The sequence below is a fragment of the Chelonoidis abingdonii genome, chromosome 14, assembly GCF_003597395.2.
Source record: "Chelonoidis abingdonii isolate Lonesome George chromosome 14, CheloAbing_2.0, whole genome shotgun sequence".
In the NCBI taxonomy this organism is placed as follows: Eukaryota; Metazoa; Chordata; order Testudines; family Testudinidae; genus Chelonoidis; species Chelonoidis abingdonii.
Window position 1 is genome coordinate 7,091,401 of NC_133782.1, and position 71,852 is coordinate 7,163,252.

The 71,852-nt window shown below is 42.4% G+C and overlaps 3 protein-coding genes across 11 annotated transcripts in view; 1 reads left to right on the top strand and 2 right to left on the bottom strand.

The window, feature by feature from the left end:
- Positions 1-14,891: 14,891 nt before the first annotated feature.
- SLC17A9 (solute carrier family 17 member 9) lies at positions 14,892-43,525 on the bottom strand. Its single transcript, XM_032766379.2, has 13 exons — positions 43,188-43,525; positions 33,190-33,387; positions 31,043-31,182; positions 29,442-29,541; positions 27,957-28,087; positions 26,450-26,546; positions 24,134-24,230; positions 21,201-21,288; positions 20,626-20,660; positions 18,710-18,825; positions 16,774-16,829; positions 15,175-15,204; positions 14,892-15,055 (listed from the first exon to the last, which is right to left on the bottom strand). The coding sequence occupies exons 1-13, from the start codon at positions 43,334-43,336 to the stop codon at positions 14,892-14,894; spliced, it is 1,401 nt and encodes a 466-aa protein (XP_032622270.1). The 5' UTR covers positions 43,337-43,525.
- A 4,908-nt stretch (positions 43,526-48,433) lies between these two features.
- GID8 (GID complex subunit 8 homolog) lies at positions 48,434-57,835 on the bottom strand. 2 transcript variants are annotated; one of them, XM_032766300.2, is made up of 5 exons: positions 57,739-57,835; positions 56,874-57,003; positions 54,800-54,996; positions 53,863-54,060; positions 48,434-52,460 (listed from the first exon to the last, which is right to left on the bottom strand). In XM_032766300.2, exons 2-5 carry the CDS (start codon positions 56,989-56,991, stop codon positions 52,287-52,289), a joined length of 687 nt encoding a protein of 228 aa, XP_032622191.1. In that variant the 5' UTR covers positions 56,992-57,003; positions 57,739-57,835; the 3' UTR covers positions 48,434-52,286. The 2 variants fall into 2 exon arrangements, with proteins under 2 accessions (XP_032622191.1, XP_032622193.1); XM_032766302.2 differs by lacking the exon at positions 57,739-57,835 and adding an exon at positions 57,326-57,575.
- An 8,224-nt stretch (positions 57,836-66,059) lies between these two features.
- Positions 66,060-71,852, top strand: part of DIDO1 (death inducer-obliterator 1) — an 89,919-nt gene continuing 84,126 nt past the window's right edge. For 3 of the 8 annotated variants that reach the window (XM_032766382.2, XM_075072222.1, XM_075072223.1), the window contains exon 1: positions 66,060-66,188. The gene's annotated coding sequence lies outside the window, so the exon portion shown is untranslated. The remainder of the gene's footprint in view (positions 66,189-71,852) is intronic. The other 5 variants (XM_032766380.2, XM_032766383.2, XM_032766384.2 and 2 more) reach the window with 3 other exon arrangements.

A 71,852-nucleotide genomic window follows, 5' to 3' on the forward strand; every position in this document is an offset into this window, starting at 1 on the left:
TGTTGACTCAGCACATCCTCTCCTGGGAAGTAGTTTGCCCGTTCTGCTCAATTATACATGGTGATTTTACCATGCAGAGGACAGATCATGAGGGCTGCAGCTTTAATGTCTACTTTAGCTGTTAACCTCAGAAGCATGATTCAGAGCCACACAGTGCTAAAACTGCTTCACAGATTGCTTTTATGATGTAATAGGCCCTTGATCTGGTACTCATGTGCAGGAAGCGAAGGCCAAATTAATTAACTTGACAGGTCCTGATTTTGTTTTAATGCCGTGCCCCCGCTCTGAAAGGCTTCTTTTGGTAGCCAGTGATATTATACGGCAGACTTATATTAGACCTCAGTATTCCTGGGAGCTGAGTTGAAATCTTTAGTGGGCTGTTGATTTAGCATTAGCGGAATAAAGCATAGTCTATACTCCACAGAAAAGATTTCCCATATGTTTGCATGAAAGACTCCAGACTGAAATAGCCTGTGTTGCAAAAGACCCTAGTCTGAATTAGCTTGTGTCACAAACTGCTGTTGTGGTTTCATCTCGTTGCAGACTCTCATTCTTTTTCCAGAAGTGAGGGATGTTTCGGCAAATTTTTAAAGAAGTATTGGTTGAGATGCCCTCCCTGGAAAATATTAATCCACGGGAGACGGATGAATCTATGGGAATAATCTGCTTTAATACACATTCAGCAATTCAATTCTGCACTCTATTCTTTAATCCAAATATCTGCAAGAAGGAGGAGAAGGAGGAGGAAGCACAGGCACCATCCGAGCAGAATAAAAACTGATACTGGATTGAAGGAAAAGAGAAATCATCATCAATGTGTATGGTGATATTTTCTTACACACCTGGACATGAATTTTCTGCCAACAAATACTGAAGCCCTTTCTTCAAACTCACTTCTAGCTCTACCTAGATCCTGGCGTAAAATGGCATGGGCCAGAATTGAAATCCAAGCTGCAAAAAACAAAGCTTGGTAGAAAATGCTATTGGCTTTGTGCCAACACCCATGTAAAGTCACAAGAGGTTTTTTGTTTCACTAAAAGCAAGAGTTTTGATGCTTCTTCAAGAACAGGAACAATCATTTCCATTTTGTTTTACACAATAACCTTAGCCTTTTCCATAGCTTATTCTTCCCTTTCAGCAGACATTCAGGCTCATGGTATACTCTGATATACCTTTAAGAAATAGTCTATATTAGATTTGCCATCCGGAGGGCTTCTCTACAGACTCTACGTGCAAAAACATTCTAGGGATGCTCTGAGTAGTGATAGCTTCCAGCAATCTGGCTGGGATTGCATTTACGAATCAGATTTTCAAATTAACTAGCTGCACAATTACATATCTAATTTATATGCATATTAATTGGAATTGCGTGTACAATTGCCAGTTGTACAGGCATGGTTATTTGATTTGCATGTGCAGCCTTGCCAATTGCACCTGCAAATTTGGCACGTAATTGTGCATGTATTCACATTTCTAAATGTTGGAAAATCTAGCTCCCAGCTTTCATTCTGAATAGCATCAGCCATGTCCTGCATGCATTCTAATCTAGCCCTTTCAGCCACGGTCTCCATCTAAAACCCTTTTAAAACATAACCTCTTCAAAACATGTTGGTCCTTCAACCCTGGATTTCAAAGCACCCACTACAGGGATATGAGCCTTGTACTGCACAGCACCCATTAGAAGGATCTAAAGTATGTGAGTCACATACTGCTCTCAAAAAGCGAGAAAGAGTCCTGTGGCACCTTATAGACTAACAGATGTATTGGAGCATAAGCTTTCGGGGAATACCCACTTCATCAGATGCACACAATGGAAATTTTCAGAATGTCCAGACTTTCCAGAATACTGCTCTCATTTGCTCCTATTCTGGGAAAAAAGATAGAGAACCATCTGCCAGCTTGGAGATGAGCAAAGGTGTCTGGGACTGGCCTGCTGCTGCTCAGGCACAGAACAGAGCATTCTCTCCATAGAACACAGAATACTCAGTCTTGCTTTGAAGGCAGCCTGGGTGATGCTGTCTATTAGGGATGAATGAATCTTAGTTACCTCTCTATGTCTCTCTCTCTCTGCTTCGTTTTTCACTCTGTGTTTTCATTCAATATGTTTTCTCTCTCCCCTTCTCTGCTCCTTTTTTTAATAGTCACTCATGAGCAGAATGCAAAGCAGATAACAATCAAGTATGAATCAAACTTTCAAACCCCTGGTGTTTGAGTGGGTCCAGAAATGTAATGATAGGAGTTCATACAATCATAGGGCTCTGACAGGTCATCTAGTCCAGTGCCCTACATGCCTGGCAGTACTAAGTATTATCTAGACCAGGGTTTGAGAACCTCTGGCAAGTGGCTCGCCAGGATAAGCACCCTGGTGGGCCAGGCCAGTTTGTTTACCTGCTGCATCGACAGGTTCGGCCCATCGCGGCTCCCACTGGCCGCGATTCGCTGCTCCGAGCCAATGGGGGCTGCGGGAAGCAGCGTGGGCCAAGGGATGTGCTGGCCGCGGCTTCCCATCAAAGGAAGTTTTCCCACCTTTAGTAGTTTTGCAGGAGAAATCAGCATCTATCACTGGTTCAGCCTCACTGTCTAGTGTGTTTCTGTAACTTTTTCCAAACCAAAAAACAAAAAGTTCACAATAGTGAAAGTTAAGAAACATATGTCTACCTACCAAATAAACATTTCTGTAACAATTAAAGTTAGGCCCAAGCCTCAGAGTGCAGAGAGTCTAGAGGTGTTTACGTTGGAGATTTTAGTTCGGCTCATTATAGAGATATGAACAAGCCAAAAGTTCTGATCTGGATCTGAACCCAAATTCCCCCACAGTTTAGTCATTAGATGTGCATCATTTGCAGCAAGCAATGAAGTGCATCTTTCATTTTGAACCCACCATTGTTTGCAGGCACAAAATTAGAGGCAGAATGGAATCCCCTACTAAAAAGTGTCCCCAAATGTCCAAATATTATTAGGAATCTGAATCTGCTTTCATTTACACCGGTGTAAATCAGAAGCCCCATGGAAATCAGTGTAGTTACATGGATGCCAGCAAGACCAGAATCACATCCACTTATCTTACACCACCCTCTTCATTCTGCCTGTCATGAGCTTAGAAACGCCAGCCTTAATGTGAACAAAGGTGTCTCAGATTACCCTCCTTACTGCTGTACTTGCCCTGCTTATAGATGTATGTAACATAAAACTGCCAGGTCTGAGATTTCATTCTGAGACCTTCCTGTTCTAGGTGACTCATGCAGTGGAAGCTGCAGGCTGCAAACCTTTTAAAAGTCTCTTTGCACCCCATCAAAATGAAATTTAAAAAAAAATTGGAGCAAAATAAATCACTTGGTTGTAAGTGACTGAAGACTGTGTCCCTGTCCCTTCTCACCTTCTCTGATCCTTGCCTATATTCTTGCTTAGAGTTCAGTATGGCTATTCTTAGTTTTCTGTCCAGTAAATTTGGTATTAAACATGGTTATTTAGCTGGAGAATGCAGATTTCACTAGTATTAAGTGGTTACAAGGAGTAATTGTGTGATGTAAAAATGACAAATGAATCACATATTATTGACCCTTTTCACATAATCTTGGGTACGGAATCATTTTGACAATTCATCATTTGAAGTAAAATGCTGAAAAAGTCTATTTTTTTAAAAGTGGAGCCGCAACATGTTGGCTTAGCACTTCGCTGGTCAAGTTGAGCCTCATTGCTGCAAGGTAGGGCTCTCAAGAGGTTACGATCTTTTCCCTGAATTCTTGCTCAAGTTCTCTGTTCTGACACTGACCGGACAGAGACTTTGAAAACCTCACTAGAAAATTAGCCCATGTTAGAAAATCACCTTGAGGGGTTGTGTTAATTAATATATCAAGCATGACTTTGCAATCACAGAATTGCCAACTTCAAAAGTTTAAACATTATGAGTCAGCAACCCCCCCTTAAAGCTTTTGCTTAAAATTGGCTTAAAAATAGGCCTTCTGCTGTTTGAACCTTTTGGAGTCACAGTTTCAAGCTATTTTCCACAACCATCACTGCCAGAAACTGATTAAGGGGGCCTAATTGCTATACCCTCCTGCTCAAAGCCCAGTGAGAATGGTGTCCAGGGCTGCTGCAGGAACATCTCTCATGCCTGAGGGCTCTCTGCACACCCTGTACACTCCAACAGGGGTCCCAAACAGGCCAACACCTAGGTGAGTGCAGGCCAGGGATCCATGACCCCATGGCTATACTGGCCCTGTCTCCCTGCTGGAAGGGTGCGGAGTGGTAGCAGCCATTGTTCGAGAATATGGATTGCACTAGTGACCTGAGCGTTTGTGCAAGTTCCCACCTGCCTTATTCTCCAGCCCCTCGTACAGCAGGCTTTGTGCTTCATGGCACTGAGCCCATTTGAAAGGTGAACGTCTGGGTGTTCACTTGCCAGCTTCTGTTAGATCTGGTTGTTACTGGTCACCAAAAGTGAGGGGCAGGACAGTTCCACCTGTTTTAGAACCACCAGGCTCTGAATATTGCAATTTAGGGCCTCATTCTGGTGCTGTGGAAGCCAGTGGGATTTTGCAGTTGACATCCAGGGAGCAGGCCCCATGTACACTCATCAGCTACCGACTGACAATGAATGGATGTGGGATCTGGGAAGGGGACAGACAGGGAAGGTGTTGAGAGGGGGGATGGAACAGCTGGGCATGGGAGTGGTCTATGAAGAGCCTGGAGGCAGTTAGAACCATATTTAAATTGGCCACCTAGCTACATCCATTTTTATCAGACATCTGACTTTGTTTCCAGTAGCAAAATCACATGAAGGGGATTGCAGCAAAACTGCCAGGAACCGCACAGGATTCAGCTCAAGACGAGGGAACAATCCTGTCACTGGCACGGAACTGGGATGATTCTCAGAGCAAGAAATAACGGCCTGTTTGACATGACTAGGGAATGCAGGATAAGCAACCCTATAGGGAGGCAAGCAAAGAATCAATGGCCTAAGGCAACACAATGTGTCAGGACGAGAAAGCAGCAGTGCTGGAAGATTTGAAAGGCAGAATTTATGGGCATGATTTTCCTCCAATATTTCCTGCTGCAAATCAAGAGTGACCACATTGAGGTCACTGGAGTTAGGTGGGGATAGGAACAGCACCAGAAACAGCAGAATTGAGCTCTTTAGGGCAACCGGGCAGTCTATGGAACCCAATAGTTTTGAATGGGGAATTGTCACTCCTCACTGCAAAGGTGCACTGCTGGTACAGTTTGTTCTGATTAGACTCATGACAGGCCCAGAGCCACGCCTTTCAGCGGCCCAAGGATCATTTTTATGAAAGTGTTCACCTCACTCTAGCTAACACATGCACACATGAGAGCTTATAAATTAGTGGTTTTATAGGAAACTTGGTAGGGGAGAAAAAACATGAAAGGAAGTTAACAGCTGCAACCAGCCCAATGGTTTCACTGGAAAATCCCCTGTCAACTGCTGTTTTCCATTAATGAGAATGCAGGATATGCTCTGGTAGGTTTACAATTCTTTGTATAAAATTCTTACACAATCTCAGATAATTGCAACACATGTACCATTCCACTCTCTCTCATGAAATTGGAATTATTTTTTCCTTACGAGCTGAAATTAAAAATAATTTATTAGAGAATAGTTAATGAAAAAGCACTGGGAGATTATGCAAAGTTTTGAGTTGAATGCCTAACAGGGGCTTGTCAGTAAATTGCCTTGGTGACCAATTATGCAAAATGGGAGACAGAGGTTTGGGAAGGGATTCCAGTGATTAGCTAAAGCTTTTCCAGCATTCGCTTGCACAATCAAACATAGATCATTACTTTTTTTTGTAATCCTTTACATCAATATGGAGAGCTGAGTAAAATTTTTTAATGCACATAAGTAATGATTTAGGTGCTTAAAGCCCATTGGGTTTTAATGGAATTTAGGTATCTAAGTCACAGAGGCACTTAGCAAAGGAAACCCCATATACAAAGAGACAATATTTTAAGGTTCATTCTAAGCACTATCGGTAAAATTATCCATTCATTTTTGGAATAAAAATTACCATATACCCAATTCTGCAATGTGATCTGAGTGGCCGGAGAGCTGTGGCCGGAGAGAAATTGAAGGCTATTTCCTAAATATGATTTTTATTATTTGCAAGTTGTATTATTATTTGCATTGTTATCTGCATGTTGCACTAATATATACTATTGTTATCTCCTGCAGATACTATTGTTATCTCCCGCAGCTAACAGCCAAGATCAAGGCCCCGTTGTCCTAGGAGCTGTATACACATATAGTAAGACCCAGTCTCTGCCCTGAAGAGCTAACCATCTAAAAAGATAAAACAGAAGAAGGGTTTGAGGGGAAACAGACTACAGAAAGAGAAAGTGATTTCCATGCACTGCCTGAATGGATCACACTGTAGGATCAGGGCCCATCTCTGTACATGGTCGTCAATCACTATAGGGATTAATTTTCCTTTTGGTACAGGGGAAAATATTCACTGGGATAAACAGCCAGGCAAATGGCCTCTAATGAAAGTGATGATCTTGGTTTTCCTTCATCAGCACCCAGAGAGAGCAGCCTTCACTGAGGACAAATGATTAAAAACAAAACATTCAAAAGGGGCAAGATTAATTTAAGCCAACAAACAAACACAGAGAAATAAGATGAAATTCAAGCTGCCAGAAAGAATTTTGAGGCCCTTGGCTGTTTCCTCCCCAGCCCACCCCAGGTTTTAATGACAAATTGAAAGACCCTTCACAGACATCTTCATTATAGCAGTCAGGTTTGAAATGGAAAATTGCTTGACACACAGGAGCTGCAAGGAATGGTGGTAGTTTGCTTGGTATAGCGCTGGGTGTTAGCTGCCCTTTGCAGAGCCTGCCCCAAAAACCCTTGAAGTCAGTGAGTCCATTGGTTCCAGTGGGCTATGGAGCACTTCCACTTTTATGATGAACGAAGGAAATACATGTTCGATATCACAGAAACTAGGGGGTAGAAAAGTGCTCTTTGATAGTCATGCCCCATCTCCTGCCAGGGCAAGCATTTTCCCTTATGTTTTGCTTACTATATGTTTAAAAGTATTTAGTTATTTCGATTTATATAAACTGTAAGAAAAGAGCATCCATCCAATGCTCTGTGGGCCTGTGCCAGGCACTTAACATGCCCTGTACAATTTACATATAAACAGACCCATCAGTTCCCCTAGAATCAGTTCAACTCCAACAACATAAATATAACTGCAATTAATGCACCCAGGCACACAATCTCCAGAGTCCCAACCCCACTACCCAGCCCTTATCCCCACTGCAGGAGCAAAAAGCTCGACTGGAATACTGACCAACTCAGACTCTTACAGCCCAGCGGAGGAAGGTAGTTGCAAAGGCCAGGGGCTCGGACAAAGGACAGCCCTCTTTCTGATATGGATGAGGTGGCAGTATGTCACCAGGAGAGAGGCAGCCTCTTAGGTTGGTCTCAGGACATTCAGAGCTTTTATAGCTCAAAATAGCATAACTGATGGGATTTCACATCATTGTAGGAATGGTAACAAAAGACCCTAGCTTGGGGTCCCAAGCCTGGTGATGTTGCAAAGCAATTCAGGTTTTGCAAACCACTTCTTCAGTACATTGCCTAAAGACACAAAGTTTCACACTGCATTCCAGCTACGGGTAGGGGGAATAAAAAGACAAAAAGAGCAGCCAGTGGACTCTGTGATCCTCAGTTATTTAAGTTTTAAATACCTTTGAAGGCAATTTCCACCTCCATTAAAATTTATGTCTGCGCTTCTTTCTTGTATCATATTGTACAACTGCTGAATGTGCACATGAAAAGAGAAAGCAAATGATCATACATGAGTCCAAATGAATGTGCCTCTACATGAATAATAGAGGTCAGAAACTTCAGCAAGAAGCATTCTTGCCAGTGTCTTGGACAGTTAGAACTGAGGAAACAACTTAACTCCCAATTGTACCATTGGTGCCAGCCATCCAGAACCAAGTCAACAAGCTTGACGTGAATTAACACATCCCAAATCTAACAGCTCCCTCTGTTGGAATCTGTATGAAGCTATTAGGTAGGATGAGAGCATTCTTTACAGCACGCTCAAGGCTGATGGTGATCTGTCTGTGGTGGGTAAAATACACCAGAACAACCCTAGTCTCCTACTCAGTCAGTGGTTAACACAGTAACGTTATACTTAAAAATAAATGTAATTAGTGCCCACTTACTGCTATAACTCAAAATATGAATAATGAAGGATTAATATACAAGGAATATACTGTCCCAAGAGTCTTAGATATGCAGTAAAAGTTGGACAATTGTAACTAAGGGAAATTCAGATTATAAATTATCAGTAAAAATAAATTATTTGGATAATTGAATACCAAATTAAAGGGACACTATCAATCTATGTAGGCTAACAATGAGAACTTTCTTCAAGGAAGACAAATCCTATGACGAAGTCCTAACGGACAATGATTAACATACAGGGGACAAAATGTTACTTTGTTAATAATTCAATTATCTTGTAAATAGCTGTTAAGTTTTTGCTTTGTTGAGGAGCCTGTTTCTCCCCCTCAGCTATTAGATCCTGATTTGCAAAAAGCTAAGATGTATAACTGCTCGCACAGAAATGTGTGTGTGCCTACTTTGTATATGCAATTACCATGATTGCCTGCACAACTGGCCATTTGTGCATGCAAGTCCCTGATTTGCACATGCAGTCAAATGTCTTAACATTGACAGTCTCTAAAGTCTTTAAAAATATTTAAAGGCTGAAGGAATTTACTTTTCTTTAACTGAAGTTATTTTTCCCCTGAAGAGGTTGATGTCTGTTTAAAGTAAAACTGAAAGATGCAGGATTGTTTCATTTTAAGTCAGCACATCCAGTCCAAAGCTGGATATTGAGAATTATTGTCTCTGTGTGGATAGCGGAGCAATTCAGATTGTCAATTTTAAATTATTTCCATTCCCCACCCCTAAAATGACTGCACACTTTATTGTATTATTACATAGCTGTTGTGATTGGGTTTTTTTTTTAATGAAAGTTAATACTGAGAAACAGAGATGAGAGTTATATTCCTGTTTAAAAGGACACCTGTTGCTGATAAACACATTTGTAATACAGGTGTATATTTTCTATAGTATTTTGAGTCTGCTTTTTCTTATAATTATTCTAATAAATGAACAATATTACATGTTCCAAGGGTCTATGGGAAGAATTGTCAACTAAACACTCTTGAGAGTTCCAGTTCAGAAGTGTTGCATCTCTGTGATGTAAATTAACATCCCAATTTTAGTCTTTTCACTCCAGTACTTCCCCTGCTGCCTCAGTTAAATTGTTCCAGGGTGCAGGACACATCAGCACCCCTTAATTTTTATGAGACAATTACACTTCTATCCATCTCTATATAATATTACTTTTAAAAAAGCATATGTATAGAGCCAAGCTCCAGCATCTCAGCTATCCTCAACACTGCAATTCATGCAGCACCTGGCTGAAATAGGCATTTCTTTAAGGAGAGGATATTATGCAGAGACATCATCAGCATCGCCAAGCCCAAGCGTTAGGCCACAAAGAATTAGGAGATTGGCTAAGCACAAAAAACGCCGTTTGTTTTATTTGCGGTTTGGTTTGAGCATGTAGGTGGCAGTCGAGTCACGTTTTCAAGCTTTTCTCCTCAATAGCGAGGGACAGAAACTCACTCTTTTTTAACGCAAGTTGAGATTCTCCCCTCCTCACACACCTCCAGGAGACAGAGCTTTAAGAAAATCACCAAATATTACCACACAAAATCGTGAGAATTGGCATCACTGCATCATTCTAATATAGCAAATGCTTTGGAATTCGAAGGACAGCTTCCTAAAACTCCTGCAAGGTCTTCTCATTCCTCTCTCTAGTGCAGGGGTCACCAACCTTTCAGAAGTGCTGTGCCGAGTCTTCATTTAGTCACTCTAATTTAAGGTTTCGCGTGCCAGAAATACATGTTAACATTTTTCAGAAGGTCTCTTTCTATAAGTCTATAATATATAACTAAATTATTTTTGTATGTAAATTAAATAAGGTTTTAAAAATGTTTAAGAAGCTTCACTGAAAATTAAATTAAAATGCAGAGCCCCCCGGACTGGTGGCCAGGACCCAGCAGTGTGAGTGCCACTGAAAATCAGCTCGCGTGCCACCTTTGGCACGTGTGTCATAGGTTGCCTACCCCTGGTCTAGTGACTGTTTCAATTTCTTAAGCTGACAGCCCCCACCTCCACACTTTAGCACTCTGGTTAGCATGCTGAAAACCCCGTATTCACCCTAGATGATAGTATGTGATAGGCTTTTTGGTTTGTGTCCAGTCTTAATCTCTTTAATTAACATTTTGCTTTGGAGTGGAGAGGGTGGAGTGCCTTCAGCGAGAAGTCCCTGCCCAAGTCCACTTTAAATTCTGGCTCTGCTCGTAAAGAGTTTTACTAGCATAGCTGTGTCAGTTACAGGTGTGGTTTTTACCAATAGAGCTATGATGGTAAAAGCCCTGGCTGCAGACACAGTTATATTGGTACAACTGCCCTTATACTGGTAGAGTGGAAGTTAGGCATCTAATGGAATTTTCAACACATTTATTTACCTCTTTATCTTTTAAAATCTGGTCCTGAGAATATAAATTAAGGGAGATGAGTCAGCTGAATAAATTGCTACTTTAATACTTAATCACATTAAGTATAATTTGGATCTGGCTCTCCCTTATTAGCCTTATCACATTGCACCTATGTATTTAAATGAAAACAAGGGTTTGCTCATCTGATTGGTTTCCTTTATTTTTGGCAGGGCTTTCTGACTGCAACAACCGTTGTCACACAAGCAAGGTTAGGCAAGATTTGCTTTTAAAAAAAATACAGCCATGTACAGTGGTCTCAATACCTTATCAAAATGCACAAAACACATGAAAAAAAGCATTAAACACGCATCACATATATAAGATACCAGCCCGTGCTAGATTGACAGAGACAGATAATCAAGACCGTGTACCAAAATGATAGTTGCCAATGGGATTACAAAAGTAGGTGCAGCCAGCAGTGCTGCTTTGGTTTTTCTTGGCTTGACTTCACTTGAACAGTTGGATTGAGTTATTCCAGTAGAGCTAGCTACAGTACGTCCACACTGCAATCGGACTGAGTGACTGCAGCGCGTGTAGACACACTTCAGCTAGCTTCGTTGCTATTGTGACTTGAGCTAACTTTGATCTAGCTCGATCAAAGCAAGCTCAGGTATGTCTACATGTGCTGCAATCACACTTCTAACTGCAATGCAGATATACCCCCCACGGAGAGCAACTACACTGCAAAACCACACTGGAGCTCTATAGAGCAGGTGGGTTAGCAGCTGAGTTGTGAGTTGGATTCAGGGGTAACTTAACAGATTTACCGGTACGCTGGGCAGCCAGGATCCTGGGCAAGGTCGGGGGGCAGCTGTGGGCCCCTGGAAGGAGCGGGACCTCAGATGGAAGGGGCAGGGCTGTGGCCAGACTCTCCCAGCCAGCCCTTCAGCGTTGCCCAGCACGGCCGCTGCTGGGAGCCCTGGGCCCTTTTAAATCGCTGGGCCCTGGGGCAGTTGCCCCTTTTGCCGGCCTCCTGCCATCAGCGGCCCTGCCAGTACGGTTGACTGTGTACCGGCTTTCTTACCGGTATACTGCACCAGATCAGCTTACTTTCACCTCTGGTTAGGTTGCTGCCTTCCCCTGCATTAAACAGCTCAAGCATCAGCAGTACTCAAACTTCAAGCCACTACTCTTGATGAACCAACTAGCTCAAGCTTAAAAGCACTGCTTAATTTGAGCTAGAGATTTTTGTGTGTGGACAGGATTAGATTAGACACACAATTCAAGTTACACCTTGAATTAATGGCTAGGGTGACCAGATGTCCCGATTTTACAGGAACAGTCCCAATAGTCAGAGATTTTTTTGATATAGGCACCTGTTACCCCCCAATCTATCCCAATTTTTCACACTTTCTGTCTGGTCACCCTGCTAACAGCAGTGAAGACAAGCCCTTCTTGTTTTCTTTTTTAAGGTCTCAGCTTAAGACTCTCCTGCAGCTAGGAAGGGTTTACCGCCATGCAGGTTTGCACTGGTATGAATATGTGATTTTAAACTGATTTAGTTAAACCAGTGCCAAAGACTGTGTGTTTCAGTTTAAACCAGGCTTGTTTCAACTAATTTAAATAGCTTGGGAACAGGTTTAACCTAAACTGAAATAAGTCACTCTTATACTGAAATGAGTGTAGAAAACACAGGAGTTTGCACCAGTTTAACTAATTTGTGTGCAAATTTGTATGCGGGCACCCCCAATTTTCTTATAAACCCTCTCACATCTTCCCAGTTCCACCACTCCCTCTCTCTAAGGCAGTGGTCTCAACCTATTTACCATTGTGAGCCGCATCCAATACTACCTGTATGGCCCTGAGGATGTCACATAGGCACAGCTGTGTGCTGATTGGGCCTCAAGTGGCCCACGGGCCACAGGTTGGGACCCACTGCTCTAAGTAGATAATCCCTGACACCACTTTTTACTTAAATATAGACTCACAGTCCACCAAGGGCCAGTTTCAGCTCTGGATTCTGGCCAGTGGAATTCCTGATTGACTTCAAATAAAACAAAAAATGTGAAGTTCTCCTTGTAGAACTCTGAACAGCACCATCGTCTGGATTCCTCTTGAATGCTGCAGGACTCAGGGTGACCAGATCTGTCATCATGGATGGGTCCAACAATCGGTACGCTCTGTGGTTTCCTGCGTCATTTTCACCAATATGGTGTGTGGCTGATGGAGGGAAATGTGAACCCAAAGACATAGCCTTGCGTTCTCTTCTGCAAGTCCTGTTTATACCATCTACACTTGCATTTTCTTGACAGTTTTAAAACACTTCCCAGCAGTGTCATCTGGGCACCGTCAGGATGTGGGGCAGTGAGCTGTAACCGCAAGTCCGCCAGCGGCTACTAACAGAGAAAAAGCACACAAGAAGGAGAGTTCGGCTCCTCTCTCTGGTCCCAGGCCACACACATGCTGTAAACTTTTGTCAAGCCATTGTACAGGATCACCATGGCCTATTAATATCTCAGTATGCATTAAAGTTCAATGCATATTAGTAGAGCTCATTAGCACCTCTGCAGTTAAAAGGTCCGTCAATATTTTCATTATGAACCTGTGCACTCAGAAGTTTATGACTTGGTTGTAAATATGTTTTGAGCCAAAATTTGGGACTAAAAAAAAAGGGGGGGGACACACATTTTCAAAGAATCTGGGCATTAAATCTGAGCCTGCAAATTTCACACCCACAACTTTTTGGTGAGTGTGGGTTTGGCAGCAGATGTAAATTGTAAATGTCTCCACTATGCACCAACGATAATTTACATCAGTTTAGGGCCTGGCTCTGAAATGCCCTAAGCCATGCTCCAAACTGATTCATATGTCGTGGCAACCATCTGCCTCAACGGACGACGGTGTAAGTACCAAAGCAGATCAGTTGCTAGGTGTCATAAGGCAGCATCACGAGTGGCTAAAAAGGCCAATTCTCAAGTGACAGTCCTTGCCACGGACTGGAGCACAGAACTGAAGCTTAAAACCAAGATGCCAGGTTGAGGCCCCTTTGAAAATGTGTCCCCTGCTCATTCGCTCCACAAGTACAATTTTTTAAAACACAAATGCTGAACAGAACCAAACAGATTTTACATAAGCTACTAGAATGGATGTAGGGAGAAGAAGTTTTATGATTTTACATACATGAACCTCCGTATTTAAAATAGCCCTAACAAAATAAAATTGCAGACTGTTAAATCCTTCCTTTCACAGAACACTCGTTGATTGCAGCAAGAGGTCCACACGAGACAGCTTGCAGAATCACCTCTTTAGAGCATAAAGTGGACTAAGCCTTTTTGGTATTTAAAGTAAAAAATTATAAATAACTTAACACAATCAGGCTCCAAAGCATGTGTTGCAGCGACATGGTAACTCCTTTGGTGAGCATTCAGCAGTATGGATCCATAACACAGAAACAAGTCTTACAATTAATGTAAATACATAACACACACTTTTTAGGCTCTTTTGAATGTCTCCTGTATTCCTGCATTCCTTTCAATGCATACTGGAAACAGACCCAGTGAAGCAGAAAACACTTGGTATTATGGATCCATAGTCCAGAATGTGAGCCATCCTTCATATACATTCACAGCATATGGCAAAACAATTCTGAACCCATTCCTTTGTACACCTTGATTGTACCTGTTATATATATGGCAATACTGAGGCACACAAGGGCAAGTTAAGGACAGTCCTTGGTATTATTAAGTTCATTTAGTGCTGATGAAAGGAACTGATTGACAGCCCTGGAGAGGGGAGTGATCTTCTCAGCCACAGAACAGGTAGAACATGGACACCTGCAATGCATGATTCCCGCACTGCTCAGATGTCTCATCTCTGTCCCAGAGGGAGCATCTCTTAGGATGAAAGAGGCGTTCACTCTCAATGAGCCATTCAGTCCTTGGCATCTCTGCTGAGACTCTCAGCTAAGGTACCATTTAGTGTCAGCTGGGATGGCATTTCCTGCTTTAGGAACTTGACTGCAGGTACCAACTGATTTCACATAGGCCATGAGCTGTTTCATTCAGGCACTAGTCAATTCAAATTCAAACTGGTGACCTAGAGCTGGAAGGCTCTATAACCCATCAGCCATCCCCTGAGCAAAGTTTTAATTCTGGATTTCTTCCCCCCTCTGGGTTTAGTTCAGTCCCGTAATAGTCTCGCAATAGATGTTTTTCTATTTAAATTCTGCAAAATAATAATATTCTCTTCTGCAAACAACCATTTGCACAACCGCTATCAATAGAAGTTACAGTCCTAAACCCTTCAATGCATTTCATTTGCTGAACTCATCTTTACAGCGACTATAGATCTACATATGCAGAATCTGTGTCCATCCTTTGGGCCTCTCCAAAGATCAGGAATGTACAGAGCCCCAGGGCATTAACTGTAGCCACAAGGTTGAAAACAGAAACCCAAGAACCAGTGGTTTCAATCAGATGCCCGGCTAAATACACACAAACGACACCTGTGTACAGAGAGAGAGCAGAAATGAATCAAATGGAACTTGGCCAGGTCCTCGCCCTGTAATGTCAGCTCAGCCAGAGGATCCCCCAAATGAGGGACAATTCCAGGAAAATCCCTTACCTAATAAGGCTCCGCCTGTATTTCCAACGCCTGTAAAGAGAAGAAGGAAACCCCTGCATCACATCAATTTGCACATGATGCTTCTAACCATAAGATACTTGCTAGGAATCCGGAAATTTCAACACTCGCATGTGCCCTTTCGATAGCCTGACTCCTGTGTGGGCACAAGCCTTAGACTCGTTAAAGTGCATGCACATGCAGTTATTTGCACCTGCCGAGGGCAGGGGAAAGCACATGAATAAGCACAGGGAGAGCTGAGCGTTGATAATCTAGCCCTGAATGTGTACAGTGCTGCTCCCAAGACTTTTCACTCCCTTTGGGTTCACTCACGCTGGTTAGACACAGCCCCACTGTATGGCTGTCAGGGTAGCGCTGCAGCTCCCCATGGGGTAGAATAGGGGAGAGCTCTTAGAAGTAGACTTCCTCCCAGAGCTCCCAGAAAGAGCTTACCCACTGCTATGCCTTTCAGGCAGTGCAGCATATACTTTCCCTAAGGTGTACTTAAGTCGCTCAGCTATTCGGTGTGTGGAGAGCAGGCTCTACCTCCTCCCCATCCCCCTTCAGGATGTCTTGCTCTCCCAGGGGGATGCAGAGACTGCCCGCGAGTCTGGCTGCTGTGTAGGAGAGAGAACTCCTAGCACACTCCCTATGCACCCATAAAGCCACGCAGTTTCATAAGTAGGACCCTACCAAATTCACAGCCATGAAAACTGTGTCACAGACCAAGAAAACTGGTCTTTTGTGTGCTTGAACCCTGTACTATACAGATTTCATGGGGGAAACCAGCGTTTCTCAAACTGAGGGTCCTGACCCAAAAGGGGGAGTTGCAGAGGGGTCACAATGTTATTGCAGGGGAGGTTGTGGTAGTGCTACTCTTATTTCTGCGCTGCTGCTGGCGGTGGTGCTGCCTTCAGAGCTGGGCAGCCGGAGAGTGGCGGCTGCTGGCCGTGAGCCCACTCTGCAGGCAGTGCCCTGCCAGCGGCAGCACAGAAGAAGGGGTGGAAATACCACGCCATGCCATCCTTACTTCTAGGCTGCTGCTGGCAGCGGCTCTGCCTTCAGAGCTGGGCTCCTGGCCAGCAGCCACTGCTTTTTGGTTGCCCAGCTCTGAAGGCAGCACCACCCACAGCAGCGCAGAAATATGAGAAGCTGTACCACAATCCCCCCCTACAATAACATTGTGACCCACCACACACAACTCCTTTTTGGGTCAGGACCCCTACAGTTACACCACAGTGAAATTTCAGATTTAAATAGCTGAAATCATGAAATTTACAATTTTTAAAATCCTATGACCATGAAATTGACTAAACTGGACCATGAATTTGGTAGGGCCCCATTTTCATAAGCACCCACAGCGCATTTGGGCACAATCTTGCCCTTTTTTAATTTCTCTCCAACATGCAGAGCTGGGTCATGGATGTTAGCAATCTCTACCTTCTGTTACATCTCTGCAACCCTAATCAAGTCAAAAGGCTGCCTGGACTGAGCCACGTTCCGCCCTCAGCTACTTGTGTTTACATGTAGTTCCCTGGGAACTATTCCCCATACATGGGTATATTTTCTGTGCAAATAAAAATTGTTAAAAATGCCCCTTACCAAACAACAAGCCAGCACATGATGGAGCCAGATCCTGAACGTTGACTGAAATGCCACTGTTCACAAAGAGAAGAGAAATTAAAGGCTTTTTATTTTTAAACAGGTTTTGATTGTTTTTCAGAATTTACACAAGATAAGCATGCTGTTACTCAGTGAAGGGAACCAATCTGAACCAACCCTGTGGGGAGAAGAAGGAAGGAACTGAGAACCAAAATATGGTTGAAACTGAACCAAGATGGGAAAATAACTGAATGGAAAGACTTCAAAATAAGAAGCAAAGAGCTTCAGTATAGTGGGAAAGTGGTGGTTAGATGGCTGCAGTTACATTTATAAAGTGTTAGGTGGGGCCAGAACAAAACTTGAATTCTCTTGGGTGTGTCCATCATTAGCCTGCTAGAACATGCCAGCTTCACTGTGCTAAGACTCAGACACTTTTCCCTGCCAGACTAGGACTCGGTGTTGCTGTACCAGTTCAGACTCACTGGTCTATGAAGCCCAACATCCTGCAGGGACCAAAATCTGATGCTTTGATTAATAGCTTTTAAGGCAAGAAGGAGCCATTAGATCAACTAGTCTGTCCTCCTGGGCTGAAGCCCAAGCCCCAGCATCTCCCCCGGAGCCCCATGGGGCTGAAGCCCTGAGCCCTGGTGACCCCGCTTCCCATGAGGCTAAAACTCCATGACTCCTCTCCCCACAGCTTAAGCCAGGAGCTCTGCCGCTCCACAGGGCAGAAGCCCCAAGCTCCTCCCCCAGCCCAGTGGTTGAAGCCCAGAGCATCCCATTCCCTTCCCCTGCTGCTGGGCCCTGGAGTTTTTATATCATGTTGGGTGGGTGGGGGTACTCAGAAAGAAAAATGTTAAGAACTCCTGCATTACATCATCCTCCTGCATGTCACAGGCCGTAGAATATCACCCAGTTACTCCTGTATGGAGTTCAATAACTTGTGTTTGACTAAAGCATGCCTTCCAGAAAGGCATCCCATCTTGAACTGAAGCCATCAAGAGATGGGGACTCCACCTCTCCCCTTGGTAGGTAGTTCCAATGGTTAACAGCCCTCACTGTTTAAAAAAAAGTCTTATTTCTCATTTGAATTTGTCTGGCTTTAACTTCTAGCCATAGGTGGTTCTTCTGCCTTTCTTTGCTTCTATGATAACTCAAATTTAGAGGCAGAAAGAAAACCAAACAAACAGTTGTGCTAAAATTGGGAAGAAATCCCCAGTTCTAAGTGGACAATAAGAGTGAAGTAAATAACAGTTTACAAAGGATGGGGTGAATTTGCCAATGACTTCGCTAGAGGCTGGCATATGTAGGAAGGTGCTGTGGAAACTCCTCTCGTGAAAACCTCATAATGCATCTCAGACCTGATCTGCAGCAACCTGGCTGCCCCATCTGCTAAGCAGCATATTCATCCATTACCCCTAGTCTGGCCCTGTGCTGGGCTGTTTCAAGACTAAGCTGAGGTAATGGGAAGGTGATGAGAGAAATCCTTGAATTTGAATCGTGTCATATATTTAATATTTCCCAACAGTGGGTATTTACAAGGATTTAGCTGGCTGTCTTGAGTCACTGATGCTTACAGTGCTCATATTCTGAACACTTCATCTTTATGTACAGTCACTGCTCAATAAAGCCTGGATAAATCCTCAAGCCTTCGATCTTAGATTAGAAATCTTCACATGTAACAAATAAAACATTGGTTCAATTTGTCTGCTAGGTGTTTGACATATAAAGGCAACATGGCTTATTGAACAGGGCAATAGACTAAGCCTCCGAAGACGTGGGTTCTACTCTTGGCTCTCCCATTGGCCAGGTGGGTGACGTTGGAAAAGTCACTTAATCCCTTTGTGCCTCAGTTTCCCAGTGGGGGTAATGACATCTGCCTCCTGAAAAGTACTCTGTTAGAGCTATGCATTACTCCTATGATCATTACTATTACCTGTGGTTAAAGGTCTGAAGTCCAATTGAGACAGATGCAAATACTATAGCTTTGCAAAAACTGGATGTCTGACCCATGCACAAGGCAAAAATGCTTGATACGCCTGATCCGATGACCTGAAGGAGAAAGAAAATTAAAGACATCTGCAACAAATTCACTGCGATTTGCAGGGAACAAAAGTAGCTCCTATTGCAGACGGGCTCTCCCTTTTTGAAATACGATGGGCTCGTTATGGTTCTGTACACAGAGCTGGGTGGTTCTTACGACTTGTTTTCCTCTGCATGGCACCTTCACGTTCCTAAGGCAACGGCCTACGGGCACAAATAAGTGTTCTTCTGTGAGGCAGAGGCAATGGAGCATGTTATAGTGCAGCATTTCCCAAATGATGGGTCCTGACCAGTGTTCTCTCTAATTTCTTACATCCATGTGCGGAATGAATTTTGTTATGTGCACCAAGATGAAGGTGGTGTGTGATACATCACCTTCATAATGGTGTAGATAACAAAATTAATGTGGTAGGGATGGGGCTGAGGGGTTCAGAGTGTGGGAGCGGGGCTCAGGGCTGTGGCAGAGAGTTGGTGCAGGGGGTGTGTGGGCTCTGGGGTGAGGCCAGGGATGAGGGGTTTGGGCTGCAGGCTTCTCCAGCCCTCTCTCACCACAGCACCTCGGGGCCAGGGAAGAGGCGCCTCTCCCTGGCCACAGCAGCTCTGGGACAGGTCCATGCTGGGTCCTGCAGAGAGGGCTGCCTCTCCTCACCGCAGCCCTGAGTCCCTGTGTGGGGCTTAATAGGCAGCTGCGCAGCTTGGAGGAAATGTAGGTCCTGACCCACTAGTGGAGGGGTAGACAATTACTTTTTGTCACGGTCCAAATTTCTTGGTAAATGGTATAGTCAAGATCCAGCCTACAGAGAAAATAATAATAACCCCTCCTTCCAACAATAATGATAATAAGTAAATGAAAAGATATCGGGGTCTGTTCAAAAGCGGTCCGGATCTGGCCCACAGTCCCCCTATTGACTACCCGTGCACTAGTGGGTCGTGGGAAGGGTCTAGGTGGGTTGCCAGTCACTGCCCCCCCATGCCATTCTCCCCCTCCCCCTGTGCTCTTTTCTGCCTGGCCAGGGAAGCAGGCAGCAGCACGGGGAGTGGGATCCAGGCAGCAGCAGTGCGGAGGAAGCAGCCGGAGCCAGCAAGCTGGCTGGTAGTGACTGCAGCCTAGTTGTAGGGAGAGAAGGGCTGACTGGATGCAGCAGGGGGCAGAGCTGGGAGCATGAGGGCAAGGGGCTGAGGGGAGCTGAGCAGGGGTTTTGGCAAGGCTAGTGAGGGGAGAGCAGGGGCTGAGAAGGGGAATGGGGAGCAGAAGGCTGAGAACAATCTCAGAATTGCTGTTGTACACTCACAGGATTTTAGAAATAGTCGTTCCTGTACATCTCTATGTAACAGGGGCTCCTCATAAGAGACCAAACACAGCTGGGGGGCCACCTTAGTAAAATGTTTGGGAGCCGCTGTTCTACAGAAGGGATGCGCTGCTCTCGCATGGGGATTTTGTTCTTCTTCGTTCTTTTGCTGTTTCCCTTCATCTAAAATCTGAAGAGTTATTCGGTGTGAAAGAACACGCTTGCTCTGCGGGGCTGACAAAAACCCTCCGTATCGCTCACAAAATCGCCACTCCCAGGTAAACTGTTAAAACATCCTGGTTTGTCAAAGCCCAGTGAAAAGGTCATGGCCTTTCTCTGTATCCTTCCCACAGATGCTGGTTACCAGCTATCTGCCTAGCTTTGAAAGCTCTTTTTTTGCAACCAAGATCATGAGTGAAGCTTCCCAAGAACTCGAATCTGATGTCCACTGTTAGACTAATACGCAAAATTGGCGCTAACAGATAACTGATGTTTCACTCGCAGGCTTTCGTCTTCTTACCTGCATGAATTTACGAACGGTGATCGTTTTATAGCCTGAAAGGGAAAAGGAAGACGATTGGAGGCATTTGAACTAGACCCCTCTCAGTGAAGCTGGGACTAATGTTTCAGTCTAGAAGAGTTCAACACTCATAGTTTGGGCTCATGTCAGGAGAGTGAGTATAAGGTAAACTTAACACACAGGGTCAGAGTCTGTTCTCAGACATGTGCCTACAGCTCCCATACAAGACTATGAGGCTTTTAGCTGCTGACAAAAAACTTCCACCCCCCACAAGAGGCAGTGGCTTTGTCGGCAGGAGAGCGCTCCTGCCGACAAAGCACTGTTCACAACAGCGCTTTTTGTCGGTAAAACTTTTGTTAACAAAATGAGAAAACGTTTTGCTGATGAAGTGCCAGTGTAGACAAACCCAAAGGGCGTTACAAATATGTAGAGGCCATGTAGAGGACAGTATTTATCCAAGTTCCAGGCCAGAAGCTCAGCTTCCCCTTTCTCCCATCAAACCTGTCTCCTCCCATCCAGTCTTTTCTTTGCATTACGAAAAGACAGAGCTGATGAACAACCCAAGGATCTCTTACCCTGATTGATCAGGTGATCAGACAGGAATCCGCTAAACAAACTTGTTGGGATTGCAACCAGCCATGGCACTACGTTAAACACCCAGCCCTGAAAGGGAGAAAAATCCTCACAAGAAAAGTGAAGAGAACCAACGTTCACATCCTGCTAATGGAGCAGGGTTTGTTTGCAGCTAATGGATTTTATACTGCAGGCGTGTTTCATGGGACATTAGGATTTACTCTTTCCCGGTGCTTTTGCTCACCTAACACAAGAGCTTTAAGCCACTTTCTCACAACATTCCTTCCAATGCTCTACAGAGTTCGGTGCATTCAAGGATGGGGCCTGAGGTCTGTAATGTACGTGCACACGTGGTGCTATATAAATAAGTGAATTGTTAAATACCATAAAGTCTGACTAGCTTTACATCCATGACAGAGAGGCAGAAATTTCTCTCTAGAGTAGTAAAGAAGGATTAAAAGTGGCAGAGTTTACTGGCAAACAAGATTCTGCGGCACAGAGCCAATATGCAAACTGTGTATTCTATGCAGCCTCACGGGTCACCAGCAAAACTGCAGACTAAGTTCAGACTCTAGCCGCTATATTATTAGCTAGCATTTCCGTGCAACTGAAGGAACACAGCTGGGTTTTCTGGTGCCAGGGTTGAGCTTTCAAGACTGGTAAAGAGGAAAATCTTGCTTTGTCTTTTCAACTCAGAAAATGTATTATGGCTGTAACTGAAGACGACTAATGGAAACATTTTCAAGAGCACCTAAGTAATGTAGGAGTTTATATCCCACTGGCTTTCAGTGAGATTTTCAGAGGTAGTTAGGTGTCCAGTGGGATTTTCCAAAGCACCAAAAGAGGTTAAGCCTCTGAGTTCAATGGGTGTTAGGAACCTAACCTGTTCAGACGCTTTCGTCAACCGCACTAGGCACATATCTGCATTGTTAGGAACCTAAATACCTTTGAAAATCTAGCCCTTCATCACATTTGAAGAAGGAACTTAGGCTCCTAAATTGCATTGCCAGTTTGCAAAACAAGAGCCTGACTTTCAGATGTGCGGAACACTTGCAGCTCCCAATGATGCCAGCTGGAGCTGTTCTCGCTCAGCACCTCTAAGCTTGTGGCCAAAATATATGAGAAGAACACTAGGACATGGAACAGTGCCACACAGTTCTTTTATAGGGTCCATTTTCAAATCATAGCACACTTCACGGCATGGGCCAAAGGTACAGGATTCTCGTCATTGAATTGGACATTAGCAGAGGCAGAAAAACAACTCACCTGCAGCATGTATGTTTGGCCAGTAGGTGACATAGTTTTATCACATTAAGGATTATTGTCAACCCTTTCAATTTACATTGAATGAATCCACGTTTTATTAATATTTATGAAGCAATGGCCAGATGCAGGAATATTATATAGAGCATCTTACATAAGGGCACAGGAATTAAATATGTAACAGATGGCTAAATTACCAAATCACTGCTACCCAAGCGTATTACGAGAGGTGCTGCAAATCTTGTTATAACAATATGTTTGCTGGTTTAATACATGATTTTAATATAAATATCAAGTATGTCATAAAGCCCCTGGTTAATGTAATAAATGTAAGGGACCCTGGGAAATTCCAGAAACACACGACAGAGCCGCCATAGAAAAGACAATCTTGGGATTTCTGTGGGCAGAATGAATTGTAAAAATACAAGATCTCAGCCCGGAAGAATTTTAACCAAGTTTCAGAAGAACGGGTGATTTATTTGTGCAGAGCGGAGAGGGGCCTTTCTTCAGAGCTTTGCAAATAAAAAATGTGTATTAATTAGTAATGAAAATTTTTATCGTTGTAACAACTAATGATATCACGCCTCTAAGCTCGGCTATGCCAGTACAGTAACAAAGGCCCGTGGTGGTTGTCTCAAATTGCTTGCAGCTATGAGCTCTGTGCCATCCTCACCCACACAACAGGGCAGCCCAGAGACCACAGAGAACTCTGTGAGAAAGGGATTCATGACGGGGAGCTGCTGATGTGCAGGAAGTGCAGCATGTTGACACTGCTGAAAAGGATCAGAGCAGGCAATGCTATCTCTTGGCACTGCTGGTACATTTGGATAGTTAATCAATATGGCCACATCCTGCAATCAGATCCTATGATATCAATGTGAATGTGCAGGTGCAATGGGGAGATTTGATGGCATGGATCAAGGCCTGTGTTTGAAGCTTTGTTTTAGAAGGGACGTGCGGGAGGTACAAGTTTCTATTCCCCTATTATTAAATAGCTGGACTCCTGCATATATCAGGCATATACGCCCTGCTTGCCAACACCTTCACGTAAGAATCAGGGGTGAAGGCAACAGGCCACCACCATGTATCTAAGGTTACAGCACATCCATATGGGGAAGAAATCATTCCTCCTTCTTCCTCTTTCTCTCCCTCTCAGCAGTGCTTGATCCCAAGAAAAAGCTTTTCTCCTATACTGACACGGTCTTCCTGTCTCATCCAAAATCCGTGGCCCAGTTACCAGTTGTGTGTTTTGAGGGAGTTGCGTTAGATCTCATGGGCTACAAAGGAAGCCTTGGACAGTGCAGCAGCAGCTTCTTCTTGAGAGCTTGACATTATGGAGCAACCGAGAGTGTTGCTCCTTGACATATTCTCAGAGGGGACCCTGCAGCAAGACAGGGCAAGTGACAAAATGTGAGTGAACCTGTCAGAACAATGCGGAAGGACTAGGCCAATCAAAATCAAATGTAGGGGCGAAGGGAACTAAAATCAACCTCCTAGTGTTATTGGCTCACATACCGAAAGGGCCATTCTCTTCAGGCCTGATCCAGAGCCCGCTGAAGACAATGCAAAGCTTCCCAGTGTTAACAGGAGCTAAGTAAACACATGGAAATACTACATCTGTTTGCTTGTACTGAGCTTTCAGAGTCTCCGCTTTGCTGTGGTGTCAGCCTACCTTAGACTCGGGAAAAGTGTCCTTAAAGAAAGTTGGCAACCAGGAGAGGAGGGTGAAAAATGTGCTGCCCGTAGAAAGCTGAGCTACTATGACAGCCCTGTAAATATACAATGGGAAAAAGAATCAATCAAGATGACAGATCACATTGGATTAAAAAAAAGGGGGATTCTAGCTACCCACTACTTCAAGGCAGTGGTGTCAGGCATATATATAAACCCTCTATAGAACTGAAGCTGCTTCCTGAGATTTACTGGAGATACCTAACCCCACCTGACTGCCAGAGCAAGAGGAGAGAGCAATGCACCAGTGAATTCTCATGATGCTTTCACCATAGGCAGCTTTGAATGGGGCCTTGATACCTCGACAACTTAAGATACAATCAGTGCTGATAACCATCATACTCATGGAGTGCGTCTCAGTATGAAAGATCCCATCAGCTCCTTACTTACAGCAGGACTTGTGCTTTTCCCTGGGATTTTGTTTAGGTCCTGCTAAATGTCTGTTGGGCAAACGTGTCCACTCAAGCGATATTAGCGATAATAAGCAACTGATTTAATCTCGTATACTAGCTGGGGTGGTGCTGCCACTGAAACAATAACACAGACGGTTTGGAACAGAACCCTATCTGACAGGACACTGCAATTCAAGTGTACCAGGAAAAATTACTAGCTTCATGTTACACCTACATTATTAATATAGCTTCATTCTCACCAGTGCATCCTTGGCACCCTTTCCAGAATACTGCCCATTTCCCCATCTATCACCTTACTGTCTTTAAAGCCATGGCCATTTTCCCTCAGATCCTGTCACTGTCTTTCCTTAAATGGCCACAAGGCAGATGTGTTGAGCTATAGAAAACACTCCCCTGCTCTGGGCTGGACAGTGTTAAATCCAGAAACCTAAACTAGCAGGATGTAATGTCTCCTGAGATACTTTATTAAGTCAAAATGACAATTAAAAGGGCATTTTTTGGTTGTCTCTCTCAGCAACGAGAGCAAAGATTACAGCATCCAGTGTCCTCTGAGCCACAAATGCAGAGTGTATGCAATGAGAGACCAGGTGGGGGCACTAATATATTTTATTGGACCAACTTCTGTTGGTGATAAGCTTTCGAGTCACAGGTCTTGGAAAAACCTGAAGAGCTCTGTGTAGTTCGAAAGCTTGTCTCTCTCACCAACAGAAGTTGGTCCAATAACAGATATTAGTGCCCCCACCATGTCTCTCTAAATACAGAATGTGGCATTATGCCCTGGACTGTTTGAAGCACAGACAAATATAGTTCACACAGGATGGGATGGTGTAAAGAGACTCACTCTGCAATAGGATAATATCCTGCTAAATGATGATGATTAATTTACTGCCTAGTGATCATAGAATCATAGAATATCAGGGTTGGAAGGGACCTCAGGAGGTCATCTAGTCCAACTCCCTGCTCAAAGCAGGACCAATTCCCATCTAAATCCAATCCTCGCAGCGCAGGGCTTTGTCAAGCCTGACTTAAAACCTCTAAGAAAGAGATTCCACCACTCTCCGTAGGGAACCCATCCAGTGTTCACACCACTCCTCGTGAAAAAGTTTTTCCTAATACCAACCTAAAACCTCCCCCTGGCAACTGAGACCAAGAACTCCCTGTTCTGTCCATCTGCTCCACTGAGTCTAGATCCATTCTCTTTGGGAACCCCTTTCAGGTAGTTGAAAGCAGCTATCAAGCTCTCCTCATTCTTTCTTCTGCAGATAAACAATTCTGTCCTCAGCCTCTCCTCATAAGTCATGTGCTCCAACCCTAATCATTTTTGTTGCCCTCCACTGGACTTTTTCCAATTTTTCCACATCCTTCTTGTAGTGTGGGGCCCAAAACTGGAACAAGTACTCCAGATGAGGCCTCACCGTGTTGATAGAGGGCAAGGATCATCCCTCATCGATCTGCTGGCAATGCCCCTACTTATAAAGCCCAAAATGCGTTAGCCTTCTTGGCAGCAAGGGCATAAAACTGTTGACTCATATCCAGCTTCTCGTCCACTGTAACCCCTAGGTCCTTTTCTGCAGAACTGCTTCCTAGCCATTCGGTCCCTAGTCTGTAACTATGAATGGGATTCTTCCGTCCTAAGTGCAGGACTCTGTACTTGTCCTTGATAAGCTCATTGGTGTAATGATTATTGTTTTGATTTGGATATTTATATGGCAATGATTTGTAAACCTGTTAAAAATTCCTAAATAAATAAATAGCTATCAAATAAAAGTAGCAACAAGAAAACCAGATTCTGCATGAGAGAGGGGCTGACATGCACAATACACATGGCCGTGACATATACTCACCAGATAGGGGCCTTTTTAAATAACTGCTTCCAGGGAACTTTGGTCTGTTTGGATAACGAGAGGCCCTTTGCTAAATGTTCTAAGTGAATGATGAGTTCTGCAGGGAAGAAATATATCAAATCAAAGCTATGTTTTCCAATAGTCTATACAGACACGCTGGATCTATTTTATCCTAGGGCTTAACCACAGGTTTAAAAACTGCTTAAAATGTTCATTCATAAGGATAACTCTGGAACACCTATGCATTAAATCATAAAAACTACTTTAAGTAGCCATGGTGTTCTAACTAAACTTCTTCCAAACCCCCATCTCACGCACACACACACACGCACGCCTCCAGACACAGCAAAGCAAGAATTAATGCTGAACCTCTGTCCTGAAAGGACCCTGGTGTGGTCTCAATTACTGCCACTGGCCTTGACAAATGCAACCCCCACCCTGCCCATGTCCACTCAGAAGGCTGTTGCAAAGATCATTTTCCTAGCCCATCACTTTGCCCACGTCACCCTTCTCTATGCATCCCTCCACTGGTTACTCTTCTCTGTTGCACCAAACATGGGCTAGTTGTTTTCACTTTCAAGTCCCTTGCTGGCCTATCCCCCACCCTACCTATCATCTCTCCTTCACTGTCAACTCCTGCCTGCCTCTATTGCTCAGTTGATCCATTTTCAAACAAGCACCTTTGTGCTTCTCCGATGCTGCCCCTTATACTTAGGAGATACTCCACACAAGGGCGCTGGAACGGCAGGGCAAGGGGGCCATGGCCCCATCACTTTCTACCTGGCTTAAGGGCAAGCAACGGAGAGGAGGGGGCAGAGAGGAGCAAGTGGGGGTAGAGTCTTGGGGGAAGAGGCAGAGCAAGGGCGGGGCTTCAGGGGACAAGGCGGAGTGAGGGTAGGGACTCAGGGGAAGAGGTGGAGAAGGGGTAGGATTGTGGTTCAGGTGCCTTTGCCCCCCTGCCGACTTCTAGGGAGCTTCTGGTGCTCCTGGCTCCTTGAAAACATCCAAAACCCACCTAATTATGGTCCTTCAAGATCCTCCTTAAAACTCTCATTTTCTGTAAAACTTACAAAAAATTAACCCAACAGCCAGGCTGCAATCCATGAAGGTACTTAGGTGCCCAAGTCAGAGGCTTAAGGACCTAAGTCCCAGTTCTGACTCCACTGCCATCCATGAATCTCCTCCCAAAACCCGTAGGCGCCTAAGCTCACTCAGCACCCAAGTTTTTGCAGTAGAAGTTCTCTATGCACCTACGTTTCTGCCTAAGCCCCAGAGAGATTCACAAACCAGGAATAGCCAGTCACATATGGGGCTGATCCAGTATGTTTGCTCAGAGGTGGCCTAGCAGGTCGGGTGCAACTCAGAATCCAGCCAGAGGAGGAGGTGGTAGTGCCACCTGTCATTTGCCCCAGGGTTAACAATTGCCATACATCACTTTCCTGTCATTTCCACAGCACAGCCTAGTGAATAGCTATTGCCAGTATGAATGAATAGGGTGGGAGGTTACCTTTTTCATTCAGGAGGTATTTGCACATGCAGTAAACCCAGAGCAAAGTGAGTAAACCAGAGAAATAGAAGACACTTTCCCAGCCATACCAGTCCAGAAGGAGGGACCCTGCCCCACCAATCACCAGCGTCCTGGAAGGAAAAGCCAGAGAGATCATGAGATGGATAAGAATGTTCTTTGGGCAAACTCACAATCCATGCATTAGCGGTAATGAGTCAACACTATGGTTTATTGGATGTTATTTATCCAGCCCTCAAGAGCTGTTCATCTTATCAAACATTTGCATTGGCTAATCACTCCTACCCCAATGATGCTGAGAGGAGAGGTTGCCTGGTTATTAAAAACCACTCCACTATACTATAGACCATTCTAGAGCCATTGCACTGGAGAAGAACCTGCTCTATTTCTTAATTTGACACTTTGGGTCAAATCCTCAGCTGGTGTAAGTCAGCGTAGTTTTACTGAAGTTGTTGGAACATGGTCAATTTACAAATCCAGGCCTTTGTTTCCTACTGATGTCTGAAATACCTGCCAATGAAAGGATGCCACAGAGCATTCTGAGGTACACTCTGATTGTAGGCACTGACGCAAGGACATTTGAGCCCAGTTAGGTATGTCTACACAGCAATTAAGCAGCCGTGGCTGGCTTGTGTCAGCTGACTCGGGCTTGCGGGGCTCGGACTCTGGGTCTGTACAACTGCAGTGTAGACATTTTGGCTCAAGCCCCAGCCCACGCCTGGATGTCTACAATGCAATTTTATAGCCCTGCAGCCTGAGCTCCATCAGCCCAAGTCAGCTGACTGGGGCCAGCCATGGGGGTTTAATTGCTGTTTAGACATACCTTAGTCCTTCAAGCAAGATCACCATTTATATTCCAGAATACATCTGTCCGCAAAAGAAAGTCACAGGATGGAACTGAGTGATAAATAGATATGGTGCATAAAATACTACTGCTGCTTTGCAGCTCTATAGCCCTTTCTGTCAGAGGTTCTCCAAGAACTTTACAAAGGTGGGAAAGTATTATTAATCCCCATTTAACAGAGAGTGAAACTGAGGCACAGGGAGGTTAAATGACGTGCCCAGGATCATGCAGCAAGTCAGTGAAAGGGTCAGAAACAGAATTCAGGACCCTAGATGCTCTGTCTTGCTCTTTCTGCTGGACCATGCCAACTCCTGTTGGAAACCAAATGTAATAGCAACTCCTTCAAGCCACTTACTCGTAAGAAAAGATAAAATCCCATTAATCCTCAACACACTTGAGAGAACAAAATATTGTAAAGGTCAAAGACTTCAGTAATGAGTGTGTATATTCTATAGCAACTGTCTGAGCCTTCTTCAACTGGAACAGATACCCTCCAGGATCCAGTGTTCAAGATGTACTTTGTGGGTGGGTGTTTTTGCCTATAGAAGTTTAACGGCACTTTATCTCCTATGGCATCCCTCTAAGACTCTGTCACTCACCATTCAAAGCCAATGGGAACTTACCCAAATTGAGACCCAGTCCCTACTGTGCTGCACGTGAAAGCTCGCTCACTCTCACAGACCTTCTGAGAAAAAAGGCTGGCCAAGGCAGGGAAGTACACTCCTAGCAACAATGGAAATGAAAAAGTCAGCCGTTGCCAGTCAGGGTACACAGCACTCACATGTTTGACTCAAAACGAGTCAACAAAGCAATGACCTCCCGGTGTCACACACCAGTATGACTTATGGCAGCCCACGGTTGCCCTTGATATACCACATGGCCACTTGGAAGCTCAATAGTGCCTTCTCTGTATCTGCTGCCATGCCCCCCTTTACTGTAATATCTGAGCCCCTCCCAAGTGTGAGTGCATTTATCCTCACAACTTCCAGTGCGATAGGGCAGGGCCTTTATCCCCATTTTACAGCGGGGGAACTGAGGCACAAATTCAGTGACTTGCTAAAAATTACATGAGGAGTCTGAGCAGAGCTGGGAACTGACCCCTGCTCTTCTGACTCCCAGGCTGCGGAACCTTAACCACCAGGTCAGCACTCCACCACTACACAATAGCTGAGCCACACCAAAACTGATCCTTTTTCTCCTCCGGGGTTCAAAAAGCTTTAGTAACTTTTAATCCTTATAAAATAGTTGCCAGCTTTTTCTTATGGTGAAGTGGGTGATTCATCCTGGTTCTGGTGATGACAACATCATGTGCCCTGCTGAGTGCCAGGGTCACATGGGATAGCATCCCAAGACTTTACACAGTAATGGCACCTGATGGTTTCAGTGGGGAGTTGACATTCATGACACTATGGAGACAGACGTGGAGAGGATGTGAAACTCCCTGGGTGGGAGCCGGGGAAGAGTTGAATTCTAGGATGGGTCAGCTGTTGCAGTGGTTAAAATCGGGCTAATTTGCACATGGTTAAAATTGGAATGGATGCTACTAGTGTTAATCTAGTCCTTGGTAGACATGTGGCCCCGAAATAGTAAACTCTTACATAGAAAAGGAGGAGTACAAAGAAAGACGGGTGGGAGGAAAAGGAGTAAGCAGGAGAAAAGGCCCTCACTGAGAAGCTACGTTGGCCTGGTAGCTTACAAAAATGTAGTTATTTATAATGATGTATCAGGCACCCAGTCTGTGGAGGCAGAAGCCCAGAAACGAAACAGTGAAAATAACCCAGAGTTTCTTATTGGTTAACAAGAAAAAGTCACCCAACCAACTTTTGGGTAGCACTTGCCAGGCTTCTACACTTCCAAGACCTAGTTCAGCAAGCGGAAGAGAAAATCATCCCAAATTATCAAAGTTCAGGAGAAAGGCCAAAGAACCCCTCAAATTGCAGGTGCTTTGAAGCATGTTTACCATTTCAGAGGCAGACACAGAGATTAAAGCTTTGTATAATGACAGCACCTTTCTCAGAGACAAATTTCTCAATTTGGTAGCCACTCCGCACCCAGCCACAACAGTTTTTATAACAGGAGTTCCAGGTGTGGGGGCAGCTCAGAAACAGCCTGCTCTAACCAGTATTGCAATTTATATATTGCAGTTATGACTTTCGTTTGAATCCATTGTATATGGAGTTGTAGTATAAGCATGAACGAACAAACACACAATTTTTTGTCTCACCTTGCAGTAGTCCCATGAGGAATCGAGCAATTGTCATGAAAATCAGGTGGGCAGAACTGATATAGGTGAGCAGCGGAGTGATTGTGGTGATGAAACCCCAGGCAGACGCAGAGAGGAGGAGGACTTTTTCTCCTCCGATCCTGAAAGATAAGCATGAATTATGCAAAGGGGGAACTGTGGGTAGGGTATGGGGTTGGTGGATGGACTAGGAATCAGGACTTCAGGCGTCTCTTCCTAGCTGTTTAATAACGAAAGTCAGCCAGGCCTCTCCACCTGACCTTCCCATCCCACAAATGTCTTCAGGGATGGCCAGCTGACCTCCGCCCTTCACCTGCTTCCTTCAGAGAGGTGAGCAGCAAAGCAGACCCTTCCCCATCTCAATTGCACATGTCCTGTACCATCATGTAGCAGCAGAACACGGCATCATTCCTACCATATAACTGCACGTCTGAGAGGCCCTAGAATGCACTGAGAGCGAAGGGGTACCCAAGGAAAATCCCCACTTGCTCCCCAACAGCAGCAAACAGTGGGGATAAGTGACTGAATCCCAGCCACACTCATACTGTCTGGGATGGAAATTGATTACCCATTCCACCTGTCCATACAGTTACATCTTCAGTGACGCGCGGGCACCCATGGGAAAGTAAACAAAAGCAGGAGCGTGTTAATTACAAGCCCGCCTTAGAAACACAAGGTGAACACAGGCAAAAGAAGGTGAAAGAAACCTGATTTTAAAGCAACAGAGAAAGTTTTACAAACAACAGAGAGAGTGTAGCAGAAGGGCAGGCTGGTCATGAGCTTGGAGTTGAGAGAATCCCTGATGCAGGGGAAGTTTTAACAACAAGCAGTTAGCACTGTACTCTTCTTCTCAAAGCACGACGACATTTTCTGTTCCATCCACTCTTCAGCATTAGTTCTGCTTGTCTGTAACCTTTCGTGTCCTGTGTGCACTTTGCTTGAAGAATCTATTAAAGACCACAATGCGATGGCACAGCCCGCTGCACACACAATGTGCAACTCCGAGACTGTGTTTCTTACACAAGATTTTACAGGAAAGCCGTGTCCCCTTAGGACACTGCAGTCTGGGGGATGAACTCCAGCAGGTAATTACTGGGGTTTCCACAGAACAGCTGACTGGGGTTTTTTTGATTGTTTTTTTTTTAATTAATACAATCAAACTGTGCGGCACATGCTTTTCCCAAGCACAACTAGAGGCTGCAAAGGGGAATAAACTCAGAAGGAACTGCTCAGAAACATGGGCATGGAGCGAAGAGAGAAAAAACAGATTCTGCGGATGAGAGGAAGAAATGAAGAGTTGATTTCCCTGCAGACCAGGGAACGGTGCCCCTCGCTGGTTGTTCATTGCTTGAATAACCAGTCTGAAAGTTGCCATCCACGAAAGGACGGCATTTAGTTTTTGTTAATAAATAGATTGTGCTGGATGTGAGCTGTTGGTTAATGCTGGCTATGGGAAGAGCATTGCAATGATCACCATCCCATAATAATACAGCCTGGTCTACACACAAGTTTTGTACTGGTATAACTATTTTGGTTAGGGCTGTGATTCTTTATGGCAGTAGTTATACCAGTACAACCCCTAACGTGGATGCAATTCTAAAGGTGCCTTATACCTACCTAGCTTACTCCTCTTCCTATCCGGGGGTAAGCGGACTAGTACAAAGGCCAATTGATGTAATTGCGGTCACACTAGTGGGGATTGCACAGCTTGAACTATACCGGTATAGTTTAAAACATGACAACTTTTGCAGGTAGGTAACTCCTAAACTGCACACAGGCCACACTCCAGCAAAGCTCCTCAGTATTTGTGTAACTTTAAGGTCAGTGACAACTTAGAAACCAGTGGGGACCACTCACATACTTAAGTTTAGGTACGTGCTTAAGTGCTTTGCTGGATCAGATCCATAGAGCTTGATCCAAAACTTACTGAAGTCAGTGGAAAGGCTCCCACTGACTTCAATGGACTTTGAGTCAGGCCTACAGTGCTTTTCCTCCAGAGATATCGATGTACTTCACAGATAGTTTATCAATCCTCATCTCCTTGGGGTGGAGGTTAGATACCAGGTAACTTTGCCAAAAAAATTGATTGCAAAAACTGAGCAAGGGATAATATAAGAAAGTTCCAGTACCGATCGCTGAGGTGCCCTCCAATGATCTGAGTTAAGCAGTAGCCCCAGAAAAAGCTGCTCAGAACAATGCCGGACTGTTTCTTGTCCCAGTCGAAGTGACTGCTCATGGCCACAGCACAGATAGGCATGGTCACCCTGGCACAGTAGAGTAAACAAGTCCCAAGCAGTAACATCACAGTCCAGATTCGAGATTCAGGTCTGCAAGGATGAAGAAAGAGATGGGGAACAAACAAGCACTAATACAAACCCAGGTACCAACTTGTGATTCAGACCACACAATGCTGCCACGCAGGTCAGGCAGGTTTCCCTGAGTGCTTTCACAAGCCAGACAAGTCTATTTTTGAAGAGCTAAATGTCACAGCAATGCCAGCTTTGCACCCTGTCACGCACATTCAAAGAGTGCTTCATCCACCTACCTTTATGTCGTGTGCTGGTTCTCTAAGTGTAAACACTGCTTTGATCCCAGCTGTGAAACAGGTTTCAGAGTAGCAGCCCTCTTAGTCTGCGTGAAGGTGCAAGGCAAGACAGACTCAAGCCCACTAAGTTCAATTGTTCTTTATAATATTGCCTGGCACTACTTAATCCGGTGGGTCTTTGCAGGGGCAAGTACAGAGGCCCAGATCCCCAAAGGAAATGAAAAGGAAACTCTGACTGAGGGTAAATATTTTTTGCTGGAGCAAGATACCACCTCCTGGCCCTACATATCTTTGAGGATCTGTTTGCAGTGTTGTTTTAGCCATGTTGGGCCCAGTATGCGAGCAAGACAAGGGGGGGCGGGGAGAAGTAATACCTTTTACTGGACCAACTTCTGTTGGTAGAAGGGACCAGCTTTGGAGCTTCACAGATAGGGTGACCAGACGTCTCAATTTTATATGGACAGTCCCGATTTTTGGGTCTTTTTCTTATATAGGCTCCTATTACCCCCTACACACACACCTTGCCCTGATTTTTAACACTTGCTGTCTGGTCACCTATTCATAGAGTTCTTCTTCAGGTCTGCGGAAGCTAACCAGAGCTGAATACAAGTTGGAACAGATTGTTAAGCATCAAGAGTTCACGCATGCTGTAAGAGACAATTAAGGGTTAGCAGGAAGAGGAGTTACAGATTGTTATAATGAGCCATAAAACCAGTCCATGGTTTTTAGTATCCTGCAGAGTTATCCGTTTCAGTTCCCAGGCCTGTGTTTTGAAGGGTGGTGCAGGTTTCTTTTGAGGATGAGGACTGAGAGGTCAGAGACTCGCTTTGGGGAAAGTGTCTGACCACGAGCGAGAGGGTATTTTTGCCTTTTTATCATTTTTCTGTGTGAGTTCATTCGAGTGTAGTGAGTGTCTGGGCCAAAGTCCTTATGCAAGTGTGACTAGAAGGCAGGCAAACGAGTCAAGTAAGGGTAGGTACTACTGCCCCCAAACTCAAAGCAGTCAGTGGATATGCTCCCTTGGCTTCAATGGGCTTTACATCAGGCCCTCCGCAGAGGTTAGAGTGACCAAACAGCAAATGTTAAAAATCAGGACAGGATGGGGGTTAATAGGAGCCTATATAAGAAAAAGATCCAAGAATCGGGACTGTCCCTATAAAATTGGGACATCTGGTCACCCTAGCAGAGGTAAGAGGCTTACATCTTGTATCAAATCAATATAGTATCATTTTTACAACTACATTTCACTGGCGTCCATGATTTCACAAGGCAGTGGGAGAGTCAGGCCCAGGATGTTGACAGGGAGTGGCTGGGTCTAGAGATACAGGAGTGTGTTTGATCGTCAACAGACAGAGCAGTTGCTTAACTCACACTCCCATCCGGTGTGACTCTTACAGAAGTAACTGGGTTGCTGCACAGGTGGCGCTTTCATTAACACTGGATCAGGTTCCCCTTACCTTGTGCATATGCATGAAACATGCTGCACCCACGCTGTGTAGGATCAAGGCCGATGGCATTTTAAGTAGGGGTAGCAGAAAAGAGGAAAGACAGTGGTGTGCTTAAAGGACTAGCCTGGGATTCAAGACCACTGCTTCTATTCCCAGCTCTGTCACAGACCCTTTATGCCCCCTTTGACAAGCCACTTAATCTCTCAGTTTCCTATGGAGATAATAAGCCTTCCTTTGTCCGTCTTGTCTTTTTAGATGGTAAGCATTTTGGGGCAGGGACTATCACTTACTGCGTGGCTGCATGGTGCTTTGCATAATGCTACCCTAATCTTGCTTGCAGCCTTTAGGCTCTACTCTAATAAAAATAATAAATAATATACAGAAACCACAACATCCAGGGTGATCGGAAAACAGAAAACGGTTTTCTCCCCACCAGGTTTTTGACAAAATTTCTGTGAAAATTTTCCGATGAGCTTCAGTTTTTAATCCTTTTTTTCCTAAAGGGTGGCAGATTATTTCACATGGCCTGAATATTCTCTTTGATTACTGTTCTGTTCTATTTATTTCTATTGTTTTGATTTTTTTAAAAGTCTAGCTATAGCTATAAGCATAAACCAAGTGGAGAAGTATGAAGAAGACTCCAGGACAGTACAAGATTTTTAGGCGGCATTTCCAGCCTGAAAATCTACTAAAAAATGCTAAATGTCACACACAAGCACTAGGTGCCCGCATCCACACCAAACCATTGAAGGAACTAATCCTGTGCAAGGATACTGATGTGCTTACATCAGAGGAAAGAGCCTCAGTTGTGGAAGCATTTTTCTCTAATTATAGTTATCACCGTAACTGCCGATGAGTCACTCTTCTGCCTAGCTCAAAATCACAACATACAGGTTTATTAAGCAAGTCTTTACAGACATTGGGACAGTGGGAAGAAATATATGACCCTATCTCAAGAACTAAATATTAATAAATAAAAAGATTTTGCATGTCTATAACACTCTCAATCTGAGCTCAATGTGCTTCACTGGGTGAGGCTCTGTGGCCTGCAGTGAGCAGGAGGTCAGACTAGATGAACATGCTGGTTCCTTCTGGCCTTAAAGTCTATGAGAGGTTAATAAATTCAACCTAATAACCTCCCTCCTGAAGGGAGAAAACATAATCTGTCTGTTACCGAAATGAAAACTGAGTCACAAAAACCCAGGTCTAAGTGACTTGCTCAACATTTCATATAACAGTGGCCAAGCTGGGAACAAACTCAATTTCCTGATGTCAAGTCCTAATGCTCTGTTGAGTTTTCATTCTCAGTCTCTCTTCAGCTCTCCACTACCCTGGAGACTTGGGATAAAGAACTAGTCCTGCTGACTATGGCCTGGGAGCCCTGGAGAGACAATAGGCCAGATCCTCAGCTGTCAGACGGGGCTCTCCAATCTCCATAATCAGGGGTTCTCAAACTGGGGGTTGTGACCTCTCAGGTGGTCGCAACCTCTCAGGTGGTCGCAACATTATTACATGGGGGTTGCAAGGTGTCAGCCTCTACTCCCAAAACCTGTTTCACCTCCAGCATTTAAAATAGTGTATAATACAAAAAAATGGTGGTTTTAATTTATAAAGGGGGGGCAGCACTCAGAGGCTTGCTATGTGAAAGGGGTCATGCATACAAAAGTTTGAGAACTGAGAATAGCAGCTGTCCCTCAGCAAAACAAGTGGAAGATATGTCTGCCCCTGCAGGGAACTGAATACACATCAGCTCTCAAACTAATGCTCCCACTTTTCTTACCTTCACAAAAGCTTCACAACCCCACCCCACTCCAAGCTATACGGGAAATCATAAAGATGAAATAGAAACCTGTGATTCCATCCCTTTCCCGCAGCATCTGGGGCACATCTGTGTGTTGGGGGAAGTTCATTACCTAGAAAGTAATCTTTGTATTATCAAGCACTCGCCAACACTGGGACACATCTATAATCAGCTCCTGTGTTTGAGCCACAGTAATCCACTAGGCTTGGGTTTGGTTTGTTTATTCTGACAACCCTCAGACAGCTGTATCTGATGCTGTCATTTTTGCTTCTTGTAAGACAGTGCTGAGCTCCATGTCGCCATCAAAGTAGACGCAGCTCTCTGGCTGTTCACTGCAGCTCTGCTTTGAAGCATCCCTGAGTAACAGTCCCCGGGCACTGTGCTCATACAAGCTAAACAGCTTAGGTGAAAGCAAATATCACTCTCTAAAATTTTGTATCAGTTGAGGACAGTTATGACTAATTTCCTAGGATGCTGCAGAGCCCCCAGAGGCAAAATAAATAAATAACCTAAGCCTCCCTCTAGCCCAGGGAAAGCTAGCAGCATAGTGTTCCTTTATTTGCAATGTGTTTTCACGCTGGAGGAATTTCTCCAGTAGCTGCCACAGAACAAATATTTGTTCAACTTCATTTCTCTTGACTCAGTCTCACCCCTTTCCCTCAACTTCTGTCTGTTTACAGCCATTTCGTCTGACTTTTCAGATGGATTCACTGGAGCTCAAGCTATCATTAGATTTTAGTTTAAGGCTGGCTTTCAGGCTGGAATGAGGATGGTCATATAGGCAGGTATTTTAAGGAGGGATACAGGAGATTTTCAGACAGCAAGGCTAAGAACAGTTTCATCCAACTACATGGCCAGTAGCCCCAGCCGTTTGTTGTTGTTTTTCTAAAGGGAGTTTCCTATGGTAGGAAGAAGTTATAGGTTCATATCCTGGTCCCTCTTAATGCTCTTTTGTGTGGCTCCAGACAAGGGCAGGTGGCGACGGTGAACCTGCACTCTGGTGATTCTACACTGGGGCAATGGTCCATAGGGGCCACTGCAGACGGACAGCAAGTTAGGGCGGTACTCAGAACTACCTTGTGGCAGCCCTGGAAGAGGAGAGGTGCAAGCTGCCTTCTCCTTGTTTCGAACGAATCCACCCCAGTGTTTCTGTAGCTCAGTTTCCTTCTCTTTAAAAAAGGGACAAGAATGCTCCCTCCCTCGTAAAGTGCTGTGAGATCTTGGAATGCAGGTGGCTGCCTGTGTGCAGAGTGTTGTCGCACACCTCATGCATGTCTTCACAGGGACTAAAACAAGAGTGCTGTTAGCCCAGAATTAGACCTGGCTGCTGCAGGTTTTCACTGCACAGAAACTTATCAGAGAATTCCCTTGCCTGCTCTGATGTCTCAGAACATCAGGTGTTCTGCTGCAGTCAATGGTAATTAAGGAAGTACTTCAAAATCCTAGCCCTCTCCTGTATCAAAGGTCACTTTATTTTTTCTTCACGGGTTGTTGAAAGCATCAGAGCCATAACCCTGTTCCCAGTTGTGTTTGATAATCCTTCCTGCTTGATTTTCCTAGTCCTGTGACTTTTTGCAGCTCACCCGTCCATTGCTTTAATTTACAGCATGTTTGTGGCAACTTTTGATGTGAAGTAAACACAGCACAGTCACACAAATAACATTATATGGAAGCAAGTTAAATCAGAGATACTGCCAAGGGTGTTGGGTAGTTATTTTTAACTCCGCTTGATGGTTGTCTTCCCTGCATTTGTTTTTTCTCAAAAAATGATTGCTCCCACTATTGAAAATCCTAGTGCTTCTCTATGTTATACTCTTCCCTGCCCTGTGTCTGCCTTGTCTAATTAGATTGTAAGCTCTTCAATACATGGACCGGCTACTGCTCTGCTTGTGCCATGCCTAACACAATGGGGCCCCATTCTTGGTTGGCCTGTAGACACTGCCATAACAAGCGTGACTAATAACTGTCGAGAGAGAGAATCCATTTTTCCCCCTGACTGCAACATGGCATACATCAGCAGACACCTTACGATATGGAGCCATCACAGGTAGCTTTGATTTCTCAAACCAATCAGCTAATGACTAACTAGAATGACCTAGAGGGGAGGGTTTTTTCCCACTGGGAAGACAAGTTTGTTTACTTCATGCATCTCTCCTAAGCATGGATTTCCTTAGCAGATCTCTCCTGAGCATGGATTTCCTTAGCAGAGCCACACATGGCAACAAGCACCATTTAAGCAAGAGCAACTTTCTGCTCATTCCCTCTTTTCATTTTTTGCTTTTGGCAGAATAAAGATAGAATTTGATTCTAGCTAGTAGTATAAGCAGAAAAAAAAACTACTAAATGAGCATGGAGGAGGTGGAAAGGTGCAACGGTAATCACACACAGACATGCTGGTCACTGAAACAGAGAAATAACACTTGACAATGCTGAATAACCACAACTGGCAGCTGGTTTCTTGATTATACCTCCTCAAAGAAAGGAGTCTTAGCAAGTATGTTATTTAATAATAAGATGAGTGACTTGCACAGTAAAAGAAACTAATGGGACTTGAATTGAGATAATCAGAAAGCTGTGAACAGAATAGTGTAGTCGGTGGAACTGGGCTCAGAACTAGCAGTTAAGTGGACAGATTCCAGCCCCTGTCACAGCTCATTTACACTTCCTCTGCAGAAAGCAACTGCTCTAGCTTATGCCATGCGCCCACATTGGCCCCTGGTGTAGCTCAGAATCTAGAAGCCACATGGCCTTCAATCCCTACTGAGTCTTTTGTGCTGCACCACCTGAGAGAAACAGCCCAGAATCTGCCCCCTAGACTCCACCTTCTGATCCTGGATCTGCCCATGACTGTGTGTGATGTTGGGCAAGGCATTTCACTTCTCTGTGCCTTAGTTTCCCATCTGTAAACTGAGGATGATGATATTTACATACCTCCTGGGGGCCCTTGCTTGTAAAGCACTTTGAGATCTATGGATGAAAAGTGCCCTCCAAGTGCTAGGTTTTATTAATTGATTATTGTTGTTACTCAAAGTAGGGTGACCAGACAACCCGATTTTATACGGACAGTCCCGATTTTTGGGTGTTTTTCTTATATAGGCTCCTATTACCCCCCCAACTCTGTCCTGATTTTTCACACTTGCTGTCTGGTCACCCAAACTCAAAGTGACATCCTTTTCCTGTACAGCTATTCAAGCATCCTAATCAAAATTTTTTGAGTGTTGTTCCTTGGAAGAGAAGGGATGGTATGGGATAACGGAACCACTGGAGAGTTCCTGAGAAGTTTGGGAATGGCAGCTGGAGAGGATAGGATAAGATGTATAAGAAAAACAATAGAAGGGAAAGTGAAAAGTGAGCTGAAGAAATGGAGAATAGAGGAAGCAGAATAAACCAGGGAGAACAAAGACAGAAAAACAAGCGTGCAACGATAACTGGTTATCTGTCTCACTGCACCAAGGGGGCACGGAGGATCTGGAAGGCTGCCTGGCGTGTCTTTTGCTTCTGTATGAAAATGGATTCTATGTCATTTCTCCATATTGATGAATCCTTGTTTCTGTGACAGTAGCTCATGAGCTTGAATGAAGAGTAAAGTAAAGTTCATCTGGAAATACTGATATTTATTTATGTCTATTATTTTAAATATATAATTGATTAGAAAGCATCCATCTGCTCAGAAAGTTAGCTTATATAACTGCATAAACCTTACCCTCACCTGCTGTGTGACCTTAGGCAAATCACTTCCCTTTTCTGTACCTGTATTTCCCTTCCCACTCTTTGACGGTCTTGTTCACAGGGGCAGGGACTTGATCTCAATGTTTGCATGTGCAGTGCACAATACAGTGAGGCTCGGTTGTAGCTGGAGCCTCTATGTGCAACAGCAATACAAATGATAATCTTATTGACATTCCCAATATCCTCCGCGATGTTCCTTCGTAAGGTTTGTTACAACCACTTGTTGATGGAGCCAGTTGGACACAGGACTGGCAGAAATTACATTTTCATCAAAAATTAAGGGTTCATCAATTGTTTTTCTGGAAGAAATTTGGAATGAAATCTGCCAACATTTCCCTTTGCAGCAGTGGGGCAAATTCCCCCCCCCTTTTTTTTTTTTTACTTCCCCCCCACCCTTTTTTAATGGGAAAAAGTAAACAAATCCGAGAAACATGGTGGGGGGGGGCACACAAATTTGAAACAAAGTTTTTCAAAATGAAACTTTCATTTAGATTTTTTGTATTGGCCCATCTACCCTCTCTCCCTCTCCACAAACAAGTGAAAAGGTTGAGCACTACAAAAACTGTACCTTGGTTTTAAAAAAAATTACAACCAGCTCTACAGATTGCAACTTCTCTTAAATTAGACTGTAGACTCTTTGGGGCTGCATGTCTAGCCTTTACTCTCTGCTACTCAGAGTTGCACAGTGCTGCACTAATTCTGCTTAGAGTGTCTGGGTTAGGCCACAACATAAATGGTCGCTAAGAACATTAGTTAAAAATGACTGCTAACTTTTCATCAGCATAGTTTTCCATGCAAATCAAAAAAAAAAAATCAAATAAGTTTTCACAGATTGATTGACTGATTGATTCTATTTTCTTACCACCTCTCCTGGGGGTCTTATCCAAAGCCCACAAAATCCACTAGATTCATTGGCTTCAATGGATATTTGATCAGAAGACTTTCTATAACATATATGGTGATGGTGATGGGAGGTTCTGGGCTACAGCCATACTTGGCAGACTAGAGGATCAAGATTAGTCTCATGAGCCATCAATGTAATAGTTATTTATTATGAAGCACATATCATTTTAAAGTAAGAATAAGAATTCTCCCCATGGTGAGCTTTCAGTTTTGCAGGGCTTCTTCCAGTTAGTCACGGTCCTTATCTATCCCCATCTCCAAAGCATTTCACCAACATCAACCAGTTAATTCCTGACAGCACCCTTGTGCATTATTAGAGTGGCTGCAAACTGACACCTAAAGGTTAAGTGATTTGCCCAAGGCCACAGAGAAGAGTCAGTTTTAGAGAGATTAAAAATTGATCATTCTTAGGTTCCTACAGAACACAAGACAACCCTGAATTTGCACATGCCACACTGCCAAAGGCAGTATATTTTGGCTTAATAACCTGGAGACTCGGCTATCCTCAGAAAACATCATTTTTTTATTATTTGTATTGTGGTAGCGCCGAGAGGCACCAATCAGGAATTGGGGCCCCATCATCGTACTAAGCACTGTACTCACGTGTAGTGAAAATGGGGGGAGTGTAGCAATTTTATACGTCACCCAATCACTTAGCATGTGCCATAGACTTGTACAACTAAGTTCATACACAAGATTTGAGACTGTTTTCAATATTACATTTACACACACAATGGAGAATACAAAATGAGCTAGGAAATCATTCCCTGATCAACTCAGATTAAAATAAAATCACACACACTGCTGCACCCTCTAATAGTTAAGACTGGGCAGATAAACTATTTTAGAATATGATTTTTCACAATGCACATTGTAATTGATGCATATAGTAATAGTTGAGGTTACCATATTCATAATCAGCATAAAGGCCATGTGGATCCACATTTTTGGCTGAATTTTTTTTTTTAAGTCTTTATTATTGAACTTGGAAAAACTATTACTGAGCAGTCTAGCTACCTTTAATCTTAATTAGTTATTATCTACAGTGCAAACATAACTGCTCAGACCTTTTGATAAAAAGCTCTTAATGTTTCAAATGGCATGTTTGAATAACCAACTACAGGGCAGATACAAGTTCAACTGTCCTGCATTTTAAAAAAGTGTTTTGTATTTTATGTAGTGGTTACCTTTTCTTTCTCTGCGGTGCAGTTTTGTGCTATTGTTATTAAAACAGTCCTGATTAGAATAGCACAGATTTACAAGGAAGACAGTTTGTATAGTATCTATCCATAGATGGGTTCTTCTTTGGTCTCCATTGCCATAATATCACTTCATAGTCTTAATGTAATTATCCCCACAACACCCCTGTGAGGTCAGGAAGTGCTGTAATCTCTATTTTACAGCTGGGAAACTAAGACACAAAGAGATTAAGTAATTTGCCAGAGGGTCCACAGGAAGTCTGTGGCAAAGCAATGCACTGAACTCAGCTCTGTGTGTGTCCCAGCCCAGAATGGCTCCCCAACCACTGGATCATCCTTACAAAATGACACTGTCATTCAGACACCCTCATGTGTTTTATCTACAGATTAAAGAGCCATTAAACTGGAAAGAAAACGCTGCATCTCAAAACTATATAGCAGGGGTTTGTGCACGAGCAAAAGAATAAAAATATTTACAAAGACTGAGACTGTATAGTCTTACCTGGACCAATAGGAATCCACGGTCCCATCTTTTTTCGAGCCTTCCTTATATGTATTTTTTACAGGCTGCTGCTGCTGGTAGTGGTGGCTATGATGATGTAGCGAGACCAGGTCAGAACTATACACCTGAACACCATTCCTTGAGGCCATTCAGTATTTTTTTACAAAAGGGGGACAACTCACTAAGTAAAATTACACTGATAGAGCGTGCAGTTGTGGCACTTATTGCAAGGATGCTGGAGTGATTGCAAAAAGAGCAGCCAGCAATGACAGGAAAAATCCCCAGAACAGGGTTACGTTTCCTACTCTCCTAGAAGGTGTTTGCTTAAAGGAAAGATGCAAATTGCAAAGCCAGGCTCATTCACAGGGAATGAATGGAAGTGCCTGCCAGTCACCGCAGCCCTGCCTGTTCGAGCTGATCTGGTTTGGGATCCAGAGGGGAGCTTGTCTCTTTGCAATACAAAGTCCACGTGTCAGTTTTCAACTTCTCTTCCTGTTGGAGCTTTTCCAGGAAGCAAGTCTGGCAGCGGCTAGTACAGACTCCGATCAGCCCGGGGGAAATTTACAAGCTGGATTTAGTTTGCAACGTTATGCACCGGGCCCGAATGCGCTGTAAAAAGATTTAGCCTCAGGGTAACAGAACCAGGGCAGAGTTTGAATGGGTCCACTAAAGGATGATGATAAGCAGAGCTGCGCCTAAATCACCCCTTTCAACTCTTCCAGCCAGAGATGACGTGGTACAGGGCAGTATAAGAACAGAATTACTTTTGCATCTCACTTGAGTCAGTTGCAAGTATTGTTGCTATTAATATTGGAGTCGGACAGTTTTATTCCTCCCGAGGACCGTCTCTGTATTTGTACCCACGGTAACCAAGGTGCACTGTTAATACCAGAGCAGGGTGCAGCTACATTGCTCAGGGGCGTTGCCGGCTGGAGGCAGAGGCAGAATAGATTCCTAGACTTTTTTCTCTTAGCATCTAAGGTGCTATTAGGGTGACCAGATGTCCTGATTTTATAGGCACAGTCCCGATTTCTGGATTTTTTCATATATAGGCTCCTGTTACCCACCACCCCCATCCCAATTTTTTACATGTGCTGTCTGGTCATCCTAGGTGCTATAAACCTTTCCCATTGGGTGTGGAGAAGGGGCGAAAGGGGAGAATTATACTCCCAAGGACAAACAAACAATTTTTATTGTTTGGAATATGATACATGTGGACTCTGCCTCTGCAGAGATGGCAGTGGAAGTGGCCCAGTCAGAATGGAAAACTTAATGTGCCTTGCTATGTGTGTGTTTATATTGATCACAGATGCAGGGTGCAGAGAGACACTTGTTAATTTTCCTTACTTTCAGTTTTCTAGCGGTCCCCTGCGCAGAATGCTTGGTCTGAAACTGGTTTCCCTGTAACTCACACAATGGAAGCAATGTGAAAATCCTGCTGCTGTACACCCAGCTCTAGGCCAAGCCTGCTTTTCATCTTCCCCCTCTGTGCTTTAACAGTCAGGGCCAGCTTCAGGATGTGCGGGGCCCGATTCGAAAGAGCTGCCGCCTAGGACAGGGGTAGCGATTGAGCTGCCGCTGGAGATAGTGGTGGCCATTTGGCTGCAGCTCAAGCGGTTGCCGCTGTTCCTGGCAGCACTTGGGCAGAGGGTGTGGAGCCCTCTTAGGTGCAGGGCCCAATTCCTGGGAATCGAGGGAATTGCCCTAAAGCCAGCCCTGTTAACAGTAATTTTTAAATTCAGCAGCAGAGTATAAAACCTCAAATTATTTTTTATCTTAAAAGTCAAAGCAACATTTTCTAAAGCTTTGTGAGTAATGAACTGTTTGCATCACATGCAAAATTGAGGCTGTTGAATACTTCCACTGCAGAAATGTGAGCGAGAATTAATCTCAAAGTAGAATAATCCAATAAGGCTTGGGCTAAATAAATTTGCACCACATAAAAAAAACAAAAGTTATTTTAGTGCAAGTCTGTGTAGACATCCTTTTTTCTGCATCAAAGTGGGAAAAATCAATTTACATAAAGCTGGTTTGCTAAATGGGCACTAGTTTGGTCAGTTCAGGAGAGGTAGTGTAGCCTAAGAGATAGGGCACTGCACAGAGACATGAGTTCTACTCTGTCATTGGCATGTTGGGTGACCGTGAGCAAATCATTTCACCACCTTCTTGCACAATGCTTTGAGATATTAAAAGATTACAACTGGAAGGCCAGATTTTGATACCCTTAAACATATGAAGTAATCTTTGGGGGCGGGGGGGCAGGGAATTGTCTGTAAAACAAAAAGTATGTTGGAACATACATAAATCATCTCTCCTACCCCTTCTACAAGTACTATATTTAATCCTGTGTCCTTACAGGCCCTTTAACTCCTGCTTGAGTCATGCTCACTCAACTTTAAAAAGCAAAATATTAGGAGAAAGGGATAATGAAGATAAGTATTGAGACTTTCTCCTCTTCATGCATTTTAAAAAGGTATGTACTCACTTGTCCCCACAATTACTGTAGATCTACATACTTGCAATCCTTTGCATTTGGTAAAAACAGGTAAAAGTGAGGCTTTTTGATTTGAATAAACCATGCATATAAACCCAGACACACCCATTTTAATTCCTCCCACTCCGTAATTTTTCAGGCCATGCACTCGGCTCTACTTGGTTTTCAGAACTTCCACTCTCATAGTATATACAGTTATTTAGGCTCAGACAGTTTTGTTTCTAGTAAAAAATAATATCGAAATCTTGATCATAGATGGGTAGCTGCTATTGAAAGATCATCACTGACAAAGGTGTCAACCTACCAAAGGTGTTGAAGCACCATGCTAATCAAGAATTTGAAGAGTATTCTTCATTGGACTCTATGGATGGGAAATGTAAGGTCTGCACTGAGCTCAGAAGCTCCATCATGGTTAAATTATACACCTGCATATTTAACACCACATTTCTGTGCATGTTAAAAAAAATAGTCCAAGGAAGATGAGGGCAGGGCTCCCCTTCTGTCCACCCAAACTGCCTCTACTTTTTCCTTGCTCACCTAATTTCATACATTTGCAAGTTATAAATAGGCCTGCTGCAGAAGAAAGCAATGTTATCAAGGCAAGAAGGGGACAGTAAGCAATGAGAGAGCCCTGTCCTCTCCCTTACTGCCTCCCACACAATCTTACTAATTTTCAGCAAATAAACATATATATAAACCTCAGCACAAAAGTTTTTTTTTTGTTTTTGTTTTTTTTAAAGGAACAGAGCAGAAAACGTGGTGCAGAGAGCTGTGGGAAGAGGGGAGGTTCTCTCACCCTGGTTTCATGCCTCTGCTCTCCCATCTCCTGTCCAGTTTTTGTGGTGGAGCGGTAGTAATTAGCCCAGCTTCCTCTTACATGTCCCACTTTAGAACACCCATAAATCTCAGCAACACTAATGCCTCACTGTGTTTGCCCGTATGCAACCCCACATCACTCACTTACCCTAATGAATCTCCAATAGGTTTGTCATCTGGAAGTTTTGGCCTCTTGTATCTAGGGATTAGAAGTTAAGCTAACAAGATGTCCATCTCTACAGAGTTCAGAGGAAAAAGATCGCTAACAATATTATAGAGCTGAGTCCGACTTGAGATCTGGGAAGATTCTACAGTCAGGGTTCAGGTACAACACTTGGATAGGAACACATGAAAGGCGGGTCTCCCATTAATTTACCAAAGCAAAGTCATACTTAAAATTTAATTCTTGGAGGTGACAATACTGAGACAAGGGATGGACTCTTTTGAGCTTCAAGAAGGATTCTGACACAGTACCACATATTAGGTCAACAGGCGTGGCAGTGATGGAGAAAACTAAAAATAAAAAATATTGACTTAGGAACAGCAGATGGCAATTAAAGGAGGAAAGGAATGCAGTGTTGACTATTGAGTCCAGCTCTCACAACACTATTGACCTTATTTCACAGCTTATTTGGCCACAAAATAAAAATAAGGCACGATGCAGCTGCCAATGTGTACTTCACTTTGAAACCTGGTCCTCCTTACTTGTGTTTCCATTTCCAGAAGAGGAAGCCATGACTTGGTAAAAAGATGTCAGGAGTTGTATCGATAAGATACTAGGAACACAGAATTTTATATATAATGTTAAAAAGGGTATTTGGAGGCTATATAGTTGAGAATTAAATTCTAGGAGGGGAAAAAATGAAGATAGATGCCAGACATTCTCTGTAACTGCCAAACGCAAAATGGAGAACATAAAATAAAGTAAAATAAGGGAGTTTCGGAAATACTTTATGGGTAAGGCAGAGCGACAAAAGCAGTAATAGTTCCAGGGGGGTTGGGAAATGTTAAAGCGAGACAAGTACTTACACAGGAAACAAAATACAAACAACAAACATGCAAGTGGACAAACCTCTGCAGGACTTGGGAAGCACTGCCTCAGAAATAACATGGAGGGGAAAAAAACAAACCAAAAACAAAGAGACACATTAGCTCCTATTCATTTAGGCACTTATGGCCCATGGCACTACGGGATCAGAGAATCTAGTTTACCCCATACACAAGAAAACATCAGCTATTGCTTTGTTCAGCATCTTCTAACAATATTAGCAACAAAATTTTGTTCATATTCCATCCTGTCCTCCTTTTTAAAAACACACAGCTGTACGTGTTTTCCAGTGAATATCTGATTTAACCTTGCTGACACGTAAGAAGCAGTTTTGCTTTCAAAGTAAGCAGGGCCTGTGTTCCTAAGGTAGAAGGACTAGAAGAGAAAATACAAAGTTAGCTAAAGGCCAACTTATGACCGAGGCCAGAAACCCACAGAAGAAGAAAGAAACCCTTCCTTACATTCCTGCACATCTTGCTGAACTCAGAGCTTTGACGGTCTTACAAATAAATAAGAGGGTGGGAGTATTTTTTAGATAAATATGACTTCACATCCCAGTACTCTCAATCTAGCACTACTTGGAAATATTACATTCACTTACAAGCCCGATTTTCATCAAGATCTCAGCTGAGCTTCCCTTTTGGGCACTTTTGAGAATCCAAATAATTGTGGGTAGGACTATGTCTAATTTCTTATCTGCCATGTTTTCTTCTTCCCTCCCTTATCCCTACAGTGAACCTCTTCTGTTGGAGCAGAAAAATATGCTCTATTTGTAAACTACACAGCTTACTGTATTTTTTCTTTTATGCTGCTTCTTATGGTATTTAGGAAAACTGCGAGGGAAAGGGTAGATACAAGGCAGGCAAAGAGGACAAAATATATTCACTCTACACCAAGTGAAAGCTTATATATTAATAAATACTTGAGGACAAGGTTTACAGTTTAAGATTACATTTACAATCCAATATAGTCCATATCAGAAGAGCATATAGAACAATTGTAACATTTTAAAGCTTTTATCAATTGCAGTATTATGCATTTTTTCTTTTTCTCTCAACCGTGATCTGGAAATAGCATTCTGTTTCTTAAAAGCATGGGGCAATGATGATCTAGATCCACATATCCTGGATCACACTCCTACTGAATTTAAAACCTTTCATAAACAAAATTAGGTATAAAGGTATTGTAAAGAAGCTCTAGTACTCAAGCAATCCTGTTAGTTTCTTAACTTGCACTCTTAAATGTGCAAACCAGAGGGATATTTACAACTTAAGCAACAAAAAAAGCCACACACACCCTGGGATAGCATAATTAACATGTTTTACATTTGTGCCTATCTTACATGTGGTGGAAAAAAGTTCTGCCTGCTTGCTGCATCGTTTCCTTATGTGGTTTTACAGCTACAGTGGTATCCTGTTTAAAAAAAGTTGAGTACACTCACATTCTACATACCTTAAAAACTTCACCTCAGTCCGCTTTTCAGGTATCTTCCTTGTACTTACACACACACACACACACACACACTTCAAAAATTTCAAATAAAAATTATAATGTTTACTAGTTTCTATGTAATAGTCACTTCCCAGCCAGTAATATGCAAGATTAAAATATTCTGTAAACAGTATTCTCTGGGGGAGAAGAGTTTTTTCAGTACTTCACCTATATGTAAATCCACTATTTGCTCCCCATCATAGAAAACTATTGTATAACAGCAGAAAGCAAAAGTTTATCTTTCATATTTGACTGGCAAAGTGGAATAATGGAAACAGCCAAGAGATAGTAACAACTAAGTAGGTAATCATCATGAAAATATGGGAAGTTTATATTCTAATCAGAATACAGTTAAGATATATTCACAAAGCAGAATATTTTACATCCTGTGTTCACATCACTAATAAAGCAAATCTTCTTTCAACAAAGGAAAGGATGTGCTAGGGATATGAATAGTGTACCACACATTTACTACAGTTGTTTGCCATCAGTGAGTTTAGAACAGATCATAGTTAGATGCTGCCATATCATTCATATACAAAGAAATCTATCTTTGTACCATTTTGTTATGTGAAGTGGAACAAAATATATTTACACTAGCAGCAAACTGATCAAATTGGTATTTAATGTTACTTGTTAAAGTGGTTATCTAACAATGATGGATATAACAAAATTCATTAATTAGTGGTCACCAAATAAGACATTTCTCATGCATGACAAAAATTCATTCATGTACTCAGGTCTGTGTTTACTGTGCACAGTATTTCCATAAGTTATGTTTCACAGCCGCTACCATTCAAGAATATTTCAGAGTATATATTATATTTGTATATGCAAATTATATACACGAATATAAAGATCCCTAGAAGTACCATTATCACTATCTTTATGCTTTCTGTAAAATGCATAGCTTTTGAATATTTTCTTGCAATTAAAGACTTTACAGATTAAAGCTGCTTATCAATGTGGTATATTAATAAAAACAAACTCAGATAATCCTTTACTAAAATGTTATATTTCAACCTCTTAGAAAACATTTTATTTTTAATGGAAAAAAAATAAGCAATCTATGTACTTCGCCCAAAGACTATACGGAATTAATGCAGCATTTTAAAAGTATGGTGAACTATTCAACCAGGTCTGTAATATCGCATTTCTCATAGAGAAAAATGCTAGTCTTGCTACAAAAATTCACCACTTTCCACTTCCTCCAAGAAAAGCTTCAGATGAGGGTCAGCACAAAAAGGATCAGACTGGAGGAAAAGTTGATCAGTTGTTCGTGAAGGAATCAGAGCAGTTTAATTTCTGCAGTTTGTTATTAAACAAAATTATACTAACCATATAGATTGCAAATTAAAATAATTTACTTTAAAAAACAGCAACTGACTGAAAACAATATTTACCTTCTCAGTTCAGGTAAATTGTTAGAATAACCAACGAGGGTGAAATAAAGCCAGCTCATTATTGCAGGTGGTGGCCAATGAAAGTTCATTACAGTTTTGTATGAATTACAAGAGTTGCATGTGGTGAAAGCCTCAGGATGTCAAATAAAACCATCAATCGTAAAATGGGACAGTTCAGTCTCTTGTTTTATATCCATCATCTAGACTAACCTTGGCACTGAGGTGTCTCCTAAGCAGCTATAGAGATAATTGTCTCCCCCAGAAAATAGCTACACACAAGTAAACTGTCCACAGTAACACAATCAGTAACAGGTTTTGTTATTCTCTAAGTCATGTCTCTGCAAAGCTTTTACATTTAATGCTTAAATATTCCAGAAAATTAAGTGAAAACTAAGTAGTTTCAATCTACAGGGTAATAGTTACCAGACTAGGATAGCCACAGTATCTGATGGGTAGAGTGTAAATTGCCAGTGAACTGTGATACTATGCTATTTCCTCCACTAAACTGGTCTTTGTTCAGCAGTTTTGTAATAACTCAGCATATGGGCTTTAAAGATCTAGATCTCAGTTTGGCAAGGTCAGTACATACTACTACCAGATATACCAGTATGAAGTAATGTAAGATTATGTCATGCATCCAGCAAAACCTCCTACATCCAGAAGATTACAATTCAGTGACCAAGAAAATCAGGGCCTCGTGTAAGCATTATAATGTTTCTAACAGGAGTTGAACAAACAATAGTACACCTGTGAAAATGAACTGCATCTCTTCAGAAAGATATGAAGTCACTGAGGTTATGGAAAAGGGTTTTGTAACGTCACTGCTGCATTCATCCAAGGCATAATATGCCAAAAGAATGGTTACCACTAGCACACTACAAACTATGCCACCCACCCACCCCCAAATCCTGCAAGCTATTCCACAAAGGAAGACCCTGCGTGAGGGTGGACACTTGCAAAAAAGTCTATGATTTCCGCCTTCCCCTGTATCACCAGGGAGACTTCAGCTAACCAAGCCACACACAAGTTGCCATTAAGGGTGTAGTAGCCAGTTGGCATCACTGCAGTGACTAGAGGTGGAAGTTTAACATAAGGGAAAAAAATCCCTGAATAATCAAACACAAAACCCTATTTAAATATATGATTTAATGTCTTATTTCAGGAGGCCATTTTGGTCATTCTTGAAATTAAAAAAACTTTTATTTCCAGCAATACTACTTGTGAAAAGATGGGTCATTGATCCACTGTGAACATAGCTCTCACCATATAAATAAAGCACCAGAGTCAGAAACAAGGGAAAAAAAGTCCTTAAATTATGATTTACAAGTTTATACACTATTTCCTATGCAAAAGGTTGGCCGTACAGTAAGAAAGTTTTAGATGAAAACTTGACCAGCTGTTAGTTTTAAGGGGAAATGCATATCTTGCTATAACTTAACATAAGGTAGAAAATATTCACTGATCTATATGCATTTCAAATGAGAGAGAGTTAAACTTAACTGAATAGTTAACCTCATTTAACTCACTGGCCACTAAACTAAGCATCAGAAGCCAATTAGAAACCTTGAGCACTGTACTTTAAAATGCCATTTTTTCTTTCCTGTCTAATTGGATTTTTTAAAAATGGATGATAGTGCATAGCCTAAGTCAGACTTTCAAAGAGATACAGCGCCTTTCAATGCAGTTCTCAGCATTTAAAAGGGACTTTTCTCCCTTTAAATAAGATGTTCGTTGAAAAAAATCTGAATTGTTGAGTTTTGTACTGTAGTAAAAATATTTCAGTCACAGACTGATATAAATGTATACTGTGCAGTACTAAGATTGTTTGATGTCCATCTGCACACAATTTACTTGGGTTCCTCAATTGTCCCCTTGCTGAGGTCTGTCATTTTTGGATATTTTACTTTCTTCTGGTCCAGTTCATTCTGAGCCCACAGAAGTAGTTTCAGTAATTTAGCCAACTTGGGTGTTGACTCGCGATTTTCATAGTCTAGAACAGCTTGGTTAACTTCGCTCCATACCTGGAAAAGAAATATTGAACTTAGAGTAGTGATCATATATATTAACTGAAGGAGAATGTCCTGCAGAGTTTATGAATTCCTCTGAGTACAAGTTAGAAAAAGTAGAGCTTAGACACCTCACTGGTCTCACATTACACTGAAAACAAGTAAGAGGAGTTGAGGATCTGACCTTTTAAACCCTCTCTCACACTATTACAGCAGTGCCACAAGGTGTTAAATCTACCTTAAGGAAGCAGCTGAGAATTGCTCAGCTGGCATAAGACTACCATGCCAGCCCCTCCTGGCCCACCCAGTGCAAAGAAAGATCAAGAGTGAGGATGAGGAGATAAGGTCAGAATGCAGTGTGCTCCAAGGATCCTGGTGGTGGAGCAACCAATGGGGACCATAATCCACCAGCACAAGTTAGAGCAAATTAACCACATAGAATATTACCTCATTGTATTTTTTTGGCCTCTCCAAACGTTCGAGATAAAAATTCTGCTCTGAAGTTCCACTACCAGTTTGTGCAATAACAGCCATTGTTCCTCAGAATATAAGATTAAACAATTCTATAAAAAATAGTGTACGGGATAATATAGTTCTCTTGATAGCCATCCCATAAGGAAGTCTACAATTGCCTTACCTTCCCTACATAGAGCAATTCTAATGCATAATACCAGAAAGCACAAGTTTATCTTTCATATTCTATTAGCAGCCTTCAGGATCAGGAAAGGTGTGGGAGAAGAAACAGCAAGATGAAATTAAGCCATTTTAATTTCTCAAAACCCCTGCATGTAGGAAGCACTGCTCTGGTGCTTCTAGTATCTACTCCAATGTGTTATAGTTTTTTAGTCTAAGCAAAATAAAGCAGCAATTAAAGTTATGCTGTATTACCTAAATCTGACTATAAAAAGTAGTTCCAGATTTAAAAAAAACAAAACAAAACCCAGAAGGGATAGTGGCAGCAGTTGAGGGACACAGGTGGAAAAAAAAAAGGTCAAAATGAGCATATCCAAGTAATATTAAATAACACCAAGAGAGCATTTTTGATTTGCACTCAGAAGTGGATAGGAAGCCAGTGAAAAGGAAATATGCTCCTGTTTCCTAGAGCAAGACAGCATCATTCTGCACACCTTGAAATTTGGAAGAGCATGAGAGGAAATTGCAGTAGTTTATACTGTATCAAAAAGATGGATAAAGCAAGGCCATAGTTTCACAAATGGGGGATGCTGTACATTACAAAAGTTCTTGTGTGTTCTAAAAATATTGCTGTTATAATTTAACAGAAGTCTCAGCTTTAGAAATACTTCTGTTCTCCATACTAGTTTATAAATATTTAGTAATTATGTACAAAATATTGTAATATTAGCTGTCCATAAGGATAAACAAAAGTGGAAAGAGCTTTCATTTGAGCATACATTACCTTCTGTCTCTGCATCATATTGAGCAAGTCTCCAAATGGTGATTCTTCAGGATTATCAAAGGCAAGCAATGCCAGCGTGCGCTCCATTTCTGTTAAGCATTCTCTGCTCTCCTCTCCTTGTTCTGCCAATTGAGTCTGAGCAAATTCCAGGGCTGCCTCTGTCTCACGCTGCCGAATCAGTTCAATCAAATGCTGCTGCTACATACATGAGGAACAAAGCAAGGTTAGTCAATAGAGGGGTAAGTGATTTAATGTGCTAGACTCCAAGTATTCCATTTCTTCTCCTACATATTAAGTAGCAAAGCTGTAATAAATCAGTATTTTGTCAGCACTAAAATTCACAAATACATTCTTGTCAGACTAATAGTACAGTTAATCCTATTTTTCAATTGATTTTAGAGCCATTTAAAACCTGGAAGATAGGTTTTAAAGCAGTGGTTCTCAAACTTTTGTACTGGTAACCCCTTTCACATAGCAAGCCTCCGAATGCGACACCCCCCCCATAAATTAAAAAAACAACAACACTTTTTAATGTATTTAACACGATTATAAATGCTGGAGACAAAGCAGGGTTTGAGGTGGAGGCTGACAGCTCAATATCCCCCACCTAATAACCTCACGACCCCCTGAGGGGTCCCGACCCCCAGTTGAGAACCCGTTTTAAAGAAACTTTATAATTGCTGCCAGAAGACATGACTAACCATCAGCAATTTGGGAGTTTACAAATCACAGGTAAGATGAATATGGTTATGTCATATATATTAAGAAATACAAACTAAAAATATTCTTTAAAAGCTACTGCATTCCATGCCATAACATAAGAAATAGACATTTAAAAATCACATTCCACACCACATTAGTGAATGCTTGCAATTACATCTTTTCTTCAGTCTCCAAACAATTCTAGACACAAAACAAACTAATCACCGGGTCTTACCTGCAAATGAAAGTAAAGGTATCGGTTTGTATCTAATAATTCTGGATGGAGACTATTAATCAATGCAATTGCTTCTTGAATCTGTCCTTTCAGTATCATTTCTCGAATTTTTATCCTTTCATCCAGAGTCTCTAGATCAACACTGGGCTCAATTCCAGACTCCATCCGAAACTTCTCTGCTGCCTCTTTAAAACCCTCTGAAATAAAAACATATTTCATCTCTGAATTCTATTTAATAAGCTACATACAACAGTACAGATTTATCAAACCTGTATACTTCCAATTGACTTATATGGATCTGAAACATAGATGTTGCTTAAACAAGACCTCAAGAGGCTGGAGGCATTTCATATATGTTGCTAACAGGAACTACTGGGCATAAGATGATTTGATTCTCTCAGTAATAGAGATTATTGAGGACTGAAATCATCATCAGTCACCAAAAGCAGCACTTTTTGGTCACACAGTCGGCCTTGAAGATAAAGTTCCTGCACATCGAGCCCTGAAAATCAGATTTGAGTTCAGGAGGGGACACTGCATGGGTATAGACTGGCTGGGATGCACCAGATCAGTAATAGCCCTGTGGAGCTTTTGGACATCTTGAGTAAAGCCAGATGTGGCTATTGACATTCCACGCTATGGACCCTGGTTGTCTAAACATGTTGTTGTTTTCTGAATTTCTATTTAATAAACCAAGTTAAGAGGATATACTAAGATGTCCATGCAATCCTATTTGGAATCTTTTCAATGAAGCAGGCATTTTTGTAAATACAAGATCATGACTGAAAATATATGAACTTACAGGTTTCTCTGAAAGGCTGATTTAAATAAGTTGCACAATTCTAGAAAGACTTCACTTTTAATTCTCTCTAAATTCATCAAGTTCCTACTCCTTCTATAAAAGTCTATATTTAACTGCATGCAAAGAGAAAAAAGGTATAAAACCAAATTTTACTAGGAAGCATTGACCGCATGATTTGAACTCTGTGTCTCGTATATTTGGGCACGGTTTTTCTTTTGCAGGAAAGACCATAGCAAAAAATTGCATTCATCTGGCGTATAAATAGTTTTACCCATTTTATATTTAGCATAAACATGAGAGAGTCTGACCACCATATGAAGGCTCTTTTCATCAGAAAAAGAGTCACAGAACTGGACAGACACTACTTTCATATGTACACACAAACAATTTATGACATGGTCACTCTAGTGCATCTCCCATTGCTCAGGTTCCACCTACACATGGACACAAACGGGTGCATGCTTGATGAATATGAACATCTCCACTATGGTGCACCTGGCCATGAAAATTAATGTATATCATCAAAGGACAATTTTTGAGAGGTTTCCAGTATCTCTTAAGTTGCAGTTTCTGGATGCCTAACACATTAAATATTCTAGTCTTCCTCAGCTGCTTTGAGGACACTATTTTGTCATAAATATCTGATCTTTCAACCAAATTAGTTGAAGTTGGTTTCTGATAATTTCTCCTGCTCTGTGATGAAAAAACGAGTGGACACAGCTTGTTCAATGCTGTCCAGATTAGTAGAAGCCATCACGCATTCCCAATTTAAGGAAAATAGTATAATGAAAGATGTGATATTAAGCTCTGTGCAGTTTTGGGTAACAGTGTTCCAAACCAGAAATGCCATAAGGGAAATATCTTTTTAGTAGAAAAGCTAAGATTAAAACATACAGGAAATATATATTGGGTGAAACCTGTAGATGCTATATAATCAAAGTCAACAAAGTTTGGTTCTCTAATGTTTTACTTAGCAAAAATAATGTGTTGCTAACAGAGTGTGGGTGATATACTACACAGGCAGTACTGAATTCGTTTTTCCTTTACCCAATTTATAAACTATTTTTATTAAATTATCAACTATATTTTCTGTGATTTCTAGAATATTTTCTAGAAGTCACAGAAAATACAGGCAATAGTGATATCTATTAGTATCAACCATTTAATAGCTCATTCTAGTAAGAATGAATTTTATTGATTAAAATAAATGTCAGATGATCTAAAGAGACCAACCTACTAAATGTAATAGTAGCATCCATTACTCACTGTTACCTGTAACAAGATAGTTCATGATCAGGCGATTCATATCAGCTCTTTGGATGTGCAAGTTATTGAGTTTTTCCATCCATTCATCTTTTGTGATTTCATCAGGTTTTTCTGCATAACTCATTCTGGATTTTCACTATAAGGAATGAAAAGTATCTTACTTGGCACAGATAGCAGCAGGTGAAAGAAAAGTTAAGTCTAACTTGCTTATAAGAACTATGGGACCAGCTCAGTTATTAATACCTTCTGTGCTTGTTCAGTAAAGATTGTTGGTTAAACAAAAAGTTATCGAATGGAGAACTCCTGTTTTGAAATCAGCCACTGTAACAGAAATCGACCCATATACATCACCACACAGCCCTGGCCCGGCACATACACCCCGCGCATAGCATACAGCCCCCTCCCCCGTATACGTACAACAGACACCATCGTACACACGCGCCCCTCCATACACATACCATGCACCGAATCACCCTCTCCGAGGGGGCACACAGCCCACCTCTCACACGGGCTGGCCGGGCCTTATCCTCCACACCTCACGAGGGGCCCTGAGCCGGTCGGGGTCCCGGAGTGCCCGGCTCGGTGCAAGGCTTTACGGCGCCACCTCCAAGCCGCTGAAGGCTTCTTCGGCCCTGCCAAGCGCGAGCGCCCCTCAGCCCGGATGCTCCTGTGGGGACGGGCCAGGCCCCCGGAGCGGTGCGAGGACTAGAGCCGCGTCTTCCGGCGCCTAACACCGCAGGGCCCCAAAACCCCTTCTCAGCCTCTGCCCCGGCCGGGCTCTAGCCCCCCTTTGCCGGGCCCGGCGCACCGCGCCTGCCGCCCCCCGAGCGAGGGCCCCAGGCGAGGAAAAGACCCATAGGCGCCATCTTACCGAACGAGCCACTGCTGCCGGGCCCCGCTGCGCGGCCCCAAACCCCACTCCGCCTCCTCGCTCAGCCGGGACTCTCTGTACAACTCTCGTCTCGCGAGAACTGGCCTCCCAGCCAATCGCCTGCCGGAGCCGGGGAGCAGCACGCACCATAGAGATGGGCGAAGAAGAAACCCAGACAAGACCTAGAGGGGAAAGTACCATAGAGATTACGGAAGACCTGGAGCCCGGCGAAGTACCATAGAGACTAGTGGAGGGAGGCCTCGACTATGCTAACCAGCATGCAAGCGGTGGAGAAAATTAGCATGGACGTGCGGCGGGCCGCGTCCCTTGAGCCCTGCCCAAGCCCCCAGTGCGGTAGAAGAGGCAGGGCCCGCGCTATAGGGCACGCTCAGGGCTCCCCAGCAACTGGTCTGGCTGACAGGCTCTGTAGGATCAGGGCCTTTCACACAGGCCTGTGATTAGGCCCGTGAAAGTCAATGGGATGAATATGAATCCCAGGCACAGCTATGAGCGTGAAGGTCGTGGGGTCAAATCTGAACATAGATTAAACCGGTTGTGCAGAGATTATTATTGGGATGCCCTGATATCACCATTGCACACTACAGCCATCTGGACCCGTAGGGGTTATGCTGCAGGTGTTTCACGCTGGCCTTGTCTACACTACGCACAAACACTATTGTTTTAACTGTGCTGGTATATTTCAGGTAGGACAAGTCCCATAATGTGGATGCAGTTTTACTGGTATAAATGTGCAGATGCATCTTTATGCTGTGTAACTGTCCAAATGAGGGGTTGTACCAATCTAACTATTTCATTTTAAAAAAATATTTTTAAAAAATAAGTCCATAGCAGAAATAGGTAAATCAATATTTTTAAAAAAGCCTACATTTTCAGAACAATATACATCAGGATCCTCCAAGAAAACTTGGAATTTCACTTTTCCCCAATCCCCACGCAAAGCAGGTATTTAAGGTTGCATTCACCCATTTCACACACACTTTTTTTTGAAGTTGCACCTGAAAAGCATAACCCCAAAACTCAAATTATCATAGCATAGTACAACCGTTATTTAATAATTTTAAATTTGAGTTATTTCTATAAAAAAAAGTTTACTGAATGTTTATAATCAATACTGATTTTTGAACAAGGAGCTGCTTTATATATATATTATTGTCACAAGCACTTCAAAGTTACAGTTGAAGAGTACTAATAAATACAACCAGTGTAAGATACAAATAAAAAATAACATAAGCTCTGAGTCTGTAACTTCAGATATAGTGCAACATCCATTAACCCTCTACACTTGTCCCTAATCACCTTATTCTTATCTTCTATGGTCCTTTCTGAAGGCATGATCTAAAGTCAATTTAATTCAATGGAAAGATTCCTATTTACTTTAGTGGGCTTTGCTTCAGGCTTTTGGAATTAATCAGGAACAATGTAAATGTGTAAACAAGCCCTTAAAATGGAAACCCCAGAAAGTTTCTGGTTCCCAACCAGTTAGTACATTTTGAGCAGAGGAAGAACATCTTTTGTCCAAACACCCACCGCCACCACTCTTCAAATTATCTGACTTTGCCAACTCCTCCCTAATAGGTGGAGTTTATATGGAGACTTCTATATAGGTGGAGAGGATGGGGAGGTCCAATCCCTATGACCACTTCCTGCTTCTGCTATACAGAGAACCACACCTCAAACACAGGGAAAGGAGAGAAGGTTGTAGCACAGTGTAACTGATACCACAACTGCAATTACAGGTAAAAGGAACAAGAGTCACAAAAGCAGCAGGAAAAATGAAAATTTCTTGATTAAAAAAAACAAGGAAAAGTTTGACCAGGTGTGTGCAGTGGACCTGTCTACAGTATTGGTTCCTGGTTTCTTCACAGTTTCAGGAAAACAACAAATACGTTATTCATTTTCCCTTCATGGACTTATGTTCACCAATATAAAGGGAAATTGAGACAAAAGTAGGTGCTGGACTGCAGCTATTGCTTCCAGTGACACACTGCTGCTCCACCACACTATTTTAAGTGTGGAAATATAGAATGACATAAAATGATTATATAAATAATAATTTGGGGCACTAGTAATACACATGTTCAGAATGAATGTCTCCCCATATAGTTTTGGTAATGCCTAAAAGTTTCCTGTAGAGTTTAAGCTTTCATGGGGATGGGGAGTTTCTAGTCATTTTTGTTGCAAAGGAAATGTATTGAATGTTACCTGAACAAGTATCTTTTTAATGAGTTTGCAAACAAAGAATACTTCTGAGAAGTGTTCATTTTCCTGTTTGTTTTAATGGAATGTTAAGGCTGAACCCACATGCCTATATTAACTCTCACTTTCTTGGTAGAACTATCTAACTATTGTATATAAGTTTTAAACTAAGTTTTAAAAATGCAAATAATTTGTCTGTATTAGTCTTGATTTGTTTTGTCTGCACTGTCAGCCCTTCTTCCCTGCTAACATCATAGTTTTATGAAGAAAAGCATGGATATTTTGGAGGATCAGTGTCTGATCATAGTAACTCAAACTTTATCCTAGTTTCAATGTATTATAAATACGTTATTGGCTGGGCAACCAACTAACTCATTGTCCCCTCTCTACCTTATACCAGGTGAAGTAAGTGTTGGATCATCCACTATGTAATGCCTGCTGACCTAATTAACTGTGTGCATAGTGGGGCACTCAGACTCCTAGTACTGTATGATCTGGAGCGCTAGCATTTAGAAGCACCAAGTCATATTGTACACAGGCTTCAAATGTGATGTGGAAAACAGGCCCTTAAGTCCTTCATTAAGGTAGGTGCTCTCAATAGAGGAAGAAAGGAGTCTGGAAGTAATGAAGCTGTGAGAGGAGAGTGTCTGAAAAGCAAATGGGAAAATTTCCCCACTGAATTTCTTTCCTCCTCAGATGCTAAGCTCCTTCCATCCTTAGGACAAGTACCCCAGTGATGAACCCCTCATGTTTCTCCCACCCTACCTGCCAAAACTGCTGAGCTGTGTAGGAGAAATGGCAGCCTCTTCAAATGCCCTTCTGTGGCTTGAGGGCTGGATGAGATTGCTTAGAAACAAGCAGTCTTTAATGGTTATTATTTCAGAGTGACAATATGCTCCCAGCCTGGCAAGCAAGAGACTGGACCAAATAATAGTAACAACATCTTTCATAGAATATCAGAGTTGGAAGAGGAGGTCATCTAGTCCAACCCGCTGCCCAAAGCAGGACCAATCCCCAAATTCCCAAAGCCACTGAGCTATCCCTCCCCCATGTGCCAGTGTCCTGCAGAAACTAGAGAACAGCAAGGTCTGTCATTAATCTTTATTATTTTTTAATTTATATTTGAATTTTCCCCCTCAAAATAAGGGAAGAACCAAAAAAAAAAAAAAGTAAATGAATGGAAAGGGAGGATAAAGAAAGAGGGGCAGAGAGAGGAATGGAGGAATGATGTATCTGTTTTTGTTCACTAGGAATTAATCAGAGATTTATAAAAAGGCCAAATCTTTTCAAAATGTTTGAGGTGCCTCTTCTCAGAAATGTTACCAGGTCTTTAGCAGCCGGGTCAGCCAACTCTCTGTGCCAAGCTTCTATCTCTGGAGGCAGTCCACTTTTCCATCTCAGCAGCATGACTTGTTTTGGCTACAGCTAAGCACTGCTCTAGAAAACCAAGCTTTCCATGAGTGGGAGAGCTTCCAAGATGATGGGATATATCCCAAAATACATTTCTGGGAAATCTTTTATTAACTACCACTTTGTAAGGACTTTAAAAAGTAGGATAAAAGGGACTTCTACACTAGTTACAAAATGTTAGGCTCATACTGGACGGTTTGGGAGAATTTTACACTTTTTTTTGTAAATTTGGTGCAGCAGCTGCAGTTAATTTTTAAGTTTATTAATAATTGTTGAAAAACTTCCTTGGATATTAAAATGGTGTCTGGTATTAAAAAGGTGGAATAGAATCCTGTAGAGCCAAAAACAAACAGAAATCTCTGCAGAAATCCACCAGAATTTGGCTAAAATCCCAGGGAAAGACCAAATATGCACTTATTTTCCAAAATTCTCTGTTGGTTGTGAACCCTCCACTAAACATTTTGCTTTGCTTTCATGAAAAGTATTAAAATGAGTGTTAAGTATTTTGTATCTGTGTGAATCTAGAGCTCAAGAAAGGTGGTGAATCAACAGCCTTGGAGAATCTAGTGCTCCAGAGACATGCCCACATGACAGCCCATCATCTAGTGTTTGTGGGAGGTGCTGGAAACGAAGAAGGCCTTTATCTGTAGAACAGGTATAGCATGAGCACAAGCAGCAGCAATGCAAGTTTCCAAATATTTAAGGTGTCTGGATTATCAAAATGAAGAAAGGTACCATCTGTCACTCCCCACTCCAGGGAAAGCTCATTCACGATTTATACTCCCTACCTTTGCCTCCTGGGGTAATGCCATCTTTAGTCTCTTTCTGGCTGCTGAAAATGGCTTTGCAGAGTCTGCTATAGTGCCCCTAATGGAGAGGAGGAGTATGCTGGGATACAGAGTGTAAAACAATTGTCCAATTCTAGGGCTCCAAATTTTTAAGGGCCATTGAAAAATTAGACTGTCTTGAAAAAACTTGTATGTTGTAGCCATGTCAGTCCCAGGATATTAAAGAGACAAGGTGGATAAGATAATATCTTTTATTGGTCCAACTTCTGTTGGTGAGAGAAACAAGCTTTCAAGAGCTCTTCTTCAGTCCTGTCTCTTGAAAAAAAAATGAGTCATCTGTTCACTTTACCATTTCCCTACAAATGCACCCGAATCCAGATTTGAAGGTACCATCTCTAGGAGGATGAGAAGACAGTGAAATTTCTATGCCTGTTGTTAGTAGTAGTAGTTTAGCAGCGCATCTAGATGCCAACGTTCCATTGTGCTAAAACTTGCACAAAAATAATGAAGAGATGGCTTCTACTCCCAAGAGTTTACAAGCTAACAGGTGGATACAACAAAAAAGGAGCACAAGGAAGAAATGAGACAATACTGATCAGCATAAGCAATGGTCACAATACACCAACTGCCTAACAATTGTTGTTTTTAGTAAGCATCACAGCAGAGATGAGTTTTTAGGAAGGGTATGAAGGAAGACAATGTGGTGGTTTGGTGGATATTTATGGGAAGCTCCTCCAGTGCATAAGGGGCAGCACAGGAGAAAGCATGAAGGTGTCCGTTGGAACATTTTTTAAATTGCTTGTCAGCCTTAAAGTCTCTTTGCTAGTCTCAGTGTTCTCAATTAAGACAAATTGTGCTGGTGTTTTTTATCACATGAATCTGGGACTGAACGGAGACCAAACTCATTTCATGCAGACCACCAAAGAAACAACTGTCAAATGGTTAATTCTGGTCACTACCAATCTAGTCTGGAGTCTCACTCCAACATAGAAGAGGTCAGCGGCTCTATGGTCTGTTATTCAGTCTCCTGTGCTAGCCAGCCTACCATGAATTTCAGTTGTACTGCCACATGGATACTAGTGCTGTGTGAAACTCAGCCGTTTAATTTTGTAGGAGTTTGTGGAAACCATTTTCTTTGGTCATGGACTTGCATGTTGTAACTTCTAAGTAAGAAGAAATTAAGTTGAAGCCCTGCTCTCATCCAAAACACTCAACCCCCTAAATCAGCCTAAATTCATTCATAGAATTATAGGACTGGAAGGGACCTTGAGAAGTCATCTAGTCCAGTCCCCTGCATAATCAGCTTGGGCTTGCTCAAAAGGTTTGTGAGCCTCTACAAACCTAGACTAGTTTAGAGTTTGTGACAAAACAGAAAAGCAAGTGTTTTTGTGTAGTTTCATAATGAATATGCTGTGCAATTCTAGCTTACACATAGTTAAATACCAAAAATTAAAAACAATTTCTCTCATGAAGAAAGATCTTTTAGGACTTGACTATTGAAAAGGAAATCAGTTTGTTTGCTGAGCAGTGGAAAAGGGAATTTCTGAGATGCAAATTGAGCAGTTCTGAAATACAGATGAAACGTTATTTCTAATAGGGTAGAAGAATCCTCTTGTTTGGACAACATATCTTGATAATACAGTATTGGAGATGCATCTCCAGTAAATATGATGGAGGCAACTGATAAGTGAAACTAGCTGGGCCAAATCTAGTGGTGGTGCAAGCATGGAATCCTCTAAGCCAAAAGGAGATATAAAGCATGAGGTAGATTTACGTATTGGGCATAAATGTATCTTGCATCAGTTTAGTATCTGGGAGGATGCAAAATTGATAACTTAATACCTGGAGGGAACAATGGAGGGTGCATATAATAGAAAATACAACTGCAAGGACCTGGAGAGTAGAGTGTGGTGCATACTTTTTTATACTTACATTTTACTTCCTTGATGTGTAAATTACTTGTTTTATCTATCTGACAAATGCCACAATGCTAGTGTTTTCACTACATTCCCTATTATTCTAGAGATTATATCACAGGTGAATTTAGTCTGTCAAAACTTCCCAATATTTTTTTCAAATAGGTCAAGGTATTCAGTTTATTGGAGCTCTGTAGTTGCAGAACAAAATTAAGGTGGTGGTGTCTACTTTTAATAATAATAATAATAATAATAATAATGTTTTGTATTTTTGTAGCACCTTTCATCAAGGGATCTCTGTGCTTTACAACCAATAATGAATTAAGCCTCACTACGTCCTTACGAGTGAGGTAAGTATTAATATCCTCCTTTTATGGTTGAAGAAAAAGAGGCTGATTTAGCTAATGTCACAAAAGGAAGTTAATAGCACTGGGAATTGGAACCCAGATTATGTAACATCACATCCAATCCAGGGCTTTTACCACTATACTCTCTCAATCATTTTTATATGTTCAGCTTCAAAATACACATTTATTGGAAATGAATAGTTTTACACTATTAGTACTAAGCACATTTTTAATTTTACTATATTTTCTGATTATGTTCTTAGTCCTTATATTGCATGAAACTCCATTGAAATCAATTAAATGAATGGGGTTCTGTGCAAGTGCAAAAGTCCACCCCCAAAAGCAGCTTAGAGGATCACGGTTTTACAGAAAACTACTGCAAAAAATAGCACCTGTCTGGTTCTATAATACATTGTATATTTACATGTGGCAAAGTACTTTTTTGTAGAACAATGGTCCTTGAGTGTCTATCAAACTTTCGAGTCACTGACACCAGGTCTTTACCCTCCCCCAGACAAATCCCAATTAGTCTGGTTTTGCAAAGTCTATGATAATGGAGAGGGTTTATCAGTATTTAAGGTATTTTAAAAAAACTAAATAGTACATTATTTAAAAATAAAATGGAGTTTATTAGGCATCTTCAGTTACAGTAGTGATTAAGTGATACTTCAAATACCATTACAGGTACAACAGAACGGAAAGGAGATAACAGAAAGATTAACATTGTCATTGAATAAACAGATATGAAAAATGTTGTTTGTGTGGGCAGCTGGGTCTCCCAGAGAATTCTGCTTCCTGATTTCTTTGCAATTTTAGTCATCCAACCAAATACCATTGAGGATTTGCTTTTGAGGGAGGAGGGAATGGGGCTGATCTTGGGTCTGGACAGTTGTTTCCAGGCAGATGCAGCTTCTCTGCCCTATTAAGTGTAAAATCACCATATGACAAAGCTATGTTTACTCCCCAGGATAAGTCACTGTAAAGATATTTAGTACTGCTACAGTGCCTTTCAGCCTAGGATCTCAAAGCACCTTGCCAATAATGAATTAAACTTCTTTAACTCCTGTGAGGTAAGAATTATCCCCCTTTTTACTGCTGTGAAAACTGAGGCACAGAGACGTTAATTTGCGCAAAGTCACCGAGGAAGGCGGTGGAAGAGCTTAAGAAGAGAACCCAGGAGTCCTCCCACCACTGCATCAAAATAGTGCATGTGCCACAGTGGTGGTGCCAGCTGCTGTTTGCACTTCAGTAGGAAGAGAGGGGTTCCCCTAGCTGCCCCCTGCGGATACCTCTCCCTTCAGAGGTTATGGCCCTGGCTGTCTCCCCTATGAAACTTGCGGTCTCGGCCGCTTGGCAGCAGACACCTGCCCTGCCGCCTTGGAGCTCTGCTGCTCCCCCTGTGCCCGGCGCCTGCCCGTGCAGGGAGCTACCCACGGGCTGGTCTGTCAGAGTCTCTCCTGCCCCCGGGGAGTGCGCGCGGCGCTTCCCCTCCTGCCCCCGAGGCTGCGTCCCGCCTCCTCGCGCTCTGTTTTCCGAACGGCAGTTGCCTGCAGCGCCCCACAAGTCCTCACGGGAGCAGTGTGTAGAACAGAGCGGGGAGCGCCGGCCGGTTGACTCTCTGGGCCACGCCTCGCCGCCATGTCAGTCTCTATGGTAGCTGGGGAGGAGTGGTGTCCCGCGCCCAGCGTTGAGGAGCTGCTGCGAGGAGGAAATGGCGGCTCGACTCGGCTGAGGCGCCCGGTGGCGGCGAGACCTGTCCCCTCCTCCCGACGGTGAGTGAGAGAGGCGGCCTGAGGTGAATCCAGGACACCAGGGTACACCGCCCGCACGGAGGCGGGGGGTGCGGAGAAAGGGTGGTCGCCGCCTACGGCCTGGGGGCGCTGGGCCTGGCTAGAAAATGGAGCAGGGCAGGCCCGGCCAGGCGGCTTCAGGGCCCCCGGAGGGTCAGCGAGCCCTGTTTTCGGGGGTAGTGTCGGCTCGACCCGGTTCTGCGGGCAAGTCGGCGGCCTGGCGCGGTACCAGCGGAGGCGGGCCGCTCGATGCAGGGCCCCTGAGGGAAGCGAAAGGAGCCTCCCTGTAAGCAGTGAGGGCTGTCGGGCCGCAGCGGAGGGACGTCGCCCTCGCCGGACGGAGCAGGGTGTCGGAGGCGGGGTGACCGTTGAGATACAAGATGATCGACATCATAATCGAGCTGATATCAAACCACTTCTCTGTGATGTCACGATCCGTCTCCCCTTTCTGCCCTACTGTTTCCCCCCGGCCCCGCATAGCGGGTGAGAGGGGCTCGGGTGATGTGGTGGTTGTGGTGGGACACCCGCAGTTGGGAGGTCGTTTGATGGGAGTGATGAAATGTGGGGAGACAGTCATCCTGATGTAGGGGTCATTTGGGTGGGAATGAAATTCATCCAAGCTCGGGTGCTTTGTTTTTTTTCCTGGGGAAGTTAGAAGTAAATTCAGTCTGTATTGGTGAGTTACATAGAAGAGGTGAATTTCACCTTGTTTTGGTGATTTAGTCTTAAGGTAGGAGCCAAGGAATTGAAACTCTTTTGGCTTCCTATAAACTATTCAGTAACTTTCCAGCCTCTACATTTTTCTTTTCTCCAGTTCTAATGGTGCCAGATGCCATCTTTTGTATGTGATTACCGTTGTGATTTCCTGGCACCGTTAAGGATCCTGTGCTACTTTCTGCAAGAATTTCTGTCCTAAATTGCCCCTGTAGATTCAATCCAATTAAAAATAGCTAGAGTAGGTTTCATGCTTCATCCCAGACTTTGCTGCATTTCGGTGATGGGTGAAGTAATTCTTTTTCTGTAATTTGTCAGTTTGAACTTGTGAAATGCTTTGTAATCCTTTTGAGATGAAAATTGCTATATAAAATATGAAACAATTTAATTTTTCCTGTAGTTTACATGATCACTTTTAAAACCTAGTATGACACCTTGTTTACTTTGCTGGTGTGTGTCTGGGTTCTGTGTACTCCTTCCATTTAGGAATTTCAGGAAAAAACTGATCTATTTTATGTATCACATAAAGGTTTTATGTAATCCATAATTCTTCAAGACTGTATTTTTCTTGATGGATAAACCTATCTTTTGTTTTTTTTCTCAGAAACCATTATTTTTAAAATATTTAAACTTACACAATCCTATTTAATTTATTGTTCACTTATAGGGCCCTACCAATTTCATGGTCATGAAAAATGCACCACGGACTGTGAAATCTGGGCTTGTCTGTTTTTACCCTATACTATACAGAGCTGGGTGGCCGGAGAGTGGCAGCTGCTGACTGAGGCCCAGCTCTGAGGCAGCAATGCAGAATAAGGGGTGGATATGCCATACCATGCTGTCCTTGCTTTTGTGCTGCTGCTGCTGCTGGTGGCTTTGCCTTCAGAGATGGGCAGCTGCCGGCCGGGAGCCTCTCTCCAGCTGCCCAGCTCTGAAGGCAGCACTGCCACCAGCAGCAGCGCAGAAGTAAGAATAGCACTACCACAACCTCCCCTACAATAACACTGTGACCCCCCCACAACTCCTTTTTGGGTCAGGACCCCTACAGTTACATAACCATGACATTTCAGATTTAAATAGCTGAAATCATGAAATATATCATTTTTTAAATCTTCTGACTGTGAAATTGACAAAAATGGACCTGAATTTGGTAGGACAGTATTCATTTAGCAGTCGGTCATCAGATGAACCTTTTTTTTAAAAGTATGTTCTCATTATTGCTGATATCAGTGACAGATGGTAATGTAAATTAATTTAGTCTCTAAGTATGTTTTTCGTTTCTAGCAATTTAATTAACCATACAACCAATTGAATTGTTGGTTGAGGAAAAATAAATGAAATTCAGCTGAACATGTGAAGTCTTATTTTATTAATTTATAATTTTACAGTTGCAGGAAATGATGGGGGTGGGGGTCAGACAGTCATTTAATGACAGTAGATATTGAGATTCAAAAAGTTTAAGCTTTATAATATTAAAACACAAATTGTCAACATCACAAGTTAAAATGTGCAAAGTAAGTATCTTTAAATCCAACTCTAATATGTTCTCAAACAGCATTTTTTGTACTTTGCCTATCTGTAAATTTCAGTTATCATCAATGGAAATATATTTTCCTGGGTTTGTATGTGTATGGTGAAATCTCCATTTACTGACATTATCAATAAAAATAGAATCCTTCTAGCCTAAATATGTATTATAGATTGTAGTCAATTTTTTTAGCATATGAAAGACTGGAAATATAGTTGGCTTTTGGATCTTTCCATAAGAACAAATGTAGTAGTATCTTCTATGCACAAATTACCTTTTCAGAGTTAGCTGTTAGGGGGTTTCAGAAACAGACTGCACTGAAAGGTGCTTAGATCCAATCTAGAGGAAGACCAAAGGATTATGTTAGCCTTCAGCCTTCTTTGAAGCTGTGTGACATTATCCTGCACCTTGAAGTGAATGGGATATTTGCTGTTGATTTCTATTAGAGTAGGATTAGAGTTTTGAATCATTTAATATAACATTTAAGGTTTTGAGATACAGTGAGACACTAAACCCATTAAGTATTGTGTCTAGTTAAACAAACTTGTTTTGGACTGTGGAGTTTCAATATTTCAGAATGTATATAATGAGTTATAGGTTTTTAAAGTGTTCGGTTAATATGCAAGATGCATTGACTAGAATAATGCAATTAATAATTACCTCACACAGTGTTTTTAATCTTCAAAGTATTTTACAGAAAGTTTAGCTGTAATTGTATGTTGTATTAGCAGTGTTTGTATTTTTTTTAAAGTAATGCAAGTAGAACTGATTTCAGAATATTATATAAAACTCTGAATTCCTAAGATCCAGCTTTCATTAAATAACCAGGAGATAATGAGGGAGACTTAGCCAGAAAAAGAGTGTTAGTCATTTTCAGAAAGTAAAGTATATTTAGCTCTTCAACCAAAAAGTAGTCTCTGTTTTTTATGGTTGTACAGCTGGATTCTGAACTTGTACTAACTCTCCAATTCAGCCATGAACTTCAGCTAGGCTAGGTAGATGACTTCCCATTCTTACTGTGGTGCATTCTCACCCTCTTCTCCCCAGTTTTTTCCAGTTGAGCATTATAAGCTGTTAGCCCAGCTTCTGCATTTCTCTTATTTTTGGACTTGCCTTGCTTTTGGTTGTCACTACTAGACTTTTTTTCCCCCCTTCAAGTTTCCAGTTGGTGCAACCAGCGCTGGCAAAACTAAGGTAGATAGATCACTGGTGGCTTTCTTAACTAAGGGTATGTCTACACTAGAGACCTTTCAGCAGCACAGCTGTACTGTTGCAGCTGCATTACTGTAAGATCTCTCACCTAGCTGCTGTATGCTGACAGGAGAATTAAACCACCCCCAACAAGTGGCAGTAGCTATGTTGGCAGAAGAAGCTCTCCCACCGACTTAGCGTTGTGCACACTACCACTCCCCTGAGCAACATAAGTTTTGCTGACATAAGTAGTAGTGTAGATATGGCTTGTGGCTAGGTCTACACTTCAGCCTATGTTGGCAAAACTTTTGTTGCTTAGGGGGTGTGAATATTTCACCCTCTGCATGACATAAGTTACACTGACATAAGCATTCGTGTGCATAGCTTTATGTTGCTGGGAGAACTACTCCTGCTGACACAGCTTATGCCACTTATGAAGGTGTTGTTTTTTTTAATGGTGACGCAGCTTATGCCACTGATGGAGATGGTTTTTTTAATGCTGATGGGAGAGCTCTCTCCCATTGGCATAAAGTGTCTTCACCACACACGCTGCAGCGGTGGAGTGCATGTGTGTATAGACAGGACCTAATACTCGCACTGTTGCTAAGAATGCTGGTAGTAGCAATGCTGGGAAATTTAAAGAAAGGGATTTAGTGTAGACAAGGCCTGTCACTCTCCCTATATAAGAATATCTGGATAACTACCTGAGTGGGCTTTGGAGAGTCTCTACTCTCACAAGTAGAGGCTGTAATCTAGTACCAAGTATGGCATGAGGGGTACATATTTTACCTATCCAGGAACTTATGTGAACCCAGTCTCTGTAGTACCTGAATGCTTCACAGACATTAATGACTGTATCCTCATAATATCATTATGAAATAGGGAAGTAATATTCTCATTTTACAAATAGTGAACTGTCCAATGCTACCCAGTAACATTGTGACAAAGGCAGGAATTGAATCCAGAAATATAGCCAATGTTCTGAGAGACAGATTTTGTTTGTATACAAGTTATTTCACTAAATTGTGACTCCTAGCAGAGAGGTTCATTTTTTGTTGTGTTCAAATATTTCACTGTTTTCACTATTATATTTTTAAATAGCTAAGCACAGTGTGATGAGTTAAGAATGAAGTTGATAACTTTCATTTCAGACTTCCCTATTTTAGATCGTTTGTTACAAATACATTAATACAGCTTTTTGTATTTAAATGGTAACATAAAGGTTTAAAAATCAGCGTTATATGCAAAACTTTGATGGCAATGGTATAATTCATATTAGTCTAAGAGATTCCTGTAGAGCCGAGTATAATTTTATTAAGACAGGAGCAAACTAAGTAAAATGTTCTACTTTAGAAACAATTGTAGTAATGGGTGAAGTCCTCGTCCCGTTGAAGCCAATGGCCAAACTTCCACTGACTGTAATGGGCCAAGATTTTCCCTTATGTGTCTGTATATTTCATTATAAGATCAGAATAGCATCTCACACTATAGTGATACTGTGCTGGGGAGATTTTGTTTGTCTTTGTAACTATTTTATATATTTGGGAAGTTTTAACAGGTTTACAAATCCTTGCCATGTATATTTCAGAGAAAAAACAATAATTACAGATTTTGTTTCCAGAAAGATTGTACATTAATATAATCAGAACTCTGTTTACCAGGCCAGGCTTTGACATATTATAGAGTTGCGCTCTGGAGGTTTAAAAATTAATGTCTTATCAAAATGTTTCGCACTAAGCATCCTGCTTGTTTCTAGTTTTAAATACTTTAAATACACCTTTTTCTGATTGTTATGACAGCTGTGCTCATGGACCCAGAAATTAAAAGCAAGGTTTAATACACCTGCCCTGAGGCCAGTTAGTTTTCTGGACATACTACAATTCTGCATATGACAGTACCCAGACTTATCAGTTGGATGGTTATGGCACATGTCAGTCTTTGAGCTATTAAGTTTTACGCTAACTATGCTGGCTTACCATTTTAGGAATCATTTCACTCATTAATGAAATATACTGCCTTCTTGTGTACTGTTTCTGAACACTGTTGCTTAATACATGAATTGTAGGTGGGCAGAATTCAATTATCCAAATTGGAATGTGATCTAAATTCTGGGAATAATACCCCTACCCTTGCGGAAAAAAACAAAAAAAACACCCATAGTTTCTTTAATGTCAGGTCCACTGAGTTGCCCCAATTCTAAAACAACCACTGTG

Bases quoted from the DNA above. Each gene is read 5' to 3' on its own strand.
- SLC17A9 (XM_032766379.2), bottom strand. From the start codon at position 43,336: ATGGCCTCAAGGAATGGTGTTCAGGTGTATAGTTCTGACCTGGTCTCG. The intron at 26,547-27,956 runs GTAACCTCCCAC...TCTTCCCTGCAG, and splicing joins ATACCTCCTGAATGAAAAAG to AACTCATCATTCACTTAGAA. The intron at 15,205-16,773 runs GTAAGGGGCATT...TTCTCTTTACAG, and splicing joins ATGTGCTGGCTTGTTGTTTG to GCGTTGGAAATACAGGCGGA.
- GID8 (XM_032766300.2), bottom strand. From the start codon at position 56,991: ATGAGTTATGCAGAAAAACCTGATGAAATCACAAAAGATGAATGGATG. The intron at 54,997-56,873 runs GTAACAGTGAGT...TTTTTATTTCAG, and splicing joins CATGAACTATCTTGTTACAG to AGGGTTTTAAAGAGGCAGCA. The intron at 52,461-53,862 runs GTAATGTATGCT...TTTCTTTTCCAG, and splicing joins ATATGATGCAGAGACAGAAG to GTATGGAGCGAAGTTAACCA.